General features: G+C 36.9%; 4 protein-coding genes and 1 long non-coding RNA gene across 6 annotated transcripts in view; 2 read left to right on the plus strand and 3 right to left on the minus strand.

The window, feature by feature from the left end:
- Window positions 1-943: 943 nt before the first annotated feature.
- LOC131102100 (uncharacterized) lies at window positions 944-2,943 on the minus strand. The gene is made up of 2 exons (XM_058047591.2): window positions 2,766-2,943; window positions 944-1,219 (listed from the first exon to the last, which is right to left on the minus strand). The coding sequence occupies exons 1-2, from the start codon at window positions 2,910-2,912 to the stop codon at window positions 944-946; spliced, it is 423 nt and encodes a 140-aa protein (XP_057903574.2). The 5' UTR covers window positions 2,913-2,943.
- Window positions 2,944-5,495: 2,552 nt separating this feature from the next.
- Window positions 5,496-13,771, plus strand: slc30a8 (solute carrier family 30 member 8). The gene is made up of 11 exons (XM_078791930.1): window positions 5,496-5,561; window positions 5,674-5,779; window positions 5,899-6,009; window positions 7,738-7,906; window positions 7,990-8,136; window positions 9,882-10,035; window positions 10,109-10,212; window positions 11,507-11,619; window positions 11,705-11,810; window positions 11,888-12,022; window positions 13,415-13,771. The coding sequence occupies exons 2-11, from the start codon at window positions 5,777-5,779 to the stop codon at window positions 13,558-13,560; spliced, it is 1,188 nt and encodes a 395-aa protein (XP_078648056.1). The 5' UTR covers window positions 5,496-5,561; window positions 5,674-5,776; the 3' UTR covers window positions 13,561-13,771.
- Window positions 13,772-14,710: 939 nt separating this feature from the next.
- Window positions 14,711-54,356, plus strand: med30 (mediator complex subunit 30). Of its 2 annotated transcripts, none has more exons than XM_058047563.2 (5): window positions 14,711-14,766; window positions 16,372-16,640; window positions 18,096-18,254; window positions 24,548-24,658; window positions 53,539-54,356. In XM_058047563.2, the coding sequence occupies exons 2-5, from the start codon at window positions 16,455-16,457 to the stop codon at window positions 53,632-53,634; spliced, it is 552 nt and encodes a 183-aa protein (XP_057903546.2). In that variant the 5' UTR covers window positions 14,711-14,766; window positions 16,372-16,454; the 3' UTR covers window positions 53,635-54,356. The 2 variants fall into 2 exon arrangements, with proteins under 2 accessions (XP_057903546.2, XP_057903547.2); XM_058047564.2 differs by having other exon boundaries at window positions 14,718-14,766; window positions 16,416-16,640.
- A 5,435-nt stretch (window positions 54,357-59,791) lies between these two features.
- On the minus strand, window positions 59,792-64,048 carry LOC144899514 (uncharacterized). The gene is made up of 2 exons (XR_013627662.1): window positions 61,960-64,048; window positions 59,792-61,319 (listed from the first exon to the last, which is right to left on the minus strand). It is a non-coding gene; the product is annotated as an uncharacterized LOC144899514 (long non-coding RNA).
- Window positions 64,049-66,251: 2,203 nt separating this feature from the next.
- Window positions 66,252-72,089, minus strand: part of ext1b (exostosin glycosyltransferase 1b) — a 151,685-nt gene continuing 145,847 nt past the window's right edge. The window contains exons 9-11 of the mRNA XM_058047653.2: window positions 69,327-69,487; window positions 69,046-69,217; window positions 66,252-67,506 (exon numbers count right to left, since the gene is read on the minus strand). Coding sequence (XP_057903636.2) covers window positions 67,321-67,506; window positions 69,046-69,217; window positions 69,327-69,487 — 519 coding nt within the window. The 3' untranslated portion in view covers window positions 66,252-67,320. The remainder of the gene's footprint in view (window positions 67,507-69,045; window positions 69,218-69,326; window positions 69,488-72,089) is intronic.

The following is a 72,089-nucleotide window of genomic DNA, read 5'->3' on the forward strand; positions in this document are numbered from 1 at the left end:
CATTTATGACTTTGTTCTTGTAAATTTAAATTTTTTATTTTCATAATATTACAACTTTTTTCTCTTACATTTATGACTTTGTTCTTGTAAATTTACATTTTTATTCACATAATATTACAACTTTCTTCTCTTACATTTTTTACTTTGTTCTTGTAAATGTACATTTTTTATTCTCATAATATTACAACATTTTTTCTCTTACATTTATGACTTTGTTCTTGTAAATTTACATTTTTTATTCTCATAATATTACAACTTTTTTCTTTTACATTTATGACTTTGTTCTTGTAAATTTACAGTTTTTATTCTCATAATATTAATTTTTTTTTCTCATAAATTCAAGACAATTACATACATTTACAATTTTATTTTCGTAAATTGTCTTTTTTGTGAATTTGCGCCTATGTTCTCGGAAATTCCGACTTTAAATTTATGACTATTTTCATAAATTTAAATTCTTGTAATAGCACCACATTTTTTTGTAAATTAAAGACTTTTTTTCTTGTAAATTTACAACTTTATTCACATAATTTTATGACTATTTTTTTTATAAATTTTATTTTTTTTGTAATTTTTTTTTCTCGTAAATATACTGTCATAATATTACAACCTTTTTCTTGTAAATTTATGACTCGGAGTCTTAAAATCTCTGAAATATATGTATATTTTGTTCAATGCGGCCGTAATACCGGGTCATAAATATTACTGATATTTCAGGAAAAATAGAATTTGGTGTAGTGTCCCAATACTTTATGCCATACAAAATGTATATTTGTCTCATAAACACAAAACAATCTTACTCTATATATTCTAATTCCAGACAAAGACAGGAGAGTTATTATCATACACTGATAGTCATTTATGCTGTGGGAAGATTCTTCCCAGAATTCCCAACATCTATCTTTACTAATACTAAAATCCCAGGAATGAGAGAGTGACTATTTCAAGGCACAGAACTTCTCCTGGTGAACAACTTCCTGGCTGAAGCCGTGGAATAAAAGCAGCGAGTTTTCTCCACGAAAGGAACGGAGGATCCCACTTCTCCACAGCTGGAGTAGACGCTTCCCTGCTCGCTCTCGGAATCCCAGGAACTGCCTTCCTCATCCCCGTCCCCATCCTGTTCCTCCTCCTCAGATAGCTCCTGCTTGAGTTCCTGGATTCCGGAGTGAAGCTCCATCAGCTGGCGGACCAGAGCTTGATCCTGGGAGCGCATTTCTATCTGTGCATAAAAAAAAAATATCCAAAGGTCAAATAGTCTTCGGACAATTTTGGGATCCGTATGCTAGCTAGGTTTTGTTTTTCCACTTTCACGAGCTGTCTGGGTTGTCACGTGATCTCATAGACTCCGAAACACACAGGAAGGAATGTCTAACAGCAGGCTGACATTTTACCAACATGACCTTCAAGGTATCTTAGGAACAAGATGGTGATCAAACTTTGGGCCTCCAGCACAGAAAAAAAAGATAGATTGCTTCAAGTTCAGTTCTATGGATTTCCGGGAATTTAAGGAACTCACAATTTTGTCTGGAAACTTAATATTATAAATATAAAACATAAGGTGGCCAGAAATATTTCTTACTTATATCTTACTTATTTGTGTGGAAATATGGGCTAATAACTATAAAAGCAATCTTCACTCGCTAAATGAGTGAAGATTGCTTAAAATTAAAATTAAAATTAAAATTAAAATTAAAATTAAAATTAAAATTAAAATTAAAATTAAAATTAAAATTAAAAATATAAAAAAAATTAAAAAACAAACTTAAATTATACTAGGAAAGCAGGAAGTGAACAAATGTAACAGTTACTGATTGTAAAAGTACAAAAATTAAAATTAAAATTAAATTAGGATAGAAATTTAAATTAAACTTAAAAAAAACTTTATTATGAAAGCAGGAAGTGAACAAATGTAACAGTTGCTGATTGTAAAAGTACCAGATGGAGGGGTAGGATTTAATAAGCTTTGCTTCTTCCTACTCCTTTTAAGATATGCCTTTAAGATATGCCTTTATTCGTCCCTCAGTGGGGAAATTTGTAAAAAAAAAAATTTGGACATGTGGAACTGTGAACTGATTATGTGATGCATTCAATTGTACAAATAAAAATAGTAGTAAAAATAAAATTTAAAAATTTAAAAAAAATGTAAATTTAAAAACAAACAAAAAAAAACCCAATTTAAAGTATATTAGGAAAGCAGGAAGTGAACAAACGTAACAGTTACTGATTGTAAAAGTACCAGATGGAGGGGTAGGATTTAATAAGCTTTGCTTCTTCCTACTCCTTTTGGCCATGTGGAACTGTGAACTGATTATGTGATGCATTCAATTGTAATCTGATGCATGTTCAAATGAAATAAAACCATTACCATTACAAATTAACATAGCATGTTTTTGGAATGTGGGAGGAAACCGGAGTACAAATAAAAATAAATAAAAATAGTAGTAAAAATAAAATGTAAATAATTAAAAAATAAAACAAAAAAAAACAACTTAAACTATATTAGGAAAGCAGGAAGTGAACAAATGTAACAGTTACTGATTGTAAAAGTACCAGATGGAGGGGTAGGATTTAATAAGCTTTGCTTCTTCCTACTCCTTTTGGACACGTGGAACTGTGAACTAATTATGTGATGCATTCAATTGTAATCTGATGCATGTTCAAATGATATAAAACCATTACCATTACCATAAATATCTTAGCATTCCCATGCAATTCCTACCAGTTCATGACATAAACAGACAAATCACATATATTTAAAGTCTTACCAGTTCCCGTCGTAGCCATGCTAGGGCACTCTCAATGTCAACTTTGGTGTTTTCTCCATCCGTGCATCCTTTCGGAGGCTTCCGCTCATCAAAGGTGGTGGCCTTGCAGGAGAAGTCCCGCAGTCGGGTTAGAACCACTTCCATCATGTCAGTTGGCAGCAGTATTTGGCCGTGAAGCCTCGTCTGATCGGGTTATGACTTTGCTTCTGGTTCACTTATGGAGGGGTACTTTCTCTCCCTGCTCTGTCTGTCCCCCGAATATCAACACCACCCATCTTGGCAGTGAATGTGACGGAGCAGCTCTGACGTCACTGGAGTTGTTTTTTTTTTTTTTTTTTTTTTTGAAGAACGTGGACGCTCGGTGGTTGTCAGGGTAACCCGTTTTTTCAATAGAAGATCCTGTATTGTGTTAGGAATGTTTTTTTTTTTGGATGAATGAACGTAAATGAACTGCATTAATTTGCATTCTGCATGTGTATACTCTTTTTTTTTTTTTTTTTTAGCTTGAACGCCCCTCATGCTGTTTTGGGCCCCTGGCAGCCTCCTTTATTCACCCATACAACTTCTTCATCAGACAGGAGGCTCGTTTTTTGTTTTTTTTTATCCCAATCGACCAAAATAGCCCATTGAAGGTTATTTTAGTCCCTTGTTTTTGTCTGCATTTCCAACAAAGAGTATAAACGTCATTACACTACAATGGACTAGAATCTAGTTGGGATCCAAACCAACACGGGTTCTATTTACTTGTTCATTCGTCCAGACGTCTTCACTAAATTCCCCCCAAAATATATAGTTATTTATTATTTTATGGTAATGGTTTTATTTCATTTGAACATGTATCAAGGTTACAATTGAATGCATCCCATAATCAGTTCACAGTTCCACATGTCCAAAAGGAGTAGGAAGAAGCAAAGCTTATTAAATCCTACCCCTCCATCTGGTACTTTTACAATCAGTAACTGTTACATTTGTTCACTTCCTGCTTTCCTAATATAGTTTTTTATGTTTAATTTAAATTTTTATCCTCATTTAATTTTAATTTTGGTACTTTTACAATTAGTAACTGTTACATTTGTTCACTTCCTGCTTTCTTAATATAGTTTAAGTTATTTTTTTGTTTGTTTTTTTTCTTAATTTTTTAATTTAATTTTTATTTTTACTACTATTTTTATTTTTATTTATTTTTATTTGTACTCCACGTTCCTCCCACATTCCAAAAACATGCTATGTTAATTTTTAATTGTTTTATTTCAGGTTTTATTTCATTTGAACATGCATCAGATTACAATTGAATGCATCCCATAATCAGTTCACAGTTCCACATGTCCAAAAGGAGTAGGAAGAAGCAAAGCTTATTAAATCCTACCCCTCCATCTGGTACTTTTACAATCAGTAACTGTTACATTTGTTCACTTCCTGCTTTCCTAATATAGTTTTTTATGTTTAATTTAAATTTTTATCCTCATTTAATTTTAATTTTGGTACTTTTACAATTAGTAACTGTTACATTTGTTCACTTCCTGCTTTCTTAATATAGTTTAAGTTATTTTTTTGTTTGTTTTTTTTCTTAATTTTTTAATTTAATTTTTATTTTTACTACTATTTTTATTTGTATTTATTTTTATTTGTACTCCACTTTCCTCCCACATTCCAAAAACATGCTATGTTAATTTTTAATTGTTTTATTTCAGGTTTTATTTCATTTGAACATGCATCAGATTACAATTGAATGCATCACATAATCAGTTCACAGTTCCACATGTCCAAAAGGAGTAGGAAGAAGCAAAGCTTATTAAATCCTACCCCTCCATCTGGTACTTTTACAATCAGTAACTGTTACATTTGTTCACTTCCTGCTTTCCTAATATAATTTGTTTATTTTTTTGTCGTTGGTTCAAACGTCTTGAACCAGTCATGATGTGCTATATATATATATCACTATATTGACATTTACTATGGTACCCATTATGTCATTTAGTGTGAATACTTTTATTTTGTCAATGACATGTAGCGGAAACCAAGCCCCACTGTATGTTCGGTAGTATATTAATCGTCACTATTATGAATGAACTGTGTTGTTATTGTACGTTGTCGCCATCTTGAGGCACATTTGGGCAATACATATCAAACTATATAATATAATTGGTATTGCATATTAATAGTATATATTAGTATATTTCTAAATATATATAAACACATATAAATATTATATATTATATATATATTATATACCAAAGCATACAAACAACGGTAAAACGGTAAATCACTTCCACTGAAAGTGATTCATCCTAAACCAGCTGTGTTATTGTACGTTGTCGCCATCTTGAGGCACATTTGGGTAATACATCTCAAACTTTCTAACAATATAATTGGTATTAATAGTATATATTAGTATCTTTATCTGGTTAAATAAACATATATAAATATTATATATATTTTTTCCTTAAACCAAAGCATATAAACAACGGTAATCTTGTACAATCATATTTTCACATTTAATTAAAACTACTTCATTAAAATAGGTGCCGCGAGTAATACAAGTGTCCCATACTGAAAATTTTGGGACCGATCTGATACCAAGTACTACATATTCACTACTAGTATCCCCGATGTATATAGTTTTTACTTGAACATCTTCAAGATAATTGAATGTATGTGTGATTTTTTATCTCATTAGTATTGTATCGATACTATATGCCACGGCTCCATTGTAGGTATCGACACATCGATATTGGAATCGATCCGGCTTACTCCTCGCTTCCACTGAAAGTGATTCATTTGAAGTCAGCTTACACTGTAAGTGGGGCTCCAATCCTAGCCGCAGTTATTAGAAAATATGAATGTATCTATTAGTAATTGTTGTATTTTATATCATGATTACTTTTAATTTTTACTTTTTATTTTTGAGGGGGGAAAGTCTCTGCAAGCGCCACAGTTTTGCACACGCTTCAAGTCACAAGGCGCACTGATGAATCAAGCCCAAAGCTCTCTTTTGCACACCGACTTCCCGCATGGTACCTTCAAACAAACGCAGCAGCTTCAATTACTTGCATCTGCCTCTGAGTTAAGACATCTTTAAATCATTTTTTAAAGCTTTTTTTTAAATTCCCCCTCCATCTTCTCTCTAATTGAGTCATTTCCTTCAGCTGTTGACCGCCTCAATTTGTCAGCCATGTTTCAAACGAGGGATCCTGAGAAGTTTCACCTGGTGACTGATGGAAAAATTAACTACTCTAACGGGGGAGGGTAAGACTATTTATTTATTAGAATTTTTTAATAGAAATTTAATTTTTTGTAAATGTCTTGGTTGTAGTTGTTAGCTTAATTACAGTCCAAACACTATTGAGGATCACCTATGTGACAGACATAGTAGCTGCTACTATTACTAGTAGTAATAGTAATAGTAGTCATTGTTTTATTAATTTGGTTCGTTTTTCTTCTTGTCTGGTTCATCTTTTCCACACGGGACTAAAACTGTGTTGGGATTAGCAGTGTGCAAACATAAGGGTCAGTCTACTGGATGATGTATTTCCCCTGGAGGTCCGTTTGCACGCTGCTACTAGCTAAACTCTTTCGCCTAAAGGACTACACTAGTAACATCATTTTCACAGCCGCAGATTCGTCACTGTTGATTTATCTAATGTTTTAAAAAAACTGAAATATGACATTATTTACACTCGCACCGTGTGGTCTGTTGTAGAAATAAATATATATATACATTTTTAATAAATGTTAAACTTATATTTGCATCTGTACATTTGCGGTCATCCTCACAGCCACAGATTCGTCACTGCTGATTCACCTAATGTTAATAAAACAAACCTCACAAACAATTGACTGAAATATGACATATGACATTATTTACACTCGCACCGTGTGGTTTGTTGTAGAAATAAATATATATACATTTTTAATAAATGTTAAACTTATATTTACATCTGTATATTTGCGGTCAACTTCACAGCCGCAGATTCGTCACTGTTGATTCACCTAATGTTAATAAAACAAACCTCACAAACAATTGACTGAAATATGACATATGACATTATTTACACTCGCACCGTGTGGTTTGTTGTAGAAATAAATATATATACATTTTTAATAAATGTTAAACTTATATTTACATCTGTACATTTGCGGGCAACTTCATAAGCACAGATTCGTCACTCTTGATTTACCTAAATGTTTAAAAAACACCTCACAAGTGACTGAAATATTACATTATTTACACTCCCACCGTGTCGTCTGTTTGTAGAAATATATATATATATATATATACGCATTTTTAATAAATGTTGAACTTATATTTACATCTGTACACTTGCTTCACAGCCGCAGATTCGTCACTGTTGATTTACCTAATGTTAAAACACAAACCTCACAAACGATTGACTGAAATATTACTTTATTTACTCTCGCACCGTGTGGTCTGTTTGTAGAAATAAATATATATACATTTTTAATAAATATTAAACTTATATTTACATCTGTACATTTGCTTCACAGCAGCAGATTCGTCACTGTTGATTTACCTAATGTTAAAACACAAACCTCACAAACGATTGACTGAAATATTACATTATTTACACTCGCACCTTGTGGTCTGTTTGTATAAATAAATATATATACATTTTTAATAAATATTAAACTTATATTTACATCTGTACATTTGTGGGAAGTGTGAGCAAAAAAAAAACAATGTTAAATTTTTCAGCTCTCCTTTGGCGCTAATGAGGATAAAGCTGAGGAACTAGTTCCCTTTCATTACTCTTATGTGCAGTGGTCTCCAAAGTGTTAAAAGTGAAATAAAATTAATAAAAAAAATAATGTTAACAATTAAATACATCACAAAAGGGTCTGAAACTACAAAAAGTCAACCAGCATCACAACTTTGGCGATCTCACAAAGCTGGCAAAGATATTTAACAACCTAGTTCTTTCTATTTTTTTTTCTATTTATTTCATCTCCATGCGGCCCTCACAGACTCGAGGCAATGAAGCAAAATCTCACAGGTGGCATCAAGCACTGCCATGACAACAGCCACGCGCAGGAAGACCGTGAGCGGGAGAAGAAAATCGCCAGGAAGCGATTGTATGTGGTCTCGGTCATCTGCCTGATTTTCATGATAGGCGAAATCCTCGGTGAGTCGTCATCTTTTTTTTTGGATTTGGATAGGATTCCTCACTAATTTCCACAAATTTACCTGCCAATCCGAACTTCCCAGGTGGGTATTTTGCAGGAAGCCTTGCGGTGATGACCGATGCGGCCCACCTGCTTGTAGACTTCACTAGCTTCATCATCAGCCTGCTGTCACTCTGGCTCTCCTCCAGACCGGCAACGCACAAACTCAGCTATGGTTGGCACCGTGCAGGTACAGTGTATTATCAAAATGTAACAACATATATAATATATATAACAATATAAAACCATTTAATTAGAGGACAAGCAGCATAGGAACTTAGTGGATGGCGCTGCAATGCTGCCTCTGTCCACAAGAGGGAGCCAGAGGAATATCATTGCAGCATTGAATGCATTGATTAGATTAAACACTAATTTTACCATTATTAGAGCTCTGCAAACATGAAATAACACCCCTATAGTCACATTTAGACTACTATTATTCATCATGCCTGCATTTTCTGTTAATAGTATGCTTTCTGTCCTTCTGATTTCTTTCTTCTAGAGATTCTGGGTGCATTGCTATTAACATATAAACAACATATAAAGTATATAACAACATATATAATAACAGTATAAAACCATTTAATTAGAGGACAAGCAGCATAGGAACTTAGTGAATTGTGCAGCAATCCTGCCTCTGTCCACCAGAGGGAGCCAGAGGAACTGAAGCCCAGAGAGAGGCTGACGTCATTGCAGCGCTACAATGAATGCATTGCTTAGATGTTTTTTTTTTTCCATTTTAAATTAAATTAAACAATTAGTCGTTGTTCTGAAAATTCCGGCTTATACACCATAATTTACTGAAATTTCTGGTAAAACACCGATTTTACCATTATTAGAGCTGTGCAAACATGAAATAACACCCCTATAGTCACCTTTATACTGCTATTATTCATCATGCCTGCATTTTCTGTTAATAGTATGTTTTCGTTCCTTCTGGTTTCTTTCTTCTAGAGATTCTGGGTGCATTGCTGTCAACATATAAAGTATAACAACACATATATATATATATATATATATATATATATATATATATATATCTCATAACAGTATAAAAACATTTAGAGGACAAGCAGCATAGGAACTTAGTGGATAGCACTACAATACTGCCTCTGTCCACTAGAGGGAGCCAGAGGAAGTGAAGCCCAGAGAGAGGCTGACGTCATTGCAGCGCTACAATGAATACATTTCTTAGATTTTGTTTTTTCCATTTTAAATGTGTATTTGTATGTTTGTAGATTTGCCAGGTACTCCTTTTGAGTGTTAAAATTTGCTGTGTGACAAATTTTAGCGTTGGAAAATTCCGATGGTTTGACAAAGAAAGAGCTACTGTTTCCTCACTGACTGGTGAGCGGCACGTAATTTAAACAATTAGTCGTCGTTCTGAAAATTCTGGTTTAAACACCAGAATTTACTGAAATTTCTGGTAAAACACTGATTTTTACCATTACTAGAGCTCTGCAAACATGAAATAACACCCCTATAGTCACCTTTAGACTACTATTATTCATCATGCCTGCATTTTCTGTTAATAGTATGTTTTCTTTCCTTCTGGTTTCTTTCTTCTAGAGATTCTGGGTGCATTGCTGTCAACATATAAAGTATATAACAACATAAATAAAAAAAAAATATATATATATCCATCCATTTAATTAGAGGACAAGCAGCATAGGAACATAATGGATGACACTGCAATACTGCCTCTGTCCACCAGAGGGAGCCAGAGGGACTGAAGCCCACAGAGAGGCTGACGTCATTGCAGCGCCACAATGAATGCATTGCTTTGATTTTTTTTTTCCATTTTAAATGGACATTATTAGAGCTCTGCAAACATGAAATAACACCCCTATAGCCACCTTTATACTACTATTATTTATCATGCTTGCATTTTCTATTAATAGTATGTTTTCTTTCCTTCTGGTTTCTTTCTTCCAGAGATTCTGGGTGCATTGCTGTCAGTTTTAACCATCTGGCTGGTAACAGGAGTGCTGGTTTACCTGGCGGTGGTGCGCCTCATCAGTGACGATTACACCATCGAGGGCACGGTCATGCTCATCACCTCCGGCTGTGCCGTTTTGGCCAACATTATGTACGCGTGTGACACGCTCCAGCGAGTGAAAATGTATTTTGTGTTTACTGAAGGACTCCTGCTGTCTTCACAGCATGGCCCTCACGCTTCATCAGTCGGGCCACGGCCACAGCCACGGAGGACTCTCTTCTCATGGCCACAGTCACGCAGACGTGGAGAAAGAATCGACCAATCAAGGCAGGTTTAGAGCTTCGTCATCTTGAATGTTCCTGGTCGGACAGTAGATGTTGACACATACGTACATTATTATCGTCCATTTGCATATGAGACACTATAATCATACTTTTCTTTTAACATGATTAAAAATAAATTTCTACAAAGCCCCGCAGACAAATGACCCCTTATAGATGCCTGGTGGTCTCTGCAGTTGAGTAAATGAATACCCTATGGCCATAATAATAAGATTTTCATAGTTGGAGCATTAAAAAAACCTGCTGGATGACCTTTTTAAATGAGTCTTTTATAGCATTAGAGACCTCCAAACATGAAATAGCACCCCTATAGTCATTTTTACACTCCTATTACCGATGCCTGGTGGTCTCTGCAGTTGAGTAAATGAATACCCTATAGCCACTAAAATAATATTTTCATAGTCGGAGCATTCAAAAAAACCTGTTGGATGACCTTTTTAAACAAGTCTTTTATAGCATTAGAGACCCCCAAACACGAAATAGCACCCCTATAGTCATTTTTACACTCCCATTACCAATATACTAGACATTATACCGTCGTGCCGCCCTAGACAAAACATCCATTTATTTATTTTGAAAAAAGTATAATGGGGTATAAAGCTGCACGGCGGTCTAGTGGTTAGCGCGCAGACCTCACAGCTAGGAGACCAGGGTTCAATTCCACCCTTGGCCATCTCTGTGTGGAGTTTGCACGTTCTCCCCTGTGCATGCGTGCGTTTTCGCCCACATTCTATTATAGAAAACATGTCTATGTCTATTAGTTTATTTAGCCATGTTTATGCTTGCAAAAAAACACACTAAACTCATCACACAGTAACTTAACACTCCAAAGGTGCACCTAAAAATATACAAAGAAGTACCAATATGAGTTTTGAAGTTTCCCATTCTGCATTGTGTCTGAGCAAAGCAGTTCATTGGAGGACATGCAGCATAGAAAGTGGTTAGGGCACAGGCCACGCAGCTTGGAGACCCGAGTTCGATTCCACCCTCGGCCATCGCTGCGTGGAGTTTGCATGTTCTCCCCGTGCATGCGTGGGTTTTCTCCGGGTACTCCGGTTTCTTCCCACATTCCAAAAATATACTAGGTTAATTAGCGACTCCAAATTGTCCATAGGTATGAATGTGAGTGTGAATGGTTGTTTGTCTATATGTGCCCTGTGATTGGCTGGCGACCCTCGTGAGGATAAGCAGTAGAAAATGAATGAATAATGGAGTATAAAGTGGCAGCAATATATGAAACGTGTGTATACTGAATTCTATGCGTTGGATGTTTCCGCCAGGGCGCCGGGTGCAGCAGGTGAACGCCAGCGTGCGTGCTGCCTTCGTGCACGTGGTGGGGGATCTTCTCCAGAGCCTCAGCGTGTTTGTCAGCGCCATCATTATCTTCTTCAAGGTGAGAGGGGGTGGGCTTCCGACCAGTGTCCCTTGTCATGTTAGTGTGTTGTGATTTAATTTCAGACATATTTTATGTATTTCAGCCAGAATATAAGATGGCGGACCCCATCTGCACGTTCCTCTTCTCCATATTGGTCTTGTGCACCACCTTCACCATCATGAGAGATATTCTGATCGTCTTAATGGAAGGTGAGCCCACAATCCTGAGTGTATTCTTTTTAATAATTAATGCATAGTTTTGACCTGTTACTATGTGTGTATCTCAGGTACCCCAGCAGGGGTGAGGTATGGCGAGGTCAGGGACGGTCTGCTGGCAGTCAAAGGGGTCACGGCCGTCCACAACCTTCACATCTGGGCCCTCACCATCAACCAGGCTGTGCTGTCTGCACATGTAGCCATCGGTGAGTCCCAACGTGGGGTCCGCTTATTCATCATTTTTAGCGTTCTGACAGAAGTTACAATGACTACAATATAGGCACATATAGACAAACAACCATTCACACTCACATTCATACCTATGGACAATTTGGAGTTGCTAATTAACCTAGCATGTTTTTGGAATATGGGAGGAAACCGGAGTACCCGGAGAAAACCCACGCATGCACGGGGAGAACATGCAAACTCCACACAGAGATAGCCGAGGGTGGGATTGAACTCGGGTCTCCTAGCTGTGAGGCCTGCACACTAACCACTTTCTATGCCGCATGTCCTCCAATGAACTGCTTTGCTCAGACACAATGCAGAATGGGGAACTTCAAAACTCATAGTGGTACTTCTTTGTATATTTTTAGGTACGCCTTTGGAGTGTTAAGTTACTGTGTGATGAATTTAGTGTTTTTTTGCAAGCATAAACATCATGTCAACATGATGTCTACATGACATAATGTTTTCTATAATAAACATGTTTTTGGGATGTGGGAGGAAACCGGAGAAGATGCAAACTCCACACAGAGATGGCTGAAGGTGGAATTGAACTCGGGTCTCCTAGCTGTGAGGCCTGTGTGGTAACCACTTAAACGCTGTGCAGCCTTTTACCATAATTATGACTCAATATTTTTATTATATTCCCATAGCATTGTTTTCCGAAACTTAATGTTCCAAATATTAAAATGTTGACTTCAAAAGACTTGACTTTAATATTTTTACTAAAATGACTATTTTATGGGATTTATTATTTTAATATTTAGTTTTTGTTGTTAAATTACAAGTCTCACAGGAATATGCTGGAGCTTATCCCAGCTGTCTTTGGGCGAGAGGCGGGTACACCCTGGACTGGTGGCCAGCCAATCACAGGGCACATATAGACAAACAACCATTCACACTCACATTCATACCTATGGACAATTTGGAGTCGCTAATTAATTTTTGGAATGTGGGAGGAAACCGGAGTACCCGGAGAAAACCCACGCATGCACGGGGAGAACATGCAAACTCCACACAGAGATGGCCGAAGGTGGAATTGAACTTGGATCTCCTTGCTGTGAGGCCTGCGCACTAACCACTTTCTATGCCGCATGTCCTCCAATGAACTGCTTTGCTCAGACACAATGCATAATGGGAAACTTCAAAACTCATATCTCACCTTTGGCGTGTTAAGTTACTGTGTGATGAGTTTAGTGTTTTTTGCAAGCATAAACATCATGTCAACATGATGTCTACATGACATAGACATGTTGTTCAGAGATGGCCGAGAGTGGGATTGAACCCTGGTCTTCTTGCTGTTAGGTCTGCACGCTAACCACGATGCTAAACTCAACCTCTTTATATGGATTTTTTTTTCCTTCTCTTCACAGACGAGTCGGCGGATGCTCAGACCGTTCTACGAGAGATGACACAAGCTTGTTACTCCTCTTACAACTTCCACACGGTCACCATCCAAATGGAGCGACAGGCGGACCTGAAGCCTGGGTGCAACCTGTGCGAGGACCCGAAGATGTAGCCTTGCCCGTCCCAGTTATTCCAGTCTTCTTTGGCTGCAGTGATATGTGGACCCTTTTTTTTTTTTGTACTCGTATTTTGATATTTTCCCGTGAAGTGCTTGTGTGGAACTACCGATGAGCTTGTAACTGGAACAAAAAACCACACGGAAGCTCCATAACTGTCTTAACTGTACTTGTATTAAAGTGTATTCAATAAATTAGTACATCAATCACTGTTTTTGATGATGTACAGTATTGGGGCGACTATACTTCTGAAGTAACACCAAAAAAACATCATACAGTAAAATATGGTGGTGGTAGTGTGATGATCCGGGTCTGTTTTGCTGTGAATCAACAACAGCGGGCCTTAAACGGCCCCTGCCCCTCACTTTGTACACCCCTGGGATAAAATAACTCAACACAAGTAAAAACAATGTATTCTCTCATTCAAATATTTTTAATAAATAAAACAGGCAAATGTGGAATGTTAATTGGGAGTATTAAAAGTAATAATTAATCCAGGCAAGCTATGAATAGTAACACAATTTATTTTTAGGGGCAAAAGATTAAGCGAAAAGACATTAATTCAGGTTATTACACAAAATGTGTGCCAGATAAAAGGAAATTGAAATCCAGCCTGTAACCCCAAAATCCAAATGAATAATATTTTAAGTAATAGGCATAATCTACTTTTTCAGTCTCAGTCAAGCCTGAAGGCAAAATCTTTTTTTCAATAAAGCTCTTTTTTTCAGAGCAGTAATACTACATAAGAGAGTACATGCTCTCTGAAATGTGCATTTGCATGAAATGAGATGAGTTTTGAATATTTAAAATTGAGAAGGATATTATTTACATACTCTACCACACCGAGGCGCTGTCACTTAAAAAAAAAACCATGGACATAATGTAGTGCAATGTGCATTACCGTAATGCCAGTTATAAACCACTTTGGAAAAGCAATGAGCGTCAAGAAGCTTATTGAGTGCAGACTTTATTACTATATATATTTCTTTATTACTATATCCCAATTTTTCTACATATCAATCAAAACACAAATGAGCTAAGAATATCTAATTTCACAAACCTAAACGCAATTATTAAATTGTATTGCCCTTCTATTTCAAGAGTTACAATTTCAGACTACATCTCGCGATACTTCCAACACCCCCCCCGCCGGAGCAGAGAACTTGACATGAAATCAAAAGAGACACATTATCAGCACACAGGTAACATAAATTATCGCCAAATGTTTTATTTAACATCTGTAAACACTCACAGGCATATTAATATCTGTTTGGATGTCGACGACAGGTACAAAAAAGCTTTCGAATTTACTTAGCGTTGATAGCAAACACTCCACTTTTGCATCGGGACTTATTAGCCACCGCTACAGTTGTTACTTTATCCTGCTTTATACGATTCACCTGTGTTTTGTCAAACTTTGTTGATTAGTAGCGATTTAATTTGACTTAAATGGAATCTTAGCGGCATTCAAGTGAATCGTACAATCAACAACAATCGACAATGATAACAAATGATGCCAATTCATTGATAACTGCCAGTATAAAGTATATAAAGCCTTGTGAATTGTACGTTTACTCCACTATTTAACCATTCGTAGCCGATATCTTTTACAATTTTAACCTATTTATTTTCCATTTATTAATTATTTTTCAAACTTTATAACTTTTATTACATAAAAAGCTAGCGTTTTTATTTTATTTTATTAATTTCTGTTAATTGTTTTTGTTTTTAACCCTTAGATGCACGAGTGACTGGACCCTACACTCTTCCATAAGTGGGTCAAAAATGACCCATATACTAGAATCAATGCGTTTTTATGCCAATTTTGCCATTTTGGTTAGGAATAATCACTTGTATGATATTTAGTATTATATTTAGGAGTTGATAAGAATCAAAGGTTCCTATTGGATTCCATAGAAAATGCATGCAGGTCATTTTTGACCCACTTATGGAAGGTTGGGGTAGTAACACAAAAACAAAAAATTCTTAAAATGTATAAAAGGTAAGTTAAAAATGTGAATGGCATGATATCAAAAACATGTTTTTTGGGGAATACCTGGAATATGAAATGATTAAAAAAATTCATGACAAAGATGTTTCAAGAAAACAACTTATGGAAGGTTGGGGTAGTAAATAAAACAAAAATTTCTTAAAATGTATAAAAGGTAAGTTAAAAATGTGAATGGCATGATATCAAAAACATGTTTTTTGAGGAATACCTGAAATATGAAATGATAAAACATTTTAATTCCAAAGATATTTCAAGAAAACAACCTGACCGAGTCATTTTTGACCCACTTATGGAAGGTTGGGGTAGTAACACAAAAACAAACATTTCTTAAAATGTATAAAACGTAAGTTAAAAATGCGAATGGCATGATATCAAAAACATGTTTTTTTGTGGAATATCTGGAATATGAAATGATAAAAAAATTTCATTACAAAGATATTTCAAGAAAACAACCTGACCGGGTCATTTTTGACCCACTTATGGAAGGTTGGGGTAGTAACAGAAAAACAAAAAAATTCTTAAAATGTATAAAAGGTAAGTTAAAAATGTGAATGGCATGATATCAAAAACATGTTTTTTGAGGAATACCTGGAATATGAAATGATAAAAAAAATTTCATTACAAAGATATTTCAAGAAAACAACCTGACCGGGTCATTTTTGACCCACTTATGGAAGGTTGGGGTAGTAACACAAAAATGTCTTAAAATGTATAAAATGATATCAAAAACATGTTTTGTACTAACTTCACTTTGTCCCACTTCCACACTTCATACCCTCTTTTCTCTGTCATGAAGGCACACAAGGGTGTGCTGTTGTCCAACAATCTCATATCTAACAGGTCAATTCACCCCCTCCATCATTGCTACCGGCTGTCTCCATGACAACCCCTCCACTAGTGTCACCTTTTACCGGGCAGCCGCCGCCTCAACAGCAGCAACAACAGCAGCAGGGCCAGGCGGCGCGGGATGTCAACACCGCCTCATTGTGTCGCATCGGCCAGGAGACGGTCCAAGACATTGTCCTCAGGACCATGGAGATCTTCCAGTTACTCAGAAACATGCAGGTCTCTCCATTTTCCCCTCATTATTGATTTATATAAGATCAAGAAAAAAAAACGGAATCTCAGCTCTGTGACATACTGGAAGTGAAAAAGTGTGAAAAAGATTCAATGTTAATAAATGTAATACTTTTGTAGTTAGAGCATTTAAAAAATTTGGATTTTCTAAATCCAGTTTTCAACATCATTAGAGCCCTGCAGACATGAAATAACACCCCTATAATCACTTTCATACTCCTATTATGCGTTTTTTACACCACATTGCCCAACTTTTATGCTGCAGGGACTCAATACAAGTTAGCGAGCTAACCAGTTAGCTTCAAATGTTTTTTGGACATATTATGTTTTTTTTATCCACTTTTCTGACCTATAAATGTTGTTACAAAATTGTATTCTCATGTTAAATGATGCCAAAACGTCAGACAATGAGGTTTACGCATTTGGAAGCTAGCCCTGAATGCATTTTGTGATAGCTCTGCATGCTAGTTTTTTTTTTTTTTTATTTAACACTGAGCACTATCGACGTCAGTGCCATCCGTACATTCTTATGTTGGATGGGAAGCAGGAAATCCATGGAAACATTGCAGAAATAAGTGCAGAATCTGGAAGATCTAGAAAGCTTTCTCTGTGGGTTATTGTGCGTCACTGCTCTATAGGAACACAACTCAATATATATATATATATATATATTGCAGAAATAAGTGCAGAATCTGAAAGATCTAGAAAGCTTTCTGTGTGGGTTATTGTGTGTGGCTGCTCTGTAGGAACACAACTCAATATATATATGTATATATGTATATATGTATATGTATATATATGTATATACGTATATATATATATATATATATATATATATATATGTGTGTATATGTATATATATGTTGCAGAAATACATAGGTGCTGAATCTGGAAGATCTAGAAAGCTTTCTGTGTGGGTTATTGTGCGTCACTGCTCTATAGGAACACAACTCAATATATATATATATATATATATATATATATATATATGTATATGTGTGTGTGCAGAAAATTAGCATGATAGGTCCTCTTTAAGGAGCCAAAACTTACCACTTCCACATGGAATGGGAGGAGTTTTTTTTCTTTTCTATCACATCACATGACACATTATTTGATGCAGTGTTAAGGTAATGTAAGGTAATATGCCAATCTATTTTGTCATTACTGCCACCTAGTGACCAGAATACTACATATAACTTTTATTTTCAATATGTTTTGACGAATAATAGACCATAGTCTCCTGCAAAACAGCCATTATTTATTTTAAACGGAGGGTGTGCGTGGTTGCGTCATCACGCCGCGCCACTCGCTGCGTTGTGCCTGCATGATCCGGGTCCGCAAGGAGAGTTAATGGATGACCACAATTCAGAGTGCATTTATCAGTCAGCGGGGATCAATGCGGGCCTTTAACTTAACACAACATTTTCCTCTGATACCTTTCAGCTGCCTAATGGAGTCACTTACCACCCCAACACCCACCAGGACCGGCTGGGAAAACTCCAGGAGCATCTTCGCATGCTTTCCGTGCTGTTCCGCAAGCTGCGCTTCGTCTACGACAAATGCTCCGAAAACTGTGCTGGGCTGGACCCAATACTTCCTGAGGTAGACGTTGTTTAATACTTATACTAATACTAATACTAATACTAAAATTGGAAAAGTAATCACAACAAAACAGAACATTTTATGATTTTTTTCCATCTGAAAGTCAGACAAAAAGGTGTTTTGCTGATAATGTCTTTTCGTCAATTGTTAAGATTTTATGGTCCTTGAACACACCATAGTTTGTTGATCCTGGAATAATAAATTTGGGAAGCAGGGAAGCGGTGACGTGACTCCCATTCCATCTTTTCTTGATCAATTATCAACTAGGATCAATTATCATCCATTAGTGTTGAGTACAATAGCCACGTTTTACATGAGGAGTTTTTCCTCTTTCCGAATGGAATCTTTCCGAAAGCAATGGTATACATGGAAAGGAATATTCCAATCGTGTGTCTACATGCAACGCTATAATCAACCAGAATAGTCAATGGGGCATGCCCAGTAAAGCGTAAACACCAACATCACCTGATACCGACTTCCTCCAGTTTTTCTTTCACTTGTTGGAATAACTCCGTATTCCCAGTTTTTCCTTCGTCCAGTCTTGGAATTTAGTTTGAATCAAAAACAAACTTTCCGCAGCAGCGCGGTTGTCAGATTAAACCTAGCTTTTGACACATAAGTGCTGGCTAAATTAGAAGGTCTGTTACACCCGAAAAACGTAATAATTGCCCACAAACGTAATACAAATCTGCAGTAATATAATATGTATAATATGTCATAATCCCACAAATGTAATAAATTTCCCACCAACATAATAAAATTTGCCTACTGCAAACGTAATACTGAATTTCCTGGAAATTACATTTGCAGGAAATTATTACAAATGTGGGAAAGTGAAAATCTGTAAATGTAATAACTTCCCACAAATGTAATATGAGACAAAATAATGATCTTTGTGGTTGTTTTTGTTGTTTATTCTTTCTTCTTTTAATGAGGGAGAAGGTGTAGATGTCATTTGGAGGATTTTAACAAGATAATTCTTTTTTTTTGTGGAAAAAATATTATTCAAAGAGTATCATTTGAATACATTAAAGGAATCTTAATGATTAAATTATAATTTATTTTGATTAAAAAATATAACATAGTTGTGATAGTTGCAATTGTTTTCATAAAATTATGATTACTATTATTATTATTGTTATTTTTATGATTGTTATTATATTTTATTATTTCTTTTGATTATTTCTTCCCCGTATTCACACTAAATCACACATACAATAATATACTGTAACTAAAACGCACATGTATGTCAGAAAAATATTATTATTAAAAATATAACAAAAAATTATTATATTAAAAATATTATTCAAAGAGTATCATTTCAATACATTAAAGGAATCTTTAATTATAATTTATTTTAAATTAAAAAAGATAACATAATTGTGATAATTGCAATTGTTAAAATTATTATTATTATTATTAGATTTTATTATTTCTTCCCCATATACACACAAAATCCCACATACAATAATATACTGTAACTAAAACGCAAATGTATGTCCAAAAAATATTAAATATATAATATTATAATATAATATAATATAATATTATTATAATATATTATTATTATAATATAATATATAATATATAATATTAAAAATATTAAAAAAATATTATATTAAAAATATTATTCAAAGAGTATCATTTCAATACATTAAAGGAATCTTTAATTATAATTTATTTTAAATTAAAAAAGATAACATAATTGTGATAATTGCAATTGTTAAAATTATTATTATTATTATTATATTTTATTATTTCTTCCCCATATACACACAAAATCACACATACAATAATATACTGTAACTAAAACGCAAATGTATGTCCAAAAAATATTATTATTAAACAAATTAAAAAAAAATATTATATTAAAAATATTATTCAAAGAGTATCATTTCAATACATTAAAGGAATCTTTAATTATAATTTATTTTAAATTAAAAAAGATAACATAATTGTGATATTTGCAATTGTTAAAATTATTATTATTATTATTATTATATTTTATTATTTCTTCCCCATATACACACAAAATCACACATACAATAATATACTGTAACTAAAACGCACATGTATGTCCAAAAAATATTATTAAAAATATTTTAAAAATTATTATATTGAAAATATTATTCAAAGAGTATCATTTCAATACATTAAATGAATCTTTAATTATAATTTATTTTAAATTAAAAAAGATAACATAATTGTGATAATTGCAATTGTTAAAATTATTATTATTATATTTTATTATTTCTTCCCCATATACACACAAAATCACACATACAATAATATACTGTAACTAAAACGCAAAATGTAATAATTTTAATGTAATAACTATTACATTTGCAGTAGGCAAATTTTATTAAGTTTGTGGGAAATTGATTACATTTGCGGGATTATTCCATTCAAAGCTGCAGATTTGTATTACGTTTGTTATTATGTTATTACAGTTATTATGTTTGCGGGTGTAACAAGGTCATTGGCACCAACAGACCTTTATCACCTCAGCCCGCTTCCCTTTGTACAACACACACACACACAGACACACACAGACACACACAACGTGACGATCTTTTCACTCTGGGGGACTTTTATCTCACCTACTTCCCTCTAGGTCTTTTCTTTTCCACATGCAGCAGATTCATTTGTCCCCCCCCCCCCCTTCAGGTGAGTCTCCAGAGTGTCTTTACGGCGGGGTTATGGTCTTCATCCGCCCTTCTGGAACAACAGCACTTAAGCTCTGCTGCACTCTCTTTTTTTTTTTTTTTGCATGCATGGCCAAACACATTAGCGTAGCGATCCACTTGCTACCGCACAGCCATGCATGTGTGCACGGGTAGCATGCTAACTCGTTGCATGCACTGTACTGTGCAGGGGAATATAATACAGTACATAACAGCATATGTGTGGATTTATGAGTGCGGCAGACACCCCAGTTTCTCTACAACATTGGCTTGGAATCAAACAGAAGGTGTTGGGGAGATCAGTCCTGAAATCGGCTGCCACTGTCTATTCCTTACTCACTGAATAATACATTTCGCTTTTGAATAGTGGCTGAAATTGATTTTGAAATTGAAAACTTTATTCTCTTCACAAACATTAGCTCGCACTCTCTGCTACGTGAGACCTGAACGCCGTCTCGCAACCACAACAGGAAGAGAGAAAACCCCTGTCCCTCGCGCCCACCCCTCCGGGTGGCAACCACTCCCCTATCGATCGTTCCGGGGTGAATTATGTACCGGTAACCAAGCACTGCATTATCATACTTTTTAATATTGATACAGTATCATGGAACGAAGTATCGCGATATATCGCTGAAACAATATTTTCTTACACCCCTACATTGACTCGTCATGGAATTCAAGCTATTTTTCCCTCGCCCGCCTTATTAAAAATGCTTCCTGGCTCCGTTCGATGCTGCGTTCAGGACCGACAACACACATGCTCGTCTGGTACGCCGCGTTGTTAATCTTGCCCCCCCCCGGTGTGCGTACCATTTATCACCCTGGACTTTCAGGTGCCTGCCTGACAAGCCTGCTCACTCACTGCTGGCTTCCCCCAAACAGGAAGTGGAATCAATGACTCAGGCAGCGTGACCTCATTGCGGCCTAATTTGCAGCAGACCCGATTTAATGAACAGCTGGACCAAAAAGCGTGTTTTTTTTTTTTTTTTTTTTTCAGCTGTTGTCGTAGCCTAAGATTTCTCTTCGCTTTTTCGCTTCTCTTCTCTTCTTCCACTTTTCAGCCATCCCTCAACTGACCCCGTCTAGTTCTTTTATGTTTCCCTTTGCTTGTGCGCCTGCTTTCTCCCGGTTATTTATTATTCAGGTTGTTATTTTCCTCCTCTTTTTTTTTTTTTTTTTTTCCTTTCCTTCTTACAACAAGGGAACAACTGGTGAACTTCATTAGCCCATTCTTCTCTGTCATAGCAGGAAGCCACATCCATCTTTTGATGGCGGAGGCAGGGGTTATGACTCACACAGGCACACACTCACTACAATCGTCATCCATCTTCGCCACCTCACTCAGCACATTTCAACCCCCCACTCAACCCCCAACCCCAACCCACCCAGCTAACACCAGCAGCCAGAGTCGGCCCGTACCTCTTAAAATCCGATATGTTCTTGGCTGTGTTTGTACAATAATAATAATAATAAAAAAAAAAGGTTCTTGAACCAGAACTCATACGTGGCCAGTAATGACTCATATTCTTGATGTCGTCTTTCCACGAGCGTCAGAGCTCATATTATTTTCGGAGCGATGCAGTACATTGCAAATCTACTAGTTTGTTACTTGAATTATTGTACCGAAAGTACCGATGTCTTCCTGTACAGTGGAACCTCTGAGGTTGACCAAAATCTGTTCCGGGACTTCTGATTTGTATTTAGTGGTTAGCATGTTGGCCACACAGTCAGAAGATGGGAAGTCCCGGGTTTGAATCTCTGCTTAGGGCAGTGGAGTTTGCATGTTCTCCATGTAATCCGGTTTCCTCCCACATTCCAAAAACATGCTAGGTTAATTAGCGACTCCAAATTGTTCATAGGTATGAATGTGAGTGTGAATGGTTGTTTGTCTATATGTGCCCTGTGATTGGCTGGCCACCAGGCCAGGGTGTACCCCGCCTCTCGCACGAAGAAATTAAAAGAAGAAATCCCATAAAATAGTCATTTTTGTAGAATAAAATTGAAATATTATGGTAATGGTAATGGTTTAATTTCATTTGAACATGCATCAGATTAAAATTGAATGCATCACATAATCAGTTCACAGTTCCACATGTCCAAAAGGAGTAGGAAGAAGCAAAGCTTATTAAATCCTACCCCTCCATCTGGTACTTTTACAATCAGTCACTGTTACATTTGTTCACTTCCTGCTTTCCTAATATAGTTTTTTTTAATTTATTTTTATTTTTGTCACGTACCAAAGTACGAGGTGATATGACCATACAATAAAGTCAAGTCAAATCTTTTTAAGTCAACATTTTCATTTTTTAACGTTAGGTTGTGGAAAACAATGCTACAAGAATATAATAAAAATATTAAGTCATAATTACGGTAAAAGGCTGCACGGTGGCCTCACTGCTGGGAGACCCGAGTTCAATTTCACCCTCAGCCATCTCTGTGTGGAGTTTGCATGTGCTACCCGTGCATGCGTGGGTTTTCTCCGGGTACTCCGGTTTCCTCCCACATTCCAAAAACATGCTAGGTTAATTGGCGACTCCAAATTGTCCATAGGTATGAATGTGAGTGTGAATGGTTGTTTGTCTATATGTGCCCTGCGATTGGCTGACGAACAGTCAGTCCAGGGTGTACCCCTCCTATCGCCCCAAAGACAGCTGGGATAGGCTCCAGCACCCCCTTGCAACCCCGCGTGCTGAAAAGCGGTAGAAAATGAATGAATGAATGAATGAATATTAGGAAAGCAGGAAGTGAACAAATGTAACAGTCACAAATTGTAAAAGTACCAGATGGAGGGGTAGGATTTAATAAGCTTTGCTTCTTCCTACTCCTTTTGGACATGTGGAACTGTGAACTGATTATGGGATGCATTCAATTGTAATCTGATGCATGTTCAAATGAAATACAACCATTACCAATTAACATAGCATGTTTTTGGAATGTGGGAGGAAACCGGAGTATAAATAAAAATAAAAATTGTAGTAAAAATAAAATTAAAATGAAAAAAATAAAACAAAAAACAGACAAAACCCCCCCAACTTAAACTATATTAGGAAAGCAGGAAGTGAACAAATGTAACAGTTACTGATTGTAAAAGTACCAGATGGAGGGGTAGGATCTAATAAGCTTTGCTTCTTCCTACTCCTTTTGGACATGTGGAACTGTGAACTGATTATGTGATGCATTCAATTGCAATCTGATGTATGTTCAAATGAAATAAAACCATTACCATTACAATATGCAATATGGATGACAGCAGCCATGTCACTGTCTTCTACGGGCTGACCACTAGGGGGCACTATGATGCAAAGCAGGCATCAGGCATCAGCCCTGTGCCGGTGCACATTCGTCTCACACTGTAGTGTCAAGCAGACAAGGTCAAGCACACAGAATGCTTAAAAATGAATGAATTTGCCACTCCCTGTCTTGTCTTTCTCTACGTTCAAAGAAGGCATGGGGGGATTGATCTTGCATTGACAAGCTTACACAAGGGAGGTTTAATTCCAAATTGTGATGAACCAGTTGAATATATGTTGCATATGATACATAATCTAATTATACTCCTCCTGTTTATGCTCAGTAATATAGATTATTTTATCTATTTGTCCTTTCCAGCAACTGATACCCTTCCGTGAGGACGACGGCGCCAAACATGATGACCACTCAGCCGCCCAGAACCACCGCCCTGCCGCCGAGGACAGGCGAGAAATCCTGGAGGTCAACAAGGTATTGCGGCGTTAGCGCAGCCAAACACCGACATCCGGCGCGCGCGCGGTGGTGGGTGATAAACTCTTCATACCATGAAGCTTTATCACCGCCTGTCAGCCCGGGAGATTCCATGACTCCCGTAGACGAAGGTTGTACTAGTTAACAAGTGATTCACTACTCCCCCCCCCCCCCCCCCCCTCTGTACGGTATACGCTTTAGAACGCCTTCGTGACAGTTGTGATTTATCGCGACCATCTTCAGCCGTGTGGTCACGCCAGCTCCCTATACTTTGCTTTATCTCGCCAACTTCCTGTTATTTTCCAAGCTGAATCCGTGCAGACTTCCAGTCCCCCTTATAATAAAATTATCAAGTTAATTCAATATTTTTCTGACCTTTTGAGGCTCATGATGAGAGGGAGGCGCTTCCTGTGAGGAATTTCGGGCGGAAATTCCCGCGTGCGTGCCTGACTGTGATGGGGTTTAAGGTTTTTACAGAGATAACATTCAAAGCAGGTTTAGCATGCATGATGCATGTGAGACTTGTCTTTCCCCTGGAAAACCCTTTGGTGCCCTCAGGGTTTGATCCCAGCAGGTGGATCATATGGTTTGGGTTTTGAGTGGGCGGGTTCAAAGGAAGAAAATAAGCAAAACTTTTTTTTTTTTTTTTTTATGACTGCTTTTATGAGACTGCTGTGTCATTGATCCGTAATGAAAAACATTTGCAAGGTTCTTGACTCATTGTGACGTCAATTACATGTGAAACAGATTTCAGGGCTTTCATTGGGGAAATTATAAAGTCTAAAATTGAAGTCGACGTAGCCAGCTTGACATCGCACATGATTTCGTGACATTCGCCTGTGCATCACCGAATCACAGCCGTTTAACTCTCGTCGCTGATTTTGCAGATGTGTAACATACAGATGCATCGTCTAAAAAGTGGCAACCCGGAGCTGCAAAAATTAATCATTTTAATGGATTAATTGTCCAATTAAATTTAAAAACGGGCTGAAAATGAAAAAGCTGCATCAAAAAAAAACATTCTAGTATAAACTTCCCTACTTATTTCCCCCCCCCCACAATATTTTTTTAATATTTCACTAATATGCTATTAAAGAGATAATTTTTCATCATAATATTTAATGGTAATGATTTTGCTAATGACACAGTTCCACATGTCCAAAAGGAGTAGGAAGAAGCAAAGCTTATTAAATCCTACCCCTCCATCTGGTACTTTTACAATCAGTAACTGTTACATTTGTTCACTTCCTGCTTTCCTAATATAGTTTAATTTTTTAGTTTTTTTGTCCCATACCGACGTTTGAGGTGATATGACCATACAATATATTAAAGTCAAGTCTTTTGAAGTCAACATTTTCATTTTTGGAATGTTAGGTTGTGGAAAACAATGCTACGAGAATATAATAAAAATATTAAGTTATAATTTAAATTTAAATTTTTATTTTAATTTTAATTTTAATTTTTGGACAATTTAAAAGACCTCCTTACAGAAGCAGCTGTAATTTCACAAGTGAAGACAAAAAAAGTCTTATTGTAAGATGAAAAAGTCACAATTACTAAACTAAAAAAATAAAAATGAAAACAAAAATTAATTAAATTTAAATGAGAAAAAAATATTTAAATGAATAAAGAAATTTAAATTAAATTTAGATTTCTTTTTTCATTTAAATTTAATTTTTCTTTCATTTAAATTAAAATTAAATTTCTTTTTTCATTTAAATTTAATTTTTTTTCATTTAAATTGAAATTTAATTTTTTTTCATTTATATATTTTTTTTTAGTTCATAATAGTTTATTCTTGTAAAATTGTGACTTTTTCATCTTACAATAAGACTTTTTTTTGGCTTCACTCATGTGAAATTACAGCTGCTTCTGCTAACCAACTGTTTCAACTTTTTAAAAGTCTAGCAAGCTGTCTGGACTCTTTCTGAAAGTTTGATTTACCAGCGGGCTCGGGGGCATCATCGATGCAGCGCTTGCTCCGGAATGGTAGGAGGCAGGCTCGAGTGCATCTGCACACACGTTGAGGTGAAGATTTTTGGAAGATGGCCTGGTGTCAAGAATGGCGCCTAGCTCATATTAACTCGTGTTGTCATGCATGTAAAGCATCCTGTAAAGCATTCAAGCCGTAAAAAAATGGTACCAAAACCCCCTCTACCAACCATCTAAGAACTGTGCAGCAAACTTTGTGTCTTTTGGCTACTACTGTAGACAACTAGAGTTGACTGAGACTCGTCTTCGTCCCACCCAGTCATTTAGCCTGTTGCCTGCTCGACTGAGTGGCGGAACATCTTCCAAGACAACCTGAATCTCAGTCCAGCTGAGATTGATTGAGTGCTCCAAAGGGTTTATTATTATTAAAAAAAACAAAAAAAAAGACATGAACTGGTTTTTATCCACCAACAGCAAACTTCAACAACGTATAGGCTGTCCATGCTAGAAGAAAACCGTACTTTCTTTTGGGTGAGGTGTTGACTTTTTGCCTCAAATGTCAGCCACGCTCTTAAGAGCTTTTTGAAATGTGTTACGTGTCAAATGTGTTTTTCGCCCCTGCTATGATAGAGGGGCCCGTGACGTGCAGCCCAGATAACGCTTCTTTAAACCGACACTGTGTTGTCAGTCAAGTCTCAAAGTCTTTTGTAGAGATTGCAGCCAACAAAATATTTTTTTAGGAAATATGTTTTCATCTGAAAATGGAATGGTTTTAATGGTTTTATTTCATTTGAACAGGCATCAGATTACAATTGAGTGCATCACATAATCAAAAAGGAGTAGGAAGAAGCTAAGCTTATTCAATCCTACCCCCCCATCTGGTACTTTTACAATCAATCAACTGTTACATTTGTTCACTTCCTGCTTTCCTAATATACTTTTTAAGGTTTTGTTTTGTTTAATTTGAATTTTTATTTTTATCCAAATTTTGGTAATGGTTTAATTTCATTTGAACATGCATCAGATTACAATTGAATGCATCACATAATCAGTTCACAGTTCCACATGTCCAAAAGGAGTAGGAAGAAGCAAAGCTTATTAAATCCTACCCCTCCATCTGGTACTTTTACAATCAGTAACTGTTACATTTGTTCACTTCCTGCTTTGCTAATATAATTTAGTTTTTATCTTTGACGTGTATTTTCCGTTTTATTCCAAATCATTTCCTGCATTTATTTGTACCCAGCGTCATAAGCCTTTAGCTTCATTGCCAAAGCAAAACAAAATTGAAGTTTTTTTTTAATTATTACATTTTATTTAATTTATTACATATTTTTAATTAAAATTTTTATCCAACAAAATTTTTAATTTTAATTTTAATTTTAATTTTAATTTTAATTTTAATTTTAATTTTAATTTTAATTTTAATTTTAATTTTAATTTTAATTTTAATTTTAATTTTAATTTTAATTTTAATTTTAATTTTAATTTTAATTTTAATTTTAATTTATTTCATCAGAGTGTGGCTAAGCTCATCACATGTTATTATTTAGGAGGCCTACCCTTGTCAGCCATGGATGTGTTTTGTTTGTCAATCTGTTCATATCGTGAAAGAACGAGTGTTTTTTTTTTGTTCCTTCTTCAGAGAAGGAAGATTGTGTTTTCACTCTTACTTCACACACATATTCACCAAGTGTGTGTGTGTGTGTTTATGCAGGTTGAAGCTCTTTTGTTTCTTCCCTCTCTTTATGTGCATTGCTGGCTCTCCACAGATATTGCATGCCAGGCTGTACGAGTGTGCTACAATGATAATGGTCCTAGGTCAGGAGTGTCAGCAGCAGCAGAAAAGAGAATTGGTTATTTATTTATTCTTTTTTTTAGTGCTTTGCAGCACTCCCTTGGTTGCTTTTAAATGTTAACACAACAGGGAAAAACATTATGGGGAACCTTGTGCTCACCTGTATGTAGCTAACAAAACAAACAACAACAAAAAAAAAAGCAGCAGGCTTTTAACACAATGCCTATAAAAAGTTGCTAATACGGAGTACAAATAATAGCTAATTGCAGTACCTTCCATATAGTCAGTGCAAACATAAACACTCATTCAAACACCAAAAAAAAAACCCCACACAAGTGCAAGCAGAATAGTATTTATTTCTATTAGCCACAGCTATTCATAGGAGATAAATAACCTTGTTTATGATGCGACCTTCCCTTCATGCAATACATTAGCATGCAAATTGAGTTCTGTCAAATGAGGTATGTGTATCGAGGTTGAGAAGACAGACTACTGAAATTTGCTCAGAACAGGTTCTCCACGTACTGTTGTCTGTTACACGTGGAAGAAATACTTACACTTGCTCACAAAGAAGCCGGTAATGTTTATGTTCGGAAGGTTCAGTGCTGATATTGCAACTTTGACATGTTGATAAAAAAAAAAGGGTACCGTACAGTTGGAGGCGTCATTGTCAAGGTCATAGAACCAGGGGTTGGTAGCCTTAAGCACCAAAAGAGACTTTAGGGTTCTTTTCTACCAAATTGAACCCACTTCGGCTACCTGTATAGTTTCCTTATACATAATCGTCACATTCCGTTCCTGTCTTGTTCTATGATTTTGTATTTTGGAGATACAAAATTGATCTGATATTGATATCGGTCCTGATATCGTATCAATCTGCATGTAAAATTCTCAGACATGGTGTGTTTCCGATCTGATATTGATATCGAACCTGATATCGTATCAATCTGCATCTAAAATTCTCAGATATGGTGCGTTTCTGATCTGATATTGATATCGGTCCTGAAATCCGTATCAATCTGCATCTAAAATTCTCAGACATGGTGCGTTTCCGATCTGATATTGATATCGGTCCTGATATCCGTATCAATCTGCATGTAAAATTCTCAGACATGATGTGTTTCCGATCTGATATTGATATCGGTCCAGATATCCGTATCAATCTGCATCTAAAATTCTCAGACATGGTGTGTTTCCGATCTGATATAGATATCGGACCTGATATCGTATCAATCTGCATCTAAAATTCTCAGATATGGTGCGTTTCCGATCTGATATTGATATCGGTCCTGATATCCGTATCAATTGGTATCTAAAATTCTCAGACATGGTGCGTTTCCGATCTGATATTGATATCGGTCCTGATATCCGTATCAATCTGCATCGAAAATTCTCAGACATTGTGTGTTTCCGATCTGATATAGATATCGGACCTGATATCGTATCAATCTGCATCTAAAATTCTCAGATATGGTGCGTTTCTGATCTGATATTGATATCGGTCCTGATATCCGTATCAATCTGCATCTAAAATTCTCAGACATGGTGCGTTTCCGATCTGATATAGATATCGGTCCTGATATCCGTATCAATCTGCATGTAAAATTCTCAGACATGGTGTGTTTCCGATTTGATATTGATATCGGTCCTGATATCCATCTCAATCTGCATCTAAAATTCTCAGATATGGTGCGTTTCCGATCTGATATTGATATCGGTCCTGATATTGTATCAATCTGCATCTAAAATTCTCAGATATGATGTGTTTCCGATCTGATACTGATATCGGACCTGATATCCGTATCAATCTGTATCTGAAATTCTAAGACATGGTGTTTTTCCGATCTGATATTGATATCGGACCGGATATCCGTATCAATCTGTATCTAAAATTCTAAGACATGGTGTGTTTCCGATCTGATATTGATATCGGTCCTGATATCCGTATCAATCTGCATCTAAAATTCTCAGACATGGTGTGTTTCCGATGTGATATTGATATCGGTCCTGATATCCGTATCAATCTGCATCTAAATTCTCAGACATGGTATTTTTCCGATCTGATATTGATATCGGACCTGATATCCGTATCAATCTGTATCTAAAATTCTAAGACATGGTGTTTTTCCGATCTGATATTGATATCGGTCCTGATATGCGTATCAATCTGCATCTAAAATTCTCAGACATGGTGTGTTTCCGATGTGATATTGATATCGGTCCTGATATCCGTATCAATCTGCATCTAAAATTCTCAGACATGGTGTTTTTCCGATCTGATATTGATATCGGTCCTGATATCCGTATCACTCTGCATCTAAAATTCTCAGACATGGTGCGTTTCCGATCTGATATTGATATCGGTCCTGATATCCGTATCAATCTGCATCTAAAATTCTCAGACATGGTGTTTTTCCGATCTGATACTGATATCGGTCCTGATATCCGTATCAATCTGCATCTAAAATTCTCAGACATGGTGCGTTTCCGATCTGATATTGATATCGGTCCTGATATCCGTATCAATCTGCATCTAAAATTCTCAGAACATTGGCACGGCCGTACAAGCAGTCCATTCCAAACACTGCGCCAGCACTTCAATTCCGTAGAGTCGGATTCAGCATTGCAGAGCCACTAATGTGTGAGTGACATCAACTATGTGGCAGTACTTTTGGTCTGAAAAAAAGTCCGGAAAAAGTGCAAAACATGCCGAGAGAGCAGCATGTTCCATAATGTGTGTCTTACAATGCATTTATTTCTCCATACATTTTTGGCAAAATTTCAATTTTGTCACCATGCGTGTGATCAATATTGTATGTTTTTTTTTTTTTTATTGCTTCATCCAGCCAACAGCTTAAAAATAGATTTTTTTTAATTCGGAGCACAGATTTCTTCTCTGGCCCTGCGGTGTCCATGTGTTGGCAACATATTTTAGCGATGATTTTCTCCAGGCTTTCCAGCTGCACATTAAGGCAGAAGTAAGGGCAGCAAGCTTTGGGGAGTTAAAGTGGTTAGTCTGATAAGCAGAGTAATGATGGAGCAGGACAAGGGAAGCAGATGTTTGCAGCCTGGACACATCTGCTGCCGTCGCTATAGTTCTGGATGAAGGAGGCGGGGGTGGGGGGGGGCACTAAATGGGAGGAGAGTCAGATAGCAGAGTAGAGGCAAGGCGATATCAGAGGGAGAAGAGGGTAGTAAGAGAGATAAATGGAAGCTGTGAGGGTAAAAGGCTTGATGGAGAAAGAGGTGAAAGATTTGCGATAAGAGCGGTAGAAAAGAGAAACATGGATAGATAGCTTGCTGATGGCTTAAAGGCAGGAAGAGAAATGGACCGTCAGGTTGGAAAGGTGTTTGTGGGAAGGATGGATGCCCGGATAGTTACCGTCAGAGTGGGTGTATTTTAAAAACCAAAGGCAAAACAAATATGGCGAAAACACCTAAGTCAACAAGCTAGAAGTGAGTCTGCCAGCCATGTTTTTTTTTTTTTTTTTTTTTTTTTAAAAACAAAACCTCATCTAGTAGCGGGGAGGCCCTCCTTGTGTACTAAAGAGACGACAGGTTTAAGATTGATGAAGGAATGGCTTGATGGATGTGTCGACAGCTGTGGATTGTCAAGTTAATGCTGCCCCCCTTTTCAAATAGTTTTATGAAAGAATTACAGATGACTGATTAAATTCAGTTGCAGCCAGGGGAAGACAGAATGCTTCTGTAAGCGGATTCGGAGAGAGGAAGATTGATGCCCAAGTGAAAAGATAAATCCAAGCATTTTGCAAACTCTTCGACTGATATGTCACACTGCTGAAGGGTCATTTTTTTTTTTTCCCGAGAAAAGTCATATATATATATATATATATATATATATATACCACCGCTGTCTGTTGACAACCTTGTAAGTCTACTTTTATGAGGATTTTTGGCTTTACCGTAACGAGATTCCCCGCTAGTGTTGTCCTGTACGTACTTTTATGTATATACCTACATAACTGCGTGTTTTATGAAGTGTTATCAATGAGTTTTTACATTCGTGCAATCTTTTTGTCACGCTCGCCTCTGCTACCATTTGACGGAAAAAAGTAGTCTGTAAACGTAAACGTGTCATGCGATAAATGTGATAGTACATGCTACTGTGCCATGTTTTATAGTAGGGCTGCAACTCACCATTATTTTAATAGTTGACTGCTAGCTGCTAGGTGCTAGCTGCTAGCTCAGGCTGCGGAAACCCCGAACAGATTTGTTCCGTTGTGCCGTATGGCCGCCTGAGACGCAGTTGCGCAGTGACAGATTCAGTGTGAACCCCGTGATAGGAAGTAGAGAAGAGAGGGAGGCCGACAAAGTGTGTGATGAAGAAATTATGAGACTTTAGTGGTTTTTAGTGCCCAGGATAAGGATGTAGACGGCGATGAATGACTGCTGCTTAACTGGCCGTGTTAGACGCACTATTTACTTGGGGGCCACTGGAGCTCGGGTCTGGGTGAGACTGGGCCGCATCAGGTTTTCAAAAAAAACCCCTGCATTTATTAAAAACAAAAAAATTAAAAAAACTTTGCTAACTCGCAAACTAGAGAGCTAAGCGACCAAAACGGTAGCCTTCAAGTTATTTCCTTTAAACTTAAAAAAAAGCCAAAAAACTTACCACTTCCACACGGATAGGGAGGATAACTATTAACAGTTATTTAACCTTTAACATGAACATTAATCAAACGTAATAATTTTTTCTGGGTACATGATACCATACAACATCCATATCAAACTTGCTCGGGGCCGCGCTAACATTAAACATTCATATCAAGGCTGGGGCCTCAAACTAGTGTCCCGCGGGCTGCGTGTTTGACAGAGACACCTATACGTATATGTAAATTTTTTTATTTTTCTTTAATGACCTGAACTGCTCATGCATAGCCATTGTGTTAACCCGTCATTGTAGCTCTACTTTGTAGGCCAGTCAAAACCGGAGCTCCTCTTAATGACTATAGATACTGTAGCACGTTGACTAAGAGCACGGAATAACCTGCCTACATGTGTTACCCTGAGTCGAGGGTTGAGTTGGCCGTCTGCCTTCAAAAAGTCTGCAGTTGCTTTTCCGGTATTTTTAGTACCATTATTCATCTGCATTGCGAAACACCTCACAGCTTAGTCAGATTCAGCTGAACATGAGCAGCCTTTTACACCTTATACACTTCTGTCACATCATTAATTAGACGTTAATACTGTACATGCACACGTCATGACACTGCCTCTATATATACGTATATATATTTCATTAATTTTTTGCATACTTTTCTCTTGCCATCAATCTCATACAAGTTGATTTTTGTTGCATAGAATCTGATGCCAGAATACTAGAGACATTTTTTTTTTGCTTGCTTAACGTTATGGTTGTAATTTGTAGTGGTATCACAGTGGGAACTTCTCAGTACATAAAATGGGCAAAATAATAGAAACAACGTCAGAGTGAAGCTAATTCTAGTGCTTTACCACTTGAGGTGATTGACACTGCAGATTGTTATATTGTTGCATTATTCATTCATTCATTCATTCATTTTCTACTGCTTATAGACAAACAACCATTCACACTCATATTCATACCTATGGACAATTTGGAGTCGCTAATTAACCTAGCATGTTTTTGGAATGTGGGAGAAAACCCACGCATGCACGGGGACAACATGTAAACTCCACACAGCGATGGCCGAGAGTGGAATTGAACTTGGGTCTCCTAGCTGTGTGCTAACCACTTCTCCACCGTGCAGCCTGTTGCATTATTCATTCATTCATTCATTTTGTGCTGGAGCCTATCCCAGCTGTCTTCAAGCGAGAGGCGGGGTACACCCCGGACTGGTGGCCAGCCAATCACAGGGCACATATAGACAAACAACCATTCACACTCACATTCATACCTATGGACAATTTGGAGTCGCTAATTAACCTAGCATGTTTTTGGAATGTGGGAGGAAACCGGAGAAAACCCACACATGCACGGGGAGAACATGCAAACTCCACGCAGAGATGACAGAGGGTGGAATTGAACTTGGGTCTCCTAGCTGTGAGGGCTGCGCGCCAACCACTTATCCACTGTGCAGCTTGTAATTCATTCATTCATTTTCAACCGCTTTTCCTCACGAGGGTCGCGGGGGTGCTGGAGCCTATCCCAGCTGTCTTCGGGCGAGAGGTGGGGTACACCCTGGACTGGTGGCCAGCCAATCACAGGGCACATATAGACAAACAACCATTCACACTCACATTCATACCTATGGACAATATGGAGTCGCTAATGAACCTAGCATGTTTTTGGAATGTGGGAGAAAAACACCACACAGAGATGGCAGAGGGTGGAATTGAACTCGGGTCTCCTAGCTGTGAAGCCTGCGCGCTAACCACTTGACTACCGTGCAGCCTGTTGCATTATCAACCCTAATTTTGTTACTACAGATCTCATCACTTTAAAATTGTTACATCTGCTTTAATTAAATAAAACAAATTGAAAAAAATATAAATTTTCACCACCCCTAGCAGGATTGGGTTAGAGGAGAGACGGCTAAATGAGCCCTTCTTGGTAACGTCTGGCTGCTTTATGGGGCGTCCTGGTTGTGAGTGATAGCCTTGCTCTCGTTATCTGTCGATTGGGGTAATTGCTGTTTGTCGGAGTCTGGTTGACGGATGGTGATGCAATTTAGAAGAAGGTTGGCGGGAGGGGTGGGAGCCTCATACTCATCACTCTGTACAAGTGTCTTTACCGTGAAGCATCATAGGTGTGACATTATGTATTTAAATTGAAGTGTGTGTGAGATATTTTCTTTTTTTTTGTATTATGTCTCCCATTTTTAATGCTGTAGACCAGGGGGTCTCAAACTCAATTTACTTGGGGGGCCACTGGAGTTAGGGTGTGGATGAGATTGGGCCGCATCAGGTTTTCCAAAAAAAAAAAAAAAACGCATTTATTAAAAACAGAAAAATGAATAAACTTTGCTTTGGTTTTGATTTTCTACAAGAAAAGCTCTGATAAAACATTCCACTGTTCTCAATTATCTTAATTTTTATTTTTCTGCATAAAATAAGATGAAAAATAAATAAACAAATAAAGAAAATCAATCAGTAATAAATAAATATAATAATAATAATAAAACGGCAAATAATAAAAACTTAAGAAACCACATATAGTTGGTGGGTAGACAAATTATTTTTTTCAGATTAAAATGAACAAAGCATTATTAGAGCCCTGTAGACAAAACACGACTATAGTCACATTTATAATTCTTTTATTTACAACATATTGCGCAATTGCAGGGTCTTGAGACACATGCTAACTCGCAAACTAGAGAGCTAGCAACCTAAACGATAGCCTCCAAGTTATTTCCTTTAAACTTAAAAAAAAGCCAAAAACTTACCACTTCCACACGGATAGGGAGGATAACTATTAACCTTATTTAGCCTTTAACATGAACATTAATCAAACGTAATAATTTTTTCTGGGTACATGATACCATACAACATCCATATCAAACTTGCTCGGGGCCGTGCTAACATTAAACTTTCATATCAAGGCTGGGGCCTCAAACTAGCGTCGCATGTTTGAGACCCCTGCTCCAGACGCAACATTTATAGTGATGAGTTTCAGGAGTAACTGGTTAAAGAGACTTCCTCAATTATTTTGGACTTCAGCGATCCCAAACCGTTCTGAGCCAACAGCCCGGCTCCTGCGTCAGTAGTCTACTTATCTAATGTACCGAGCTAATGCTATATCATCATTTGCGTCGGATAAAACTAAAGCACAACATCACATTTGTACAAATCGAGTGGTTTTGACGTACGTGGGTGACACTAACATTAAACTTTCATATCAAGGCGGGGGGGCCTCAAACTAGCGTCCTGCGTGCCACATTTGGCCCGTGGGACGCATGTTTGAGACCCTTGCTGTAGACTATTCACGCTCACTCTCTTTCACGCATCCATTATGGGAGTTGCTCTTTATGATTTTTTTTTTTTTTTCCAAGCACGGCAGAAACTTAATAATGTTTGCATAAATATTTCAGAAACATTAGCCATAATTCATTGGTGCCTAATGGCTTGCAATTGCTCAATCTCTGTGCTGCAGAACCCCTGGTGTGGGAGAATGTGATTGTGCATATCAATTCAGGGGTCCCTCGTCATCCACACTGTTGTTAAAAAAAAAAAAAAAAAAAAAATGTCACACCCATGTGACCACAAATTACATCCTTAATGAATAGCCTGCATTACTGATCACATGGCAATTAGCAAAGGAAAAGTATATTGCGTTTTTTTTTTTTTTTTTTTTAGCAACTTCTTCCCAAATGTGGAAAGCAACCTTCTGTCTGACTTGATGGACTGTGATTTTTTTGCAGCACGGCTCAACGAATGATTCATAGCTTCTCCGGATAATCATTCCATCTGGGTTTTTTGCGGGACAGGCATAGTTGTCGTCGACACATCACTCATCGTTTGTTGTCATCCTGTGCTTTCCTTTTGCATGGACTATTCCACACAGAGATGAGCTTTTATCCCAAAGAGGGGGGTTGTCATGCTATAGACCTATATGACATGGCAGACACCCAACACCCCCCCCCCCCCCCCCCCTCCACCATTCGTCTTCTCCCGCCCCCGTGAGCCCGGCGCCTGCCACCGCCACTTGCCTTGCGTTTGATTTGATACCAGCCTAAGTGTGAATAAATTCCTGTCACAGCCCATTAAGGAGGGCCTTGGAGAGATCTGGCCTGTTATTAATTCTCCACAGCTCTTCACTTTCTCACCCCCCCCCCCCGCTTTCTCATCGCTATTTCTCCCCCCCCCACTCTGCAAGCTATTCTCATGCGCGCTCACCCCCCCCCCCCCCTTTTTCCATACTGGCTGGCTTTCTTAATTCCCTGTTAATTACCGTGTCTGTTCTTTTTATTGAAATTAGAAAGAGGGAGAAATGAAAAGGCGGTGGGGGGAGGGAAGATGGCGGCAATTTGAAATTGAAAAGCCATCCACAGTCTGCTCTTCTTCTCTTCTCTTCGCTTCTCTTCGCTTCTCTTCGCTTCTTCTCTCTTCTCTTCGCTTCTTCTCTCTTCTCTTCGCTTCTTCTCTCTTCTCCTCGCTTCTTCTCTCTTCTCCTCGCTTCTTCTCTCTTCTCCTCGCTTCTTCTCTCTTCTCCTCGCTTCTTCTCTCTTCTCCTCGCTTCTTCTCTCTTCTCCTCGCTTCTTCTCTCTTCTCCTCGCTTCTTCTCTCTTCTCCTCGCTTCTTCTCTCTTCTCCTCGCTTCTTCTCTCTTCTCCTCGCTTCTTCTCTCTTCTCCTCGCTTCTCCTCTCTTCTTCTCGCTTCTCCTCTCTTCTTCTCTTCTATTCTCTTCTCTTCTTCTCTCTTCTCTTCTCTCTTCTCTTCTTCTCTCTTCTTCTCTCTTCTTCTCTCTTCTTCTCTCGTCTCTTCTCTCGTCTCTTCTCTCTTCTTCTCTCGTCTCTTCTCTCTTCTCTTCTCTCTTCTCCTCACTTCTCTCATCTCTTCTTCTCTCCTTTCTCTTCTCTTCTTCTCTCTTCTTCTCTTCTTTCTCTTCTCCTCTTCTCCTCTTCTCGCTTCTCTCCTCTCTTCTCCTCTTCCCCTCCTCTTCTCCTCTTCTCTTCTACTATTCTCCTCTTCTCTCTTTTCTCTTCTCTCTTCTCTTCTCTTCTCTTCTCTTCTTCTCTCTTCTTCTCATCTCTCTTTTTCTCTCTTCTCCTCTCTTCTATCTTCTCTCCTCTCTCCTCTCTCCTCTCTCCTCTCTCCTCTCTCCTCTCTCCTCTCTCCTCTCTCCTCTCTCCTCTCTCCTCTCTCCTCTCTCCTCTCTCCTCTCTCCTCTCTCCTCTCTCCTCTCTCCTCTCTCCTCTCTCCTCTCTCCTCTCTCCTCTCTCCTCTCTCTCTTCTCTTCCAGTCCTGCAAGGTAGCTGCCGGCTCGGTGTTTATAATGAATTCCAGCGGCACTGGCAGTTAATTTTATCTGAGAAGCAGGTGGGGGGGGGGCCTGCCGAATCCCGTTGATAAACAAACACAACCTTCTAACTGTAACAAGACCTGCTGGAGAGGGAAGGCTAGCCTGGTTGCTTGATGTTCTCCATCAATTTACTCCTGCTGTGCATACCCCCCCCTTTCCCCTTCCCCTCCCTGCTTACCTTCCTGTTTCTCTTCCTTCCCTGCTTCCCGCCATTAGTCCCTTCTTCTCCTTCCTCACCACGATGTGCATACTCCGAATTAGTAGGCTGTTCACAGCAAGGTGCCTGTACCTCGGTCTTATTAGCAGCCTCACATGTGGCCCATTAGACGCGCTCTGTATGCCGAGGGGTTTTTAATTGTTTCGCTGAGGTCAGAAGGGCAGTGTAACCACAAAGTTCTCACAGAGAGGAAATCAGAGCTCTTTTTTTTCCCCCGTTTTTGCCCCATGTATTTAGTATGTAAATGTGCAACCCCAATTATTCCTTCTTTTTTGTTGTATAGTTTAAGGGTTTTGTAAGCATTTAGTGCTGCCTTGTGTATGTCTCATTTGTGTACATGCATATGAGACATAATTGGTTTTAATTATTCACACCATTTTTAGTACCAGCAAACCAACAAATACAAAACAAAAAAAACGTATATCATCATTTAAAAAAAAAAAAAAATCCAAATAAGACGTGACTGAGTGCAAAACTTGTCATGCACAAGTTTTCCCGTGGTGGGGAGTTTAATTTGACCCACCTCCTTGAGGATTTTTGCTTCCTGTCCGTAACATTTGCAGCATTTGAGGGGCAAAATGGGGCAAAACAAAGCAAAATTTGTTCTCAATCATAAATCACTCCACACTCTTTATTGCTCTCTGGTTCTACCATATCTTACTTATTGTGTGGAAATATGGGGTAGTAACTATAAAATCAATCTTCACTCGCTAAATGTACTGCAAAAAAGGTCAGTAAGGATAATTCATAATGCCGCCTACAGAGAACATACTAACTCCTTATTTCTAAAATCACAAATACTTCAACTTGCTGATATAGTTCATCTTCAAACAGCTAAAATAATGCATAAGGCTAAAAATAACCAATTAGCTAAAAATGTCATCCAATACTTCTCTACAAGAGAGGAGAAATATGATCTCAGGGAAGAACTACATTTGAAACACTTATATGCTAGGACTACGTTAAAAAGCAATAGCATTTCAGTATGTGGAATCAAACTATGGAATGGATTGAGTAAGGACCTCAAGCCAATTGAAGAAACAATACAAGCAGTTGATGTTTGCTAAATACAAGGATGAAGAGTCTTGAACCAGTCATGATGTGCTATATATATCACTATATTGACACTTACTATGGTACACATTATGTCATTGGATGCTCATATCACCTCGTACTTCGGTATGTGACAAAAAATAAAAAAAAAACCCCACAAAAAAAACCCTTAAACTATATTAGGAAAGCAGGAAGTGAACAAATGTAACAGTTACTAATTGTAAAAGTACCAGATGGAGGGGTAGGATTTAATAAGCTTTGCTTCTTCCTACTCCTTTTGGACATGTGGAACTGTGAACTGATTATGTGATGCATTCAATTGTAATCTGATGCATGTACAAATGAAATAAAACCATTACCATTACCAACATGTTATTAGCTATAATAATCGATTATTAGCTATAATAATCGATTTTTTTACAAATGTGATTGTTGTGCTTTAGTTTTATCTGACACAAATGATAATATAGCATTAGCTTGGTACATTAGATAAGTAGATTAGTGATGCAGGAGCCGGGCTGTTGGCTCAGAACGGTTCGGGACCGCTGAAGTCCAGGATAATTGAGCAAGTCTCTTTGACTAGTTGCTCCTGATACTCATCACTGTAAATGTTGCGTTTCTGCAACCGTTTAGAGAGTAAAACATCTTTCGGGGACCATTTACCTTAATCAAAGATTTTCCCAACCTTGTCGCACTTTAAAAATCCTTAAAGTGCCATTTTTATTTAGGTCATGGAAGAGGTAGATAGCTTGATCCCAGAGTTTTACTGTGTAAAGAGTTTATTTAGTATTCTGCTCTTTTGTGCAGTTTTGCAAATATTTACTTTCAATTGATTTCAAAGCAACAATACGCCAAACCTTCCCACCCCTTCAATTATCATCATTGAGGATTAAATCACAAAGGTGTATATATATACAACGAATCGATGATTCTACCTGGCAGGGACTCGGGTACTTAGCAGAGAACAAGGATGTGCAAACTCCCAGATACTTCTAAAAAGAGTAAATTGATCAAAACTTGTTCTGCTTCAGTCAGCTGACACAGCAGACTATTGAAAGCACCCCGGCGGTACGTTTGTGGAAGGATGACAACATGGCGATTGTATTCCTGCCACCTCTGGAAGACAAGGCTTTTATCTGCCTTCAAAATCCCTTTTATAAAAAGCTTTTATTCCCTAAGGAAATCTCAATCCAAACACACACTGGCACTTAAACCTTCCCTTTGAGGAAAGCCATAAAGTTTATAAAGTCAATTACGTTTTTTTTTTTTTAGGTGTTTTAAACTGATGGCAAATTGAGTCATTTTGGACTGGCTCCCTCTGGGTGTACTATCAGATGGTTAGACGGAACCCACTCGGGGTCACTGGCTTCCTTACTTCCATTTCCATTCGCCGTGTAATTCGTCAAGATTCCCATAGAAACCGTATCGGTCATTCATTCAATCATTTATTTACCACTTATCCTCACGAGGGTCCTATCCCAGCTGTATTCGGGCAAGAGTAGGGGACACCCTGGACTGATCGCCAGCCAATCACAGGGCACATATATAGACAAACAACCATTCACACTCTCATTCATACCTATGGACAGTTTTAACCTAGCATGCGCGCTAACCACTCGGTCTCATCTCAGTAACCTGATATGAACTCAGTCCAGTGTGTAACTTGCCTCAGAAAATGGATTTAATATTGAGTTAATATTCATGCAAATACTGTAATGGGTAAACACTGTGGTTATGTAAATTGAAAAAAAAAAAGTGGATATGTTACGTCCACCTAATGACCGCCAATCATAATGCCGTTCTGTCCAACAAATTCATAAAGACTCTTTAGGTCACATTCAAATAGTTTATGAAGATAAGCACACTGTGGTCAAACGTCAGCATCGTGACCTTGGTTGGAACAATACACTTTGCCACTAGGGGGTGTTACGAGTCATGAGATCTTGCGAGATTAAAATGTGATGATATCGATGTAATCGCTTGTGGTGTGATTATTATTGATCAAATTTGTTTTTGTGATTAATCCTTAGTCTTAGTATTTGGTCTAAAACCGAATGCTACATAAATACAGTATGTAAATCAGAAAGCCAAAAATGTTAACACATGTTTTTCTATTTTTCATGCAGGAAACGGTTCGAAATGCGTATCGATATATTTTACCGACCGATGGGATAAATTAAGGTTACCTTTACCTTTGTTGAAGATGTGATTTTTGACTGTTCCCAAATACACGTTGTGCAAGCGACATCAACACGAACACCACCTTCTTGTTTTGCCATGAGTTATTTCTTAAAATCCGTTGCGTTTCTCACCTCGGTAGCCCAAAAATAGAGCCAACCAAACTTGATAAAGACGGTGAGAAACAATACACTTCTATAAATACTCCACTTCTATTAAAAAAAAACTGTCTGGTTGCTAAACACCTACCAGCTTATAGTATCAATCCATTCCTTTTAGAATCTCTATTATATCTTGTTTCTCTGTAGTAGAGCATGCCTGATTGGCTCCTTGCTTTATTCTTACATTACCTAAATTATCATCTGCATAATGGATAGCGTGTAGTTAAACACTGCGTACATCAAACCTGCGCAGCTTCATATATTTGTGTTATTTTAGGCTGATTTAGTATAAAATCAATTATCTTCTTTCAGCTTTTGTCAGTCCTTTTATGGTTTAGATTGTGTTATGACGGTGGATAGAAATGAGATACAATCGTGCTACAAGGTACAAGCAGCAGATCAAAGTGACACATACTCAATTCCGGCGAAGACAAGAGCAACGTGTGATATATATATACCGTATTGGCGCTTCTCTTTTGTAACTGGCTTTTTACTAGCGTTGTCGACGCTTTCCTCTCTTTAATAAAGTGTTCACTAAAGGTCACAGGTTTCACCTTCTCGCTTCAAAAGCCATGGCGAATCTGCTAAATTGGAAATGACTGATTCTTACTTAAAACTGGCAAAACTGGTACAAAATTAAATGAAAAGTGCAAGGAAGTCAAGTCAAGTTAATTTGTATAGCCCTTAATCACAAAAGAGTCTCAAAGGGCTTAACAAGCAGGCAACAGTAGATACATTAAATGATAGACAATAAGACGACATCCCTGATCTGAAGCACCCCATCAGGGCAAGGAAAAAACTCAAAACCCATTAGGGAAAACGAAACCTTGAGAAGGGAATGACCAGGCTGCAATGGATGCGTTTTAACTAAACGCTAAAGTGTAGAAAATAAGTCTTAAGTCTGGACTTAAACATTTCTACTGAGTTAGCAGCTCTAATTTTAACAGATAGCATTGGGGCCCGAATGGAAAAGGTTCTTGAGCCCACATACTTCTTTCTGGCGCTATGATTTTCAAAAAAACGGCATATTGTGAGCGTAGGTTTTCTAGACGGAACATAGTGTACAATTAGGTCAACCAGAACCAAGGTGCCAACCCATGTAATATTTTGTAAACAAGAAGCAGAACCTCAAAATCTTAAGTCTTAAATGAACAGGAAGCCAGTGCAGGTTGGCTAGTATTGGAGAGATATGGTCAAACGTACGCGTCCTTGTAAGAAGTCGTGCTGCAGCATTTTGTACTAACTGCAGGCTTTTAAGACTTGCCATCGGAAGACCGGAAAGCAGTACGTTACAGTAATCAAGGTGAGACGTGACAAAATGCATGGACAAGGGTCTCTGCATCAGATGTGGATAGAATAGGTCGTATTTTTGCGATGTTGCGAAAATGAAAAAATGCTGTTTTAGTAACATGGGAAGCAATGACAGCAGCATCGGAATCTTGTTCAAAAATGTTTAATTGCAAGACAAAGTCATAGCTTGAAGTCCAAAACACAAAAAAAAAACATACAAGGAGACATTAAAAATCGGCTCAATCAGAAAGTTGTCAGACTGGGTTCTTCTTCGTGGTGTTTTTTTCTTCTTCTGTTGTTTATTGGCGGTTGGCAAGCAGCTTTCGTGTGCATTAGCGCCATCTGTGGAACAGAATCTAAACCCTTCTATACGCCATTCACAAGTCCGGTTTTATTCAAAAAAAGAAAATACATATCTATATAAAACATGTGCAGAGCTTACTTATAAAATATTAGCAAGATTGAACTTTATCTTTTCCTGTTCCCGGGTAGCGTTCTTTCTTTGAGCGAATGCTGAGATATGACGTAACACGCAGCTCGAGATGTTCTCCGATTTAAGAAAATGCAGGCGAGCAATCGGTACTGGACTGCTGCGGAAAGTTTGTTTTTGATTCAAACTAAATTTCCGGACCGGACGAAGGAAAAACTGGGAATACGGAGTTATTCCAACAAGTAGAAGAAAAACTGGAGGAAGTCGGTATCACGTGATGTTGGTGTTTACGCTTTACTGGGCATGCCCCATTGACTATTCTGGTTGATTATAGCGCCGCATGTAGACACGCCATTGGAATATTCCTTTCCATGTATACCATTGCTTTCGGAAAAGTCATTCGGAAAGATTCCATTTGGAAAGAGAAAAACTCCTCATGTAAACGTGGTGGAAAAGCACAATACAAGTGATGTGTGAAGTACTTACCTGGTGAAAAATGTCATTTTAATAGGCTCAGTAGTTTATAGTTATTTTCCCTGCTGTATATATTGTACAAGGTGGCGGTTATCATCAGTACGAGCGATGGCGTCACATGCCGTTGGGGCGTGCGATTGTGATTGTGTGATTCTGCTGCAGAACTGCAACTAAAAAAAGTGTTCTCCTTTTCCTCTCCTCCACTCTGCTCTGCTCCTCGTCTAATCCCTTCTCCTCACTCACAGACACTTACACTTGTAATTCTCAGCCACATCCACAGAGTCAAAGCTGCGATTTGAGTTGCCAGCGACAGGGCGGATTAGCGGTAGAATCCTGAGTGAAAGCACATTTATGCTCCACTTGCTACAAACCCCCCTACGCCACCACCACCACCCTCGCCCGTCTTCACTCCCTTTGCATGCTTGTCATCAAGCGTGTGCACATGTTTGAATCTCAAGTCATTTCCAGGCAGCTGCTATCTCAAAGCTCCCTCTTCAAAAAGCAACAATGCGGTTCTTAATATTCTCACAGCTTTGTCATGTTGTTTTTTTTTTTTTTTGGGTCTCTACATTAAATGTGATAATTGCATATGAATTGATTGTTATTAATCTGGTAATATCATTACAAGATTAGCTTGATTTTCCGACTGTGTGATGTGTCAAAAAAAAAACCCCTCAACAACAGGCTTTAATATGATGATAATACAACCACATTAATTAATGGAGGGATGCCAATTATAAAGCCCAATAAGCGTGTTGTTCGCTGGCCAGATACAGGCCAGCGAACTTAACTTTCAGGAAAATATCAGTTCCCAACAAAAAAATAAAGTTTCAAGCATAACTTTCTTTTTGACACACATTTTTTGGCTTTAATCAACAGTAGAACATAGCTAAGTTTCAGGAAAATATCAGCTCCCAACAAAAAAAAAAATTTCAAACATAACTTTCTTTTTGACACACATTTTTTGGCTTTAATCAGCAGTAGAACATTGCTAAGTTTCAGGAAAATATCAGTTCCCAACAAAAAAAAAAGTTTCAAGCATAACTTTCTTTTTGACACACATTTTTTTGGCTTTAATCAGCAGTAGAACATAGCTAAGTTTCAGGAAAATATCAGTTCCCAACAAAAAAAAAGTTTCAAGCATAACTTTCTTTTTGACACACATTTTTTTGGCTTTAATCAGCAGTAGAACATAGCTAAGTTTCAGGAAAATATCAGCTCCCAACAAAAAAAAATTTCAAGCATAACTTTCTTTTTGACACACATTTTTTTTGCTTTTATGACGGCTCCAACATCTAAAGAACTATACTGCATTATAACCAATACAAAATACATAGATATATAGATAGACTTCCTTTATTGTCATTGCACAATAACACAGCAGTGAAATTGTCAACTAAATGTCGTTGCCTGGCCCCCGTATTATAACAAATAATGTTAAATAATGTGGAGAATAAATAGATGACATCAAATATAAACAACAAATGTACAGCGTAAACAGTAAATTGCACAAATTGCACAAATAATTAACAAATAAAAGGGGGTTGTTTTACATCCAAATAACTAATTTATCACGCCAAAATATCACACCATGAACTATTTACAATTTTCACATTTGGAACTAAACTGTGAATGTGTGTGTGTGTTTGTGTGTGTGCATGCATGCATTAAAATTTCCCTACAGTGTGTAACCTCCTGCACGCTGCACTCCTCCACTCTGTCGGGTGTTAACACATGCAAACGATCCATGCACTTCTGCCACCTTGTGGCCTGTTTGTGTGGCTTAATACTGCATGAAAAGTGACCTCTTTCATTGTGCGTCTTTCTGCCTCTCGCCCAATTTCTTCCTGCACTCAAGCTTTTTTTTTTTTTTTTTGTGGGGGGGACTCTACATTAAATGGGGTAATTGCATATGAATTGATTGTTATTAATCTGGTAATATCATTACAAGATTAGCTTGATTTTCCGACTGTGTGATGTGTCGAAAAAAAACAAAAACCCTCCACATCAGGCTTTAATATGATGATAATACAACCACATTAATTAATGGAGGGATGCCAATTATAAAGCCCGATAAGCGTGTTGTTCGCTGGCCTGTATCTGACAATTCCCAAGTGGCAACCGATTGCTAGTTTAAAGCACCCATATTGAAGAATAACGTTTGAGCGATGTAGCAGTCAACACTAATTCAGCCTTTTAAAAGGGGGCAAAAGTGTTGAATATATTTGTGAGCAATTGATTAAAGATGAGGGATCTCTTGAATAAAATTTATACCGCAAACGCAACAGTTAAGGGTTGCCTATTAGCCAGTCGAGCTGAAATATTAAACATAAACACGCGGTGCATCATTTTGGATTAAATATTAGTGCAAATCATTTTTCTTTCTTTCTTTCTGAGGTCCCAAAAGAACAGACATAAAGCTAGAGTTCGAGACTCGGTTGCTATGCTTTTAATGTTTGATGCCAAAATCTATAGTTAATATTGACTAATACAGTAATGGCTCTCTAAACTCTGCCCTATGAAGAAACACATACAGGATCTTGTTTTTTTTTTTTTTTTTTTTCTCCACAGATCCGCAGAGAAGATAACTGGTTTGGATCATTCAGAAAAATGCATTAAATGTAGTCTGACTGTAGTATGAATTAGAGCAACCTGTCAATCACGATCGACCACTCGACTTTGCCGGTGGATACCGAAGCTGTTAGGACAAAATAATTCCATTATCACGTCAGTGCTGTTCCCTCCCCGGGGAATGACGAACAGAGGTGCCAAAAGGTATGCGTTTTGACCCCCTGAACACCCCCCCCCATGTGTAACGGTTCTACAGACCCGCACTGACCCGCCATCGTTGCACAGTACACCTTGTTACACTCAAAAACGTAATAAACCACAAATGTAATAAATTTCCCACTGCAAACGTAATACTGAATTTCCTGCATTTTATTACATATGTGGGAAAGTGAAAAACTGTAAAGGTAATAACTTCCCACAAATTTAATATGAGACAAAATAATGATCTTTGTGGTTGTTTTTGTTCTTTCTTCTTTTAATGAGGGAGAAGGTGTAGATGTCATTTTGAGGATTTTAACAAGATATTCTTTTTTCTTTTTTGTGGGAAAAATATTATTCAAAGAGTATCATTTGAATACATTAAAAGAATTATTAAATTATAATTTATTTTTAATTAAAAAAGATAACATAATTGTGATAATTGCAATTGTTTTAATAAAATTATTATTACTATTTTTATTATTATATTTTATTATTTTTGTTATTTCTTCTCCCATATACACACAAAATCACACATACAATAATATACTGTAACTAAAACACACATGTACGCCCACAAACAAAATGTAATAATTTCCTGCAAATTTAGTAGTTATTACATTTGCAGGAAATTCAGTATTACGTTTGCAGTAGGCAAATTTTATTACGTTTGTGGGCAGTTATTACGTTTGAGGGATGTAACACACCCGTTCGTGCCTCAAGCAACAAGCATTATTGCGAGCATTGTGAGCTCGCTTCCAGCTGCGGTGACGTCGGTCACCCAGGCTGACTGTTGTAACACATAATGTGTAAATCAAGTCTCCAGCTTCAACAACACAGAGCCCGTAGAGGCGACGGCATTTGCTGAATCCCGACAAAGAGTCACAAAAATCAGGGTGCCCAAGGTGCGGCCCAGGTGCCATCAGCAGTGAATGTGAATGGTTGCTAAGGCGACCTTCTAAAATCCACTACTATTTGCTTGGTTTTGGTTGTGTTCAAGTGGAGACAGCACATAACGGATTGGTCCCTAAAGGCCTTCACAGGGTCTGTACTCATCTGTTGACCACTTCTGAGGCATCACCAAGAGTACTTTGAATGTGAAAGGACTCTGAATTGTACTTTGTCAGTTGTGTACACTGTAAACTGAAAGGGTGCGAACACAGTTCCTTGTGGAGCGCTAGTTCTCGTTCTCCTCAGAGACACAGTTCCCAGGTGTAACATACTGAGGCCTTTCTGTACTGTTTGTTTAGTCCTAATCTATCCTGTTACAGAACCGCAGATTCCGCTCCAACGATAATTCAAGGCCACTTAGTCGGTAGTCATTTAGCTCAGTCGGGCGTCCCACTTTGGGTACAGGTACAAGACGAGAGGTTTTTTTTTTTTTTTTTCCACAGCCTGTTTGAAGAGTCCTGTTAAAGAGCAACACAGTACTTGAAGAGCCTGTTAATATTCCCTAGAAGGACTGAAAGCAGGAAAGACTCCGGTATTGTTAGCTAGCTAGCCCTTTTATGTGACCTTACTCTGCATTCATACTCGCATGCATTCAATCTCTTGGCCTTCCTCCCGTGATTGTACGATACCCAAAGTAAAATAGTGACAAGCTCCTTTTATGGGTGGTTGTCAAGTTCAGGGCTGTTTCAAGGCTTTGACTTTATGGTTGATCCTCAGATTGTAGAAATCTGTGATCATAAATGTGACCAACACAAAACCTTCACAATGGCATCTTTTGGAATTATTACTGCTGCATTCTAAATATATCTAAGAAAATCGAGTAGCCATAGTTGTAACACTGCTTCTCGCTCACTGGTGGAACAGATTTGACATCAAATGAACGTCAAATAAAACAAACAAACAAACAAACACATATGCTATTGTTAACATAGACTGTTGTGTTCTATGGCTACATAAAAGTTTGTTTCTACCTTTTGTCATCCTTTGCTAATCAGCAGTAGAACATAGCTAAGTTTCAGGAAAATATCAGTTCCCAACAAAAAAAAAAGTTTTAAGCATAACTTTCTTTTTGACACACATTTTTTTTGGCTTTAATCAGCAGTAGAACATTGCTAAGTTTCAGGAAAATATCAGTTCCCAACAAAAAAAAGTTTCAAGCATAACTTTCTTTTTGACACACATTTTTTTGGCTTTAATCAGCATTAGAACATAGCTAAGTTTCAGGAAAATATCAGTTCCCAACAAAAAAAAAAGTTTCAAGCATAACTTTCTTTTTGACACACATTTTTTTTGGCTTTAATCAGCAGTAGAACATAGCTAAGTTTCAGGAAAATATCAGTTCCCAACAAAAAAAAAGTTTCAAGCATAACTTTCTTTTTGACACACATTTTTTTTGGCTTTAATCAGCAGTAGAACATAGCTAAGTTTCAGGAAAATACCAGTTCCCAACAAAAAAAAAAGTTTCAAGCATAACTTTCTTTTTGACACACATTTTTTTTTGGCTTTAATCAGCAGTAGAACATAGCTAAGATTCAGGAAAATACCAGTTCCCAACAAAAAAAAAAGTTTCAAGCATAACTTTCTTTTTGACACACATTTTTTTGGCTTTAATCAGCAGTAGAACATAGCTAAGTTTCAGGAAAATATCCGTTACCAACAAAAAAAAGTTTCAAGCATAACTTTCTTTTTGACACACATTTTTTTGGCTTTAATCAGCAGTAGAACATAGCTAAGTTTCAGGAAAATATCAGTTCCCAACAAAAAAGTTTCAAGCATAACTTTCTTTTTGACACACATTTTTTTGGCTTTAATCAGCAGTAGAACATAGCTAAGTTTCAGGAAAATATCAGTTCCCAACAAAAAAAAAGTTTCAAGCGTAACTTTCTTTTTGACACACATTTTTTTTGGCTTTAATCAGCAATAGAACATAGCTAAGTTTCAGGAAAATATCAGTTCCCAACAAAAAAAAAGTTTCAAGCATAACTTTCTTTTTGACACACATTTTTTTGGCTTTAATCAGCATTAGAACATAGCTAAGTTTCAGGAAAATATCAGTTCCCAACAAAAAAGATTTAAGCATAACTTTCTTTTTGACACACTTTTTTTGGCTTTAATCAGCAGTAGAACATAGCTAAGTTTCAGGAAAATATCAGTTACCAACAAAAAAAAAGTTTCAAGCATAACTTTCTTTTTGACACACATTTTTTTGGCTTTAATCAGCAGTAGAACATAGCTAAGTTTCAGGAAAATATCAGTTCCCAACAAAAAAAAAGTTTCAAGCATAACTTTCTTTTTGACACACATTTTTTTGCTTTTATGACGGCTCCAACATCTAAAGAACTATACTGCATTATAACCTATACAAAATACATAGATAAATAGATAGACTTCCTTTATTGTCATTGCACAATAACACAGCAGTGAAATTGTCAACTAAATGTCGTTGCCTGGCCCCCGTATTATAACAAATAATGTTAAATAATGTGGAGAATAAATAGATGACATCAAATATGAACAACAAATGTACAGCGTAAACAGTAAATTGCACAAATTGCACAAATAATTAACAAATAAAAGGGGGTTGTTTTACATCCAAATAACAATTTATCATGCCAAAATATCACACCATGAACTACTTACAATTTTCATATTTGGAACTAAACTGTGCATGTGTGTGTGTATGTGTGCATGCATGCATTAAAATTTCCCTACAGTGTGTAAAGCTTCTGCACGTTGCACTTCTCCACTCTGTCGGATGCAAAAGATCCATGCCGAGTCTGCCACCTTGTGGTCTGTTTGTGTGGCTTAAAACTGCATGAAAAGTGACCTCTTTCATTGTGCGTCTTTCTGCCTCTCGTCCAATTTCTTCCTGCACTCAGGCTCTTTTTAGCTCAAATCAATATACGACATTGCATTCCATTTTTGAACAGTTTAGCCTTGGTGGAAGTGAACTTCTAGTTTTATATTGTCTGTATAGTATTCCGGAAACAACAAATCTATCCTTTTTTGTGAGGTGCTGTATAATTCCAAATTCTTTCATCCGTGCCGCCGGGCTTATTTGAAGCAACTCTGACTGGTCTGCAGGTGGTCTTTTTAAAAATGACAGCACTTTGTTGTTTGCGTTCCTTGAGTGGCTACTCGCCACTGTTCAAGGCCGAGTATCAGAGCGCATGTCACCAGAAGCGCCTTTTTTTTTTACAGATGGAAAAGACATAAAAAAAAACAGAATGGTGCGGTTGTTGCGGCTGTTGAGAGGTCGGAAAAATGCGGTAGTGCACATGCAGGGGGTGTTTTATTTTGTTTACCATGACCTCGCCTATTGTGACACCCAAGGCAGACGGTGTCAAGGTGCAATTGTGTGCTCAGTACTCGGTAATACGATTTGGAATACTCACGGTCATTCTGAGGTTGTAAGTGGAATATTATCTACAGTACCTGGGCTTGCAGAAGGAATGTATGTGATAATAGCAGCTATTTGCATATCGGCAAGCTTCTTATAATGAGGCTTTGCCAGTCTTTGTAGTAATTTCACTGAGGAAAAAATGTGGGATTTCATATCTGGATTCCTTGCAAGTCCCTGGCTAGGTTTTTTTTTTTTTAATGTAGCATGAATGAAATGAGGCAAATCTGTTGCCTCAGAAGCCAAATTCATTCATTTATGCTTGAAATTGTCATGACATGTCTATCTGGATGTGCTTTCCTTTTCCCAAGCATTATAAAAACGCATTGTTAAAGGATACAGTGCTCTATTACTTTCACAGGCTGAAATTACAAAGGCTTAGGATACTATCTCAATAGCAAAATAACCCGCACGTGTTATTTCAAGAGCTGCTCATCAGGGTAATGAGGCGTATCGTGTGTAACACACTCGCATATACACAGTGGAAATAATGTCAAACAACGACGTAGCTATATAAAGATATAAAGATCCAGACATTATACGGAGCGGTAAGTGTCCTTTTAGAGAATGAGCGAGAAACTGTAAAGGTCCTCCAAATGTTCCATTGAGGATTATCTTCAAGGACAATCAGCTAAACAGTTGATATTAAGAGAGGGCCGTGTGAAATCGATCGCTCGAGGTGTTATCTATGCTGCAAAAAGGGTCTGTAATTAGTCACGGCTAAAAAGGAGAGGCAGAGATCGTAATAGATTTCGCTGCAGATACAGTAGCTCCTGAGATGCTAGCTATATATATATATATATATATATAAAACAACGCTACGTTTCAGACTGTCGGGAAAAATGAAACAATGTCCACATATAAAAGAATATAGTGGATTAATTATTTTCATTATTTTTTATAAGCTTCTGCAATTCATTTAAGTCATTCTTTTAATGAACCACAGCTTCCTAGCGCCAGCAGCACTCGGTCAGCTTTAGATACGACTCGACAGAATAACTTGGCATAGCGCTACTTATTTTTCTGCATCTGTCTCTCTCACGCCAACTACACTCATAACTGCCTCTAACATGTAATGTCCCTCTGATGTACTCCTTCCTGATCCTGTCCATCCTGGTCACTCCCAATGAGAACCTCAGCATCCTTCTACCAATATATTCACTATCTCTCCTCTGGACATGTCCCAACCATCTCAGTCTGGCCTCTCTGACTTTATCTCCAAGGCCTCTATCATGTAATGTCCCTCCGATGTACTCCTTCCTGATCCTATCCATCCTGGTCACTCCCAATGAGAACCTCAACAAGCATGCTTCTATCAATATATTCACTATCTCTTCTCTGGACATGTTCCAAATATCTCAGTCTGGCCTCTCTGACTTTATCTCCAAGGCCTCTAACATGTAATGTTCCTCTGATGTACTCCTTCCTGATCCTGTCCATCCTGGTCACTCCCAATGAGAACCTCAGCATCCTTCTACCAATATATTCGCTATCTCTCCTCTGGACATGTCCCAACCATCTCAGTCTGGCCTCTCTGACTTTATCTCCAAGGCCTGTAACATGTAATGTCCCTCTCATGTACTCGTTCCTGATCCTATCCATCCTGGTCACTCCCAATGAGAAGCTCAGCATCCTCATCTCTGCTACCTCCAGTTCTGCTTCCTGTCATTTCCTCAATGGCACTGCCTCTAGACCAAACATCGCTGGTCTCACCACAGTTTTGTATACATAAGCTATTAATCAAATACGTAAATAGTTGTCAATTAATTCCAGAATTCGATTAACTGTCGTAGCTCTGGTTACTGGTACTAACCACTTACACTGTCTGATTATTCAAAAACACAAAAAACAAGGGCCAGTTTTTAATAAATATGGTGTGTTAGTTCAGGGAGTGATGCTGCTGTGGTTTTTCTGTAAACTGCGATTCACTTAGTTCTATGCAGACAAGGTTTTTGAGGTAGAGTATAATGGACAAAAATAAATTTTTCCACTTTGTATACCTTTTAGAAAATAGGCATCAAAAGTAAAAAAAAAAAACATGGAAAAATGTTGGAAATTGCCATGGAAATCTAGACATTTCCTTGCCAGTACAGTGTGTTATACAAGACTTTTATGGCATGTTGTTTTACGGCTGACTTTTATCGTATAATATATTACAACCGCAGCTTCATATCGAGCCAGGTGGCATTTTGTCTTCTAATTAATCCAACCATTAAAAAAAGTACCTAAAAATCATTTGGAATTGTTTTTTTTTTCCCCATAACAGAAGCTGAAGAAGAAGAACCAGCAACTGAAGCAGATTATGGATCAACTCCGTAACCTCATCTGGGAAATCAACTCCATGTTGGCCGTCAGAAGCTAAAAACCACGTCACAACACACAAACACACCCTGAGGATACCTGGCCACGTTAAGGTACCACAGACTTGCTGAGGCAGCACTTTATTGAACAAGTGACGACTTTGGCAGAGTAGAAATGTATTTCCTGAGAAGGAAAGTTGGAAAAAAAATGAAGAGAGAGAAGAGGGGTTAGTAGTAGGCAACCCACTAAAAACCCTGCTCAGAAAATGGTTTGTCTACCTCGATATTTCAATCAGCTCATAAGAGTGGATATATGTTTTATCTATTTGTAGCACATACAGAGTTAAATATCTGTACAGATATATTCTATTTAATCCTCATGTTCTTTGTATGTTGTTAGAATATTCCTAAATAGTTGTACATTTCATCCCTTGAAATACTTAAAACAAGACAAACATATATGTGGCTATTGACCCGAATATAAGACGATGCTTATTTTGCAAGCTTGATCCTTGTAGGGTTTGTTTGACAGTTTGATGACCGTTGTGTTAAAATTTGTGTCTGTGTGCATGGCGGAGTATTTTTTTTTTTTTATTTTTTTTTTCAGATGATTTTTGAAGGAAAAAATACCCTCTTATATTCGGGTCAGTACACTAATCCATGGTTCACCTCCTGAAATGTGATTGGTTTTTGGTAACTATTAAAAAAAAGTGAAATTACTAACTTAAGTGGACATCATGGAGTAATTCAACTTTCAAGAATGTTTTTTTGGACAAAATAATTAGCCAGGAGATATAAAGATAAAAAATGGATGGATTGAAATAATATACCCCTGAAAAATAATTTTAATAATTTTAAATGATTTAAAGGGGAACTGCACTTTTTTGGGGGGGAATTTTGCCCATCATTCACAATCCTTATGTGAAACATGAACACATTTTCTTCCCCTTTTCTGTGTATTATAGCATGAGAAAACAAGTTAATATAAGCAAGGTAACAATGCACGTTATTGGCATACACTTATTTCGACTATGAAGCCCTCCAAAAAAAAACCCTGGAACAACGTTACATGGTTTGATATCTCTTGTTGAGTCTTTGTAGCGAAATGGAGAGCTGTGAATGACGCCGAGACCAGCGGTTAGCGAGGCATCATGTTAATCCGCCAGATTAAAAATAGTTTTTCATGTTAGCTGCTACAATAATAATATCGCTGTAGCTTGGTTAATATGCAAGTCACTTATGTAAATGGGAATGTTGGTGTTTTTTTGGAGGTTTTTTTGAGGGCAAAATAGGCATTTCCCATGACGTCCATTGTTAGCTAGCTCAAATTAACTAGTATTCTTGTGTTATAATGTCCCCTTTAAATGTACAGTAGAGCCTCCGTTGGTGTACACAACACTTACCATGTATTTCCGTGTAACACTGTTTTTTTGGAGTTTTTTGTGAGGGCCAAATAACCATTTCCCATGACGTTTGTTGTTAGCTAGCTCAAATTAACTAGTTTTCTCCTGTTATAATGTCCCCTTTAAGTGTGCAGTAGAACCTCCGTTGGTGTACACCTTACTTACCATGTCTTTCCGTGTATGTCGTGGAACACTGTTGGTGATTTTTGGGAGTTTTTTGTGAGGGCCAAATAGGCATTTCCCATGACGTCCGTTGTTAGCTAACTCAAATTAACTAGTATTCTCGTGTTATAATGTCCCCTTTAAATGTACAGTAGAACCTCTGTTGGTGTACACAACACTTACCATGTCTTTCCGTGTATGTCGTGGAACACTGTTGGTGTTTTTTTTTAGTTTTTTGTGAGGGCAAAATAGGCATTTGCCATGACGTCCATTGTTAGCTAGCTCAGATTAACAATTTTTCTCGTGTTAAATATTACCAAATTTAACCAAAAGTTCCACTTTATTAACTTCAGTTATTCTTTATTTGGCTTCTTTGTTTCATAGTTATTGTCTTTTACGACAGATCAACTCCTTTCAGAACCCGCTTGACAATTACAGATTAATTAACAGATTAATCTTGTTTCTATTATTAGCATATAGGGAAGTGTACCAATGTAAACAAATGAGAGTAAACTGGAATGGGTTTAATTCAGTGTTTCCAATATACCAAACCCATATTTCCCATCTAATCATGTAGTGAATAGTGGGTCGTGACCCCCCCCGCCCCCACAAGGTGCCTTGACTCCCTTTTTAAATATGAAATATTTGACAAGAACTGACGTTTCTACCTAATTTTTGAGGGTGTCATCTCCATCATACGTATCAGCTTACAGAAGCTCGAGTTAAAAAATAAAAAATAAAAACAATTTGTGGGTCCCACAGCCAAACCAGTTGAAAACCACTGTGACGTAAAAGCAAAAAAAAAACCCCACAAAGAAATGTGAGTCATTGCCTATTAATCATCCATATACTGTCTGGTCCTCATGTATACACACACACATATATCAGTGTCTGATATGGTTATGTTCTATAAAGCAGGCACAGACCTTGTATCTATTTATTCCCACACCATTGTTCCCAACAAAGGAGTACAGGGGCAATATTTGAAGCAGAAAAAAAAAAGAAAACGTGATTAATAAACCTCCCTTTCAGTGGTGTTATTATGTTCCAGAGGGCATGGCAGCATGCAGGGACCGTTATTACTGTACAAATGCGTGCTCATATTCGGCATCAGACAGCGGTCAGACGAGGAACACGTGTTTGTGCAACATTGAAAAAAAAAAATGTGGGACTCATTTGTTTATAATACTCTTCCAACCGCAAACAATTACAGTATACTCACTGGCTACAACGTTAGATAAACAATCTAATGACATCCGACTGTGGAATTTCTCATTAGAATAAAACTCGGCAGAGAGCAGAATAATTGAATAATATATATATATATATATATACCGTATTTTCCGGACTATAAGTTACACTTTTTTTTCATAGGTTGGCTGTTCCTGCGACTTATAAATGAAAAAACTGTTTATATGTATGTGTTAATATTTTTCGTGTATCTGAATAAGCATTGTGTTAGCATATATTACACCTATTCAGCCTGTTCTCTATTCTTTTATTATTGTTAGAACTTGCCTTCCAAGATGACGTAATGTCTGTTTTGGTCAAGTAGTTTTGTTAAAATAAAATTACATAAAATAAATTATCCACAAAAAAATGCGACTTATACTCCAGTGCGACTTATGTATTTTTTTTATTCTACTTAATTATGCATTTTTGGCCTTGTGGCGACTTATACTCCGGAGCGACTTATAATCCGGAAAATACGGTATATATATATATATATTGATGTAACATTGTTTAAAAAGTAAACCACGGGGTCCACATTGACGTAAAAACTATTTAGGATGTGCATGTAAACATAGGCTGAGATGGCGATTTGGTATTATTATTATTTTTTTTTTTTTTGTTGCATGTGTGTTCTGCTTAAATTGTGGCAGGAATAAAAGAAGCTATGGCTTTTAGCTCAATACGGAACAAAAAAAAAACAAACAAAAAGTAAACAATTGATTGAATCCTTACTAGGAAATAAAGCTCTATTTCGCTTTTCTGTGCATTGTAGCACAAGAAAATTAGTTAATATGAGCTAGCTAACAAAAACAGATGTCATATTTTGATGCTATATGAGTGTTCATTTACATAACTGACTTGTATATAAAGCTACAGCGATATTATTATTATTGTTGCGGCTAACATTAAAGGGTCGAAATAGGTATATCCCATTATGTGCATTGTTAACTAGCTCATATTAACTTGTTTTCTTGCGTTATAATGTAAAAAAAAAAGTGCACTTCCCCTTTAAATATGGCAGGCTTTCTATGGATTTTGATGATTTTGACTGATTTTTCACACTTCCCCTTTAAATATGGCAGGCTTTCTATGGATTTTGATGATTTTGACTGATTTTTCAAGACACTAGCAGCTTGCTGTCAGCTGCAATGTTCTTGAAGTGGCTGCTTTATTTATCAGTACAAAAGAATACTTAATTGAAGATACCAATACCACATTCATTTGTTGAGGAATTTGCATAACGTCCCTCACCTTTGGGTGCAAAGTGCACATTTGGATTGCACTACTTAAAGTAAATAATTCATCATATCAAGCTATACCATCCTGGTTTTTGTATTGTATAGTCTTTGTACTCATTGATCATTTATTCTTAACTAATTCTTATTCCTAATGCACGTCTCAGCGTGGATAATAATATGAAAACATGAACATGTAGAGGTTGGCTTTGTGCAAACTCAACTTGAACCGAGTCTGCGGTTTATTGGTGTTGATTATTTTATATACATCAATCTCTCTAGTGATGTAGATTAAAACTCGGGCTCAGACTGTGTCAGGGCCAAGATAGTCATTCAGCTGCACTGCGCCGGTGTGACCTCATAGGACCCTAAAACTGCTGGAGCATATTTTTAAAGCTAAACAGACTGAGAGGCTTTTGATTGTGTGCAGGAACAACGTGTACTTTGGGATCCAAATGAGGAACCCTGCAGGATGAGGAACACTGGTCGGTTTTTGCTGCTAGAGTACCTCTAAATTTAAATACGACAGTGAGAAATACGAATAGTGAGAAAAATACAAGTAAATTTATGCTATATAATATACAATAATTATACAAAAATGTTGTGTTGTTCAAACCAGAACCAAAACAATTATATCTTATATAAAATGCAATACATTTTGAATAAAATAGAAAGAATACAACATAAGATTTGCATATTTACAAATAGTGAGAAAATTTAAGTAAATTTATGCTGTATAGTATACAATAATTATACAAAAAAAATTGTTTTGTTCAAACCAGAAAAAAATTATTTCTTATATGAAAAGCAATACATTTTGAATAAAATAGAAAGAATACAACATAAGATTTGCATATTTACAAATAGTGAGAAAAATACAAGTAAATTTATGCTATATAGTATACAATAATTATACAAAAATTTTGTGTTGTTCAAACCAGAAAAAAAATTATATCTTATATGAAAAGCAATACATTTTGAATGAAATAGAAGAAAAACAACACAAGATTTGCATATTTACAAATAGTGAGAAAATTTAAGTAAATTTATGCTATATAGTATACAATAATTATACAAAAATTTTGTGTTGTTCTAACCAGAACCAAAACAATTATATCTTATATGAAATGCAATACATTTTGAATAAAATAGAAAAAATACAACGTAAGATTTGCATATTTACAAATAGTGAAAAAAATACAAGTAAATTTATGCCATATAGTATACAATAATTATACAAAACCTTTGTGTTGTTATTTTCCTAAAAACTATACACTAATCCTTCGTTTATCACTGTGATAAGTGAATTAATCAAGAAAAGATTTTTGGAGTTTGAGCATAGAAAACCCGTTTATGAGTTTCAAATACAGTTTTTAATCATGATTAGAGATGTATAAACATAAAATAGCACCCCTATAGTCACGCTTACACTGTATACTCGGTATTCTTTGTTTACTTATTCTAAACTGCACTTTTTTTGGGAGGGGGATTTTGCCCATCAAACACAATCCCTATGTGAGACATGAACGTATGTATTTCTCTTTTCTGTGCGTTCTAAAGATATCGAAACAGATAAAAACAGATACTTACTATTCTGCTATTGAGTCGGTGTCAACATTGCTCCATTTGTATTACATTAACCAAGCGACAACAACAGCAACTGTTATTATTATTATTATTATTAACAACATTGTTACGCTGATCAAATTATGGTACTGGTGTACTGACACTGTCTCTTTTTACCTGTGCTGTCTTCTTGTCTCACATAAGGACTGTGGATGATGGGCAAAATTCCAAAAGAGTGCAGTTTTCCTTTAAGAAAGTGTCCGTTTGAAACACACAGTGGGGCCGAAGGTCAAAGAAGAAAATTAGTAGTTTTTTACTTACCACTTCCACACAGAATGAGAGGGGAACCTTAACTTTACATTACTGATACCTAGTGACCAGAATGCTACAACTAAGTAACTTTTTGGCTAATAATAGGCCATAGTCCTACCACAAAAAAGCCATCAATTATAATAAATAAAACAAAAAATGTGATTTTAGTGAGGGACTAATGTTCGAACCCCGATATAACAAGAAGTCATTGAATTATTTTTTTATAAAATGTGTTTTTTGTTAATATTTCGGAACAGATTCCAGTCCTCCGTTTGTCGTTCGTTATAAAGTAGACCAGTGAGACACGGTTATGGTCAAATGAGTTTTATTATAAATCATTCTTACAAAATCAGCATTTATCTTCTATCTCATCTGTGACCTTTTAGAAAAGTCTTGAGTGGGGAAAGAGGGAGGAGAAGAAGGCATCAGGACAATCCGTATTATTTCAGCTTCTGTCGAGTCATGTGATGATAAATAATCCAAAACATAGTCATGCACGCATGGTTGTCGTGGTAACGGTGTGCAAACACACAAAAAAGGTTGTTTTTTTTTTTGTTAGTTTTTTTGTCGTGCGGTGCGTAGAGATAAGTCCACAACAGAACGTTCCTCGGCGGTTCGAGAACTCACGTTGACAAAAAGGCACAAATGAACAAGATAAACACGAATTGTCTGTCACATTTTCGTTTTTTTTTTGGGAAGACCTTCCACAACATTAAATTCACAATTTTTAAACTTGCATAATACATCGTTTTTTTTTTTTTTGGTCCGCACCCAATGGGATGATGACAAAGCGCTTTTGGCAGAGGTTTTTTCGATGTGCCAAGCTGCGTGCCACCACGTCTCATTATCATTATCACATGTGCTAGCTAAGTGTTAGCACAGCTTGGCACAACGTCTCCATCTGCTGCAGACGTTTATTGTTCTCCGTCTCCCTTTTTATCGCGGGGTTTAAGCGATTGGACTCCCGTCGAGAGCCAGGATGGTGCAGCCCAATCCAATTTTAGATCAATGGCGTATGCGAACATTGTTAACTTAAAAACTTACAAATGTTGCACTTTGCAGTAAAGTGGATGTTTGCGGTCCAACTTTTTAGAGTACAGTAACCCCCTCGTTTCTCGTGGCTCACTGATTCCAGACGCGACTGTGATAAGTGAATTTCCAAAAAGTAGCACTCCTTAATTCTAAACGGAATATGTTTGTAGTTAGAGCATAAAAAAAACTGTTTATGACCTTCTAAATTTTTTTTTTTAACATTAGAGCCCTCTAGACATGAAATAACACCCCTATAGTCACCTTTACAGTCCGATTACCTAATACTGTAGACATGATAGAAGAAATGAAGACATAAATAAGACTTGTGCTGCTGTAAATGCCTTCCGGTGTTCGGGTAGCTGAGTGGTGTGCGCACAGGAAGTGATGTTTTTATGAGGGATTATTGTGTTTGTGTGTCTCACCAAACATTACTGTAATATTGTTTTATAGTACTTTTAGAGTACAGTAACCCCTCTCACTGATTGGTGAAACCTGTTTATGACCTTTTTTTAACATTAGAGCCCTCTAGACATGAAATAACACCCCTATAGTCACCTTTACATTCCGATCACCCAATACTGTAGACATAATATAAGAAATGAAGACATAAATAAGACTTGTGCTTATGTAAATGCCTTCTGCGGTTAGGGTAGCTGAGTGGTGGGCGCACAGGAAGTGATGTTTTTATTAGGGATTATTGTGCCTGTGACCAATTCCAGTGTTTGTGTCTCACCAAACATTACAGTAATATTACTTTTATACTACTTTTAGAGTACAGTAACCCCTCTTACTGATTGATGAAACCTGTTTATGACCTTTTTTTTAACATTAGAGCCCTCTAGACATGAAATAACACCCCTATAGTCACCTTTACATACCAATCACCCAATACTGTAGACATAATATAAGAAATGAAGACATAAATAAGACTTGTGCTCATGTAAATGCCTTCTGCGGTTAGGGTAGCTGAGTGGTGGGCGCACAGGAAGTGATGTTTTTATTAGGGATTATTGTGCCTGTGACCAATTCCGGTGTTTGTGTCTCACCAAACATTACAGTAATATTGTTTTTATAGTACTTTTAGAGTACAGCAAGCCCTCTCACTGATTGGTGAAACCTGTTTATGACCTTCTAAATCAGTTTTTTTTTTAACATTAGAGCCCTCTAGACATGAAATAACACCCCTATAGTCACCTTTACAGTCAAATCACCCAATACTGTAGACACGATAGAAGAAATGAAGACATAAATAAGACTTGTTCTTATGGAAATGCCTTCCGGGGATAGGGTAGCTGAGTGGTGGGCGCACAGGAAGTGATGTTTTTTATTACGGATTATTGTGCCTGTGACCAATTCCGGTGTTTGTATCTCACCAAACATTACAGTAATATTACTTTTATAGTACTTTTAGAGTACAGTAACCCCTCTCACTGATTGATGAAACCTGTTTATGACCTTCTAAATCTGTTTTTTTTAACATTAGAGCCCTCTAGACATGAAATAACACCCCTATAGTCACTTTTACAGTCCGATTACCCAATAATGTAGACATGATAGAAGAAATTAAGTGTTTATGTTTAAGTGTTAAGTGTTTGAATCCCGTATTTGTTCATTTAGCTGTTTTTATGCTTAATTATGTAACATTTGTTTTGATTTTTTTTTTTTACTCAAATAAGCTATATTCAATTATCAAAAAGCAGAATTTATTAATTTATATATTTCTGAACAACCGTGATAGTGAAGCCACAGGATTTGAACCAAGGGAGTACTGTATCTACTATGTGGTATCCACTGCAAATGACTTAACACTACCGATATTACTCTGAATTTGTATGAACAACAATCGAGTACCTACAGTCAAGCGTCATTCATGCTCTAGGGGCTGCATGAGTGCTGCCAGTTAAGGGGTAAAAAAAACCCCAATGCAAACCCAAAATGGATTATTGGCACGTGACATACAACTTCATACATGAACTCCCCCTCAGCAATGCCAGTACAGCGTCACCTCATAGAGTACACAGTAAAAAAAAAAAAAATAAATAAATATGGTTATGTACAGTGCAGTCAATTATGATTTTTATCTGCAAAGCTGAGGGAAATGTACTTGACTTGATAACCTCCAACTTAAATCAGACATTGAAACGTTTGATGGTAAAATAATAGCACAAATAGTAGGAAACGGATGCTGAAAAAAAGTGCTTAAGATCAACACTTTGTTGCAACATTTCAGTCAAACCATGAAACCAAATTGGGGGGGTGAGGGATGGGGGGGGGGGGTACATGACATTCAGAATGTAAGAAATAAAAGTAGGACTTTTGAGCTTTTATGATATAAAACTTGTAGTATGATATTGAAAACATCTCATTTCCTGTTTGGGTTTGACACTAATACTTTAGGGATTGTCTGTCAATGCAAATATACAGTAGAACTTCAACAGTTTAACACCATTCATATGAATACATATGTGTTGTATATAGCGTTTTTTTTTTTTAAATATCGGGGAAAAAAAAAATTCCGATATCGCATTTTTACCCTGATATCGGGCTGATAATTATCAGACATCCCTAGTCATGAGGAGTATAGTTTCTGTAGATGGTGAGATGTGAGGTTCCACTGTACTTATTTTTTAGTTTTTTTTGTATTTTGGCTATTTGTTTTCTTTGCAGTGTGACTTACTTCACATGATGCAAAAAGGCTGTGTCTCAAATGGAATACTGTACTTTAATTAGTTTACAGTTATTCTTAAAAATAACCCACCATGGGACCAAAAAAAGTTGTACGAAAAGTAAAAAAAAAAAAAAAAAAAAGCAATTGTAATGATCGAATTTGCCAACAAACACACTCACTGGCCTTGCATTCTTAAAAATAACCCACCGTGGGACCAACAAAAGTTGTACGAAAAGTAAAAAAAAATCTAATTTGTCAACAAACACACTCACTGGCCTTGCATTCTTAAAAATAACCCACCATGGGACCAAAAAAAGTAAAAAAAAAAAAAAAAAAAGTAAAAAAAAAAAGCAATTGTAATTTATTGACGGTCCCTAGAATAATTATTACTATGCATGTACACTTATTCTCTATAAAATTTATTTTTGTTCATATTTTTGGGTGCCAGGAACAAACCAATAGGATTTCCTAGGGAACGTTTTCCTCGGCTTTGGTGGAACATTTTAGCCTTGGTTGTCATTAAGCATTGCAAGTAACAAAGTAGTCGGTTTAGTACCGTTTTATTCCGCGATATCGAATTTGTCAACAAACACACTCACCGGCCTTGCATTCTTAAAAATAACCCACCATGGGACCAAAAAAAATTAAATAAAAAAAAAGCAATTGTAATTTATTGACGGTCCCTAGAATAATTATTACTATGCATGTACACTTAATTATTCTCTATAAAATTTATTTTTGCTCATATTTTTGGGTGCCAGGAACAAACCAATAGGATTTCCTTGGTGGAACATTTTTGCCTTGGTTGTCATTAAGCATTGCAAGTAACAAAGTAGTTAGCCTTTTACCGTTTTGCTATATCGAATTTGCCCGCCTTGCATTATTAAAAATAACCCAACATGGGACCAAATAAATTTGTACGAAAATTAAAAAAACATAAAAAACCAAAACAACCCAATTGTAATTTATTGACGGTCCCTAGAGACAAATATCCAACATCCAAAATGAAACTAACTTGTCTGCACGGCGGGTGGCTGGGGAGTCGAATGTAGCCCCAAGTTATGAACGTGATACGTGGTGGAAACCGATATTATCCAATCTTCGGATTGTCATATTAATAATTAATGTGCATTTAAACTTAATTATTCTCTATAAAAAGTATTTTTGCTCATATTTTTGGGTGCCAGGAACAAACCAATAGGATTTTCCAGGGAACATTTGCCGAGCGGATTACAGTAATCCCTCGCCACTTCCAATTTTGTGGCTTCACTATCACGGTTTTTCAAAATATATTAATAAATCATGCTGTTACCTGGGGCCTACAGTATTATTAGTACAAAAAAATATGCATATTTAAGCCAATCAAGCCAAAGAATTTACCAAGCATAAAAAACACAAAAATAGAAATATAAGGCATTCAGAAGATGCATTTAAAGACAAGTTGTGATATGTGACTAACTAGATGTCAGTAATGTTACATTAATGAGACAGTAGCCACTCCAGGAAGTACGCGATAGAACAGGAAGTAAAAAAGGAAGAACTAACACATTCATTTTCGACCGCTTATCCTCACGAGGGTCGCAGGGCGGGGGTGCTGGAGCCTATCCCAGCTGTCTTGGGGCAAGAGGCGGGGTACCCCCTGGACTGGTTGCCAGCCAGCCAATCACAGGGCACATATAGACAAACAACCATTCACACTCACATTCATACCTATGGACAATTTGGAGTCGCTAATTAACCTAGCATGTTTTTTGGAATGTGGGAGTACCCGGAGAAAACACCCACACAAGATGGCCGAGGGTGGAATCGAACTCGGGTCTCCTAGCTGTGTTGCCTGAGCGCTAACCACTCATCCACGGTAACACATGAGTCGATATTATGGCGACTATATTGGTGAATATAAGTGTAAAGGTGACTATAGGGTTGTTATTTCATGTCTAGAGGTCTCTAATATGGTTAAAAAGCATATTTAGAAGGCGGCAAACAAATCTTCGGAAATTCACTTATCACAGTCGGGTGTGAAACCAATTAACCGTGATAAATGAGGGATTACTGTAATGACCAAATGGCGATATTTACCCGCTTCCTTGTCACTCACGCACTTAAGTGTACCGCAGCTAAGTGTAAGTACACAAGTACACACTTGAGACACAGCCTTCATTTTTGTTCCCCGTTTGATTTTCCTCCTTGTAGCATCCGTTACCTTTTTATGGCACAAAAAAAACTTCTGATTGCACGTCTGACAGAAAGGCCGCTAATAGCGTGTTGCTTTCATTCAAGTGTCTGAGTGGACGTCCCCCTCCCCCCTCCCCCGTACCCCCCTCAAATGATCAATAGCCACGTTTACATGGACCCAAATATTCCAATTCCAATCAGGTTATTTGCTCAAACGGAAAGAATGTAACCTTTGTATACACCTCATTCCGAAAGAAAAGTGCCAATCCGAATGAATATATAATCAGATTCCCAAGGGTGGAATATTCCTTTCCCCAATCCGATTGAGGTATCTTGTACCCGCTCAATCGGAAAGTTGTCAGACTGCGTTCTTTTTCTTCTTCTGTTGTTTATTGGCGGTTGGCAAGCAGCTTTCGTGTGCATTAGCGCCATCTGTGGAACAGAATCTAAACCCTTCTATACGCCATTCACAAGTCCACTTTTATTAAAAAAAAGAAAATACATATCTATATAAAACATGTGCCGAGCTTAATTATTAAAATATTAGCAAGATTGAACTTTATCTTTTCCTGTTCCCGGGTAGCGTTCTTTCAGCGAATGCTGAGATATGACGTAACACGCAGAACGAGACGTTCTTCGATTTAAAAAAAAAAAAAAAAAAAAAAATGGAGGCGAGCAATCGGCACTGGACTGCTGCGGAAAGTTTGTTTTGGATTCAAACTAAATTTCAAGACTGGACGAAGGAAAAACTGGGAATACTATGAGGATAATATGAGGAGTAGCATATTTCAATTTAAAAAAATATTTTTTCAAATATTAAAAAAAAAAATTTTTTCTAATATTTTTATATGCTTTTTTAATTTTATTATTTATTTTATATTATTTATTAGTCACACTATATATATATATATATATAATTTATTTTTTTTAAATATGCTACTCATAATATTATGAGTTTATTCCCTTGTGAGGATAAGCGTTCGAAAATTAATGAATGAACAAATGAATATTATGAATACGGAGTTATTCCAACAAGTGGAAAAAAAAAACGGAGGAAGTCGGTATCACGTGATGTTGGTGTTTACGCTTTACTGGGCATGCCCCGTTGATTATAGCGGCGCATGTAAACACGCGATTGGAATATTCCTTTCCATGTATACCATTGCTTTCGGAAAGATCCCATTTGGAAAAAGAGAAAAACTCCTCATGTAAACGTGGCTAATGTCAACAACGTGTGCCGGGATGCTATATAATATCGACAATAAGTGTACGTTAAAAGCATGGTCGGTGTGTACCACAATTGAAAACAAGCGCACCTCGGTGTCTCCCAACTAATAAAGGCAAGCAGAATGTGCAATAAATAACTTTAAAAAAAAAAAAATGGCACTCCAAGGAAATGCTTATAAAAGACCAGCTGGGATGCTGAGGTTGAGAGAAAAAAAAAGACACAGGAAGTACAGTAGGAGGATGATTTAAAAAAAAAAAAAAAACACATTAAGGCAAGGGGAAGTTGTGAATGCGTGACGATAGCTGAGAATATGAGAAATATGGGCTGCTTTTATGCTAAAAGCTAACTTCCGATTCCATAAAAAATGGATGACGCTCCAACCATTCCAACCCTTGGATAACAGCTGATTTGTACAAAAATCAAACCAGGCGATAAAGCAGCACGGGTCGGCTTTTGGGACGGCGGTGGTGAGTCCGGTATCGGGTCCTGATGCGGGGGTGAGTTGCCGGGGGTAACCAGACAAAAACACACACCTTCCCCTCTTGTAATGTCTTGTAACGCTAGCAGGATAGTCAAGGTCGTCCACAAAAAAAAAAAATAATCGGAGTTTGTGGTTCTTCTTCGTCTTTGCCGCCCCCCCCCCAAAAAAAAAAAAAAAAAAAAAAAAATTCTGCATGTGCGTTCATGCTCAGACGGCATCGGCGTCTCGCACCTCCCACCCAACCCGGGCGGGGTCAGAGCCTCTCGATGTCCCTGTATTTCTTACGCAGGATGGAGACCTGGTCCTTGAACAGGACAGGATCCAGTCTCATCTGGGAGCGGACCAGCGGCATCGAGCCAAACCAGCTGGCAAACTTGTTCATGCACGTCTGCCGTTGGGCAAAGTGGTCCGGGTCGGCCCAGCGAGACGCTCTGGATGACTGCAGGGGAGGCAAAATGGAGTCAGGTGACCACGGGGGCTGGGGGGATGTTTGTGGGGAAATTTTTAACATTATTTTTTTTCATATTAGATATTAGACTTTTTTGTTTTTATTTCTATTTTTACACATTTTTGATGCGATAGTTTTTTCCCCCACAAAGAATTATTTTCAATAATTTAAATTATTATAATTATATTTTTATGTCATTTTATGACTTTTTATAATTTAATATTTAATCTTTTTTTACATGACTGTGTAATATCCTTGCATATTATGCATATTTACAAATATGTCTAATTTAGTTTTTGTCTATGAATTTACCACCTTTTTATTTTATTTTATTTTACTTTAGTTTTATTTATGTTTAGTTTTATTTGTTTTAACGCTTTAGTAGTATGATACTGTAGTTTTTCTTCCATCAGACAAATGTGTATTTTGAAAAAAATATATTCATTTTAATATAGTATGTCATTTTATATGACTTTTTATATTTTAGTATTGAATCTTTTTTTACGTGTGAGTAATATCCTTGCTTATGTATATTTACAAATATGTTGAATTTAGTTGTCTACGAATTTACCACCTTTTTTAGTTTTATTTATGTTTTGTTTGTGTTTATGTTTAGTTTTATTTGTTTTTTTTACTTTTTAGTAGTATGATACTGTAGTTTTTCTTCCATCAGACATATATGTATTTTGAAAAAAATATATTCATTTTAATATAGTATGTCATTTTATGACTTTTTATATTTTATATTTTAGTATTTAATCTTTTTTGACGTGACTAATATCCTTGCTTATGCATATTTGCAAATATGTCTAATTTAGTTGTTGTCTACGAATTTACCACCTGTTTGTTTTATTTATGTTTTGTTTATGTTTAGTTTTATTTATGTTTTTTTTACTTTTACTTTCACTTTTTTATACTTTAGTAGTATAATATACTGTAGTTTTTCTTCCATCAGACAAATATGTATTGTGAAAAAAATATATCCATTTTAAATTAATTTTTTGTGTTTATGTTTAGTTTTATTTATGTTTTTTTTTTTTACTTTTTAGTAGTATAATTGAGTAATTTACTGTAGTTTTTCTTCCATCGGACAAATATGTATTTTGAAAAAATATATCAATTTTAAATTCATTTTTTGTGTTTTTGTTTTTTTTTTTAACTTTTTAGTAGTATAATTGAGTAATTTACTGTAGTTTTTCTTCCATCAGACAAATATGTATTTTGAAAAAATATATCAACTTTAAACTCATTGTCATATAGTTTAAATATTACATTTATTGTCAATTTTATTGGAGTCACATTGGAAGAACATGCTTGTTTTTTTTCCACAAATGGATAACATTTTATTTATTTACAATGAAATGTAAATAAATGTGTTTTTAAAACATTTTATTGGTGTGTTTTTTTTTCACAAAATATTTTAAAATGTTTTTTTTTTGTAAATAATTTTTCAAATGATATTTTTACATTTCTGTTTTTCCAATACATTTGACTCCAGAAGATCATGTATCATGGCTGCGTGTGTCTCACCTGTCCCATCATGGTCTCCTTGTACTGTTTCTTCTGTGTGACCTTGATGGGAGGTAACTTGGTGACGGCAGAGACCAGGAAGTTCATCAGGATGTCCTCGCAGTTGGCCAGTTGATCCACCATGCTCTTCAGACTGGAGGGCAGGTAGTTGGTGTACAGGTAGTGGTAATACCTGCAAGACAAGCCTCCTGGTTAAAAAAAGACGGTACCAGTACAGGATGCTACAGTACTACCACATCAGGAAACAAAGGGATACCATAAAAGATGCTATTGGATGGTACCTGTGGTATATGGCGGCGCCCGTCAGAACCATTGAATAGTCATTGGTCCACTTGGATGTGTAACCCCAACGCTCCTTGTTGCTGTCCCAGAAGTGGCTGCGTGCAGGATAGCCCACGATGCGTTCAGGAAAACTCTGCCATACGGTGAAGGCAAAGTCCACCTGCACACATTTGGGAGATAAAAGCCTTTTCATTGACTTCATATTTCATCTTTTAGGTCCATTCATTGCGGGGGCATAAAAAAACAACACCGCTGAGTTAATGAAATGCACCAATGATAAAATAGCAAAGGGAAAGATGGAGGATCTAAAAGGAATTGCACACTGGGGCATTCAGGTGGATAGTTTTTTGCAGTTTTTTTTTCAACTTGCTTCTAATGCACTTTTCTGGTCAAAAAAACACGGGAAACCTCACACACGCTCAACAGGGGACCCATAAGCATCCAAAAATGGCATAAAATGCCAGATTTTCAATGTGGTGATTTTTGGAAAAAAACGTAAGGGGTTAGTATGTCGTTTTTTTTTCATTTTTTTCAACTTGCTAGTAAAGCACTTTTCTGTCAAAAATAAAAGTGGAAACCTCACACACGCTCAACAGGGGACCCAGAAGCATCCAAAAATGATATAAAATGCCAGATTTTGAATTTGGTGATTTTTGAAAAAAACGTAAGGGGTTAGTATGTTGTTTTTTTCATTTTTTTCAACTTGCTTTTAAAGCACTTTTCTGTCAAAAATAAAAGTGGAAACCTCACACACACACTCAACAGGGGACCCACAAGCATCCAAAAATGGCATAAAATGCCAGATTTTGAATTTGGTGATTTTTGAAAAAAACGTAAGGGGTTAGTATGTCGTTTTTTTTTCATTTTTTTCAACTTGCTAGTAAAGCACTTTTCTGTCAAAAATAAAAGTGGAAACCTCACACACGCTCAACAGGGGACCCAGAAGCATCCAAAAATGATATAAAATGCCAGATTTTGAATTTGGTGATTTTTGAAAAAAACGTAAGGGGTTAGTATGTCGTTTTTTTCATTTTTTTCAACTTGCTTTTAAAGCACTTTTCTGTCAAAAATTAAAGTGGAAACCTCACACACACTCAACAGGGGACCCAGAAGCATCCAAAAATGGCATCAAATGCCAGATTTTGAATTTGGTGATTTTTGAAAAAAACGTAAGGGGTTAGTATGTCGTTTTTTTCATTTTTTTCAACTTGCTTTTAAAGCACTTTTCTGTCAAAAATAAAAGTGGAAACCTCACACACACTCAACAGGGGACCCAGAAGCATCCAAAAATGGCATAAAATGCCAGATTTTGAATTTGGTGATTTTTGAAAAAAACGTAAGGGGTTAGTATGTTGTTTTTTTCATTTTTTCAACTTGCTTTTAAAGCACTTTTCTGTCAAAAATAAAAGTGAAAACCTCACACACGCTCAACAGGGGACCCAGAAGCATCCAAAAATGGCATAAAATGCCAGATTTTCAATGTGGTGACTTTTGGAAAAAAACCTAAGGGGTTAGTATGTCGTTTTTTTTTCATTTTTTTCAACTTGCTAGTAAAGCACTTTTCTGTCAAAAATAAAAGTGAAAACCTCCCACACGCTCAACAGGGGACCCAGAAGCATCCAAAAATGATATAAAATGCCAGATTTTGAATTTGGTGATTTTTGAAAAAAACGTAAGGGGTTAGTATGTCGTTTTTTTCATTTTTTTCAACTTGCTTTTAAAGCACTTTTCTGTCAAAAATAAAAGTGGAAACCTCACACACACTCAACAGGGGACCCAGAAGCATCCAAAAATGATATAAAATGCCAGATTTTGAATTTGGTGATTTTTGAAAAAAACGTAAGGGGTTAGTATGCCGTTTTTTTCATTTTTTTCAACTTGCTTTTAAAGCACTTTTCTGGTCAAAAAACACGGGAAACCTCACACACGCTCAACAGGGGACCCAGAAGCATGCAAAAATGGCATAAAATGCCAGATTTTGAATTTGGTGATTTTTGAAAAAAACGTAAGGGGTTAGTATGTCGTTTTTTTTCAGTTTTTTCAACTTGCTTTTAAAGCACTTTTCTGTCAAAAATAAAAGTGGAAACCTCACACACACTCAACAAGGGACCCAGAAGCATCCAAAAATGGCATAAAATGCCAGGTTTTGAATTTGGTGATTTTTGAAAAAAACGTAAGAGGTTAGCATGTCGTTTTTTTCATTTTTTCAACTTGCTTTTAAAGCACTTTTCTGTCAAAAATAAAAGTGGAAACCTCACACACACTCAACAGGGGACCCAGAAGCATCCAAAAATGGCATCAAATGCCAAAGTTAGATTTTGGTGATTTTTGAAAAAAACGTAAGGGGTTAGTATGTTGTTTTTTTCATTTTTTCAACTTGCTTCTAAAGCACTTTTCTGTCAAAAAAAAAAAATGAAAACCTCACACACGCTCAACAGGGGACCCAGAAGCATCCAAAAATGATATAAAATGCCAGATTTTGAATTTGGTGATTTTTTAAAAAAACGTAAGGGGTTAGTATGTTGTTTTTTTCATTTTTTTCAACTTGCTTTTAAAGCACGTTTCTGGTCAAAAAACACGGGAAACCTCACACACACTCAACAGGGGACCCAGAAGCATCCAAAAATGGCATAAAATGCCAGATTTTGAATTTGGTGATTTTTGGAAAAAAACGTAAGGGGTTAGTTAGTATGTCGTTTTTTTTCCTTTTTTGTCAACTTGCTTTTAAAGCACTTTTCTGTCAAAAAAGAAAGTGGAAACCT

Source organism: Doryrhamphus excisus, linkage group LG7 (genome assembly GCF_037039965.1).
Source record: "Doryrhamphus excisus strain RoL-2023G ecotype Guam linkage group LG7, RoL_Dexc_Guam_v1.1, whole genome shotgun sequence".
Classification (NCBI taxonomy): Eukaryota; Metazoa; Chordata; class Actinopteri; order Syngnathiformes; family Syngnathidae; genus Doryrhamphus; species Doryrhamphus excisus.

Coding starts and splice junctions, on each gene's coding strand:
- med30 (XM_058047563.2), top strand. CDS start 16,455: ATGACAACCCCTCCACTAGTGTCACCTTTTACCGGGCAGCCGCCGCCT. Junction 18,255..24,547: donor TGGACCCAATACTTCCTGAG/GTAGACGTTGTT, acceptor TGTCCTTTCCAG/CAACTGATACCCTTCCGTGA. Junction 24,659..53,538: donor AAATCCTGGAGGTCAACAAG/GTATTGCGGCGT, acceptor TCCCCATAACAG/AAGCTGAAGAAGAAGAACCA.
- slc30a8 (XM_078791930.1), top strand. Junction 11,620..11,704: donor CCATCATTATCTTCTTCAAG/GTGAGAGGGGGT, acceptor TATGTATTTCAG/CCAGAATATAAGATGGCGGA. Junction 11,811..11,887: donor TCTGATCGTCTTAATGGAAG/GTGAGCCCACAA, acceptor TGTGTATCTCAG/GTACCCCAGCAGGGGTGAGG.
- LOC131102100 (XM_058047591.2), bottom strand. CDS start 2,912: ATGATGGAAGTGGTTCTAACCCGACTGCGGGACTTCTCCTGCAAGGCC. Junction 1,220..2,765: donor CATGGCTACGACGGGAACTG/GTAAGACTTTAA, acceptor TTTTATGCACAG/ATAGAAATGCGCTCCCAGGA.